General features: G+C 34.3%; 1 protein-coding gene across 2 annotated transcripts; it reads right to left on the bottom strand.

Moving 5' to 3' along the window:
- Window positions 1-23,967: 23,967 nt before the first annotated feature.
- On the bottom strand, window positions 23,968-33,669 carry Kcnv1 (potassium voltage-gated channel modifier subfamily V member 1). Of its 2 annotated transcripts, none has more exons than XM_005316225.4 (4): window positions 33,414-33,669; window positions 31,790-33,032; window positions 30,420-30,949; window positions 23,968-27,089 (listed from the first exon to the last, which is right to left on the bottom strand). In XM_005316225.4, the coding sequence occupies exons 2-4, from the start codon at window positions 32,254-32,256 to the stop codon at window positions 26,578-26,580; spliced, it is 1,509 nt and encodes a 502-aa protein (XP_005316282.1). In that variant the 5' UTR covers window positions 32,257-33,032; window positions 33,414-33,669; the 3' UTR covers window positions 23,968-26,577. The 2 variants fall into 2 exon arrangements, with proteins under 2 accessions (XP_005316282.1, XP_040149659.1); XM_040293725.2 differs by having other exon boundaries at window positions 31,790-32,487.
- Window positions 33,670-72,089: the final 38,420 nt, after the last annotated feature.

The following is a 72,089-nucleotide window of genomic DNA, read 5'->3' as shown; positions in this document are numbered from 1 at the left end:
ACTTCTCTGAATTTCCTAGGTGTACTAGCAGGAACTTAGTATTGTTGCTGTAGTACTTTCAAGATCTAATAGGTGCACTGTGCCTCACAATGAATGAAGAACATAAAGGAATCCAACCCCAAACACATTCCTGATTAGTCAGTTTTAGTTTTTTGATTGTTTGAAACTTAACTAGTTTTGTCTAGAGATAAAGTAAATTTCTTTAAAATCTATATATTTAGGTATAGAAGTAGAATTTAACTAAAAGCAATAAACACCATATATATTAACTGTTCAAAATAAAATTTTGCAATATTAATTTTAAAAAGTGATAAGTGTGACTAGATGATAAAAGTTATTTTATTTTAAAAGGTAAAATCTAATCTGTTATTTTTTAAATACCTTTATTTTATTTGTTTGTTTATTTATTTATTTTTATATGTGGTGCTGAGGATTGAACCCGGGCTTCACAGATGCAAGGCAAGTGCTCTACCCACTGAATCACAACCCAGTCTTCATCTATTATTGATTAGCATTTAGATCATTTATTTTAATAGTTATGTGGACAACCTTCATTTTCCTTTGAAAAGGGATTTTTTCATTCCATCTTTTGTTCAAGTTAAAACACAGAAACATGTGAAGACAAGGTTTTTAGTTATCACTACTCTAAAATATATGTTTGACAGGATCTAAATAATAATGTCTATTTCTTTATAAACTGCTAAAGTACAGTTTGCAGTGGTAATTATATTCTGTGGGATGACTAAATCTATCATGTATATGATATATATGAGATATGATATATATGATCACTCTCAATCTCTCTATAAATATATTTAAACACAAACATATATATGTATTAACATATATGTATATATAAATATATATTTATCTCACACAGTTTTGTTAGGTTTGCTTTAAGAAAGAGTTCCTGCATTTTGGGGGAAAAATAGGAAGACTGACCATGTTTATTGGCATAAAAAAGATATCAGGGTTAACCATGTTTGTTGGTGTAAAAGTTGAGGAATTTTGGTCAAACAGAAATGTCCTCCTTCCTACCCTCCCACTTTCCAATCTTCCTTCTCTTCCTTTACACAATATATACGTATTCAGCATTAACTGACAATCACAGTGCTAAGCCTGTATTCATAATTATAAACAAAAGAGACACTTTGCTTGCTCTTTATAATTTCACACTGTCATTTAATCAAATATCCTATGAATTCTATAGGTCAGCCTTATTTATATGAGGAGGTAAAGGGAGTACCAGAAATAAGAATAAGTAAGAGGTCAATATCATTCGTGATCCAGAAGTTGGCTTCTACAGATAATTGACCTAATCTAGGGGATGGGGAGAAAATGGTTTAAAATGTCACAGAAATGAGATTCAGATCACAGAAGGTGAGAAATATTAGGAGAAATTTTGTGGCTTAATTTTAATAATGTATTTGGATTGGTTGTATGGTTAATAGACAGTAAGTAAAATGACCAAAAGATATCTTTGCATAGAAACAGTTGGCTGAAACTACATAGAGTAATATTAATTTTTTAAAAATCACAGTGCCTGAAACTTATAGTTATTGGTATCAAAATGGTTAAGAGAACTGGCAATCATTTTTTTACTTGTTGATTTCCAATTCATTGAAGTCTGAATCAATGTTCTTTCTTCCCACTTGGATTTTTTAAAAATAATTAATTAATTATAATTAGGTATATATAACACCAGAATGCATTTTGATTCATTGTGCACAATTGCAGCACAATTTTTCATTTCTCTGGTTATACATGATGTAGTGTTGCACTGTATGTGCAGTCATACATGCACCTAAGATAATGATATTCAACTCATTCTACCATCTTTCCGGCCCCCACACCCCCTTTCTACCTCTCCCTCCCCTTTGCCTCTTCAAAGTTTCTCCATTTTTCCCATGTACCCACTGCCCACACACCCCATTATGGATCAGCATCCACTTATAAGAGAGAATATCTGGCCTTTGGCTTTCTGGGGCTGGTTTATATCACTTAACATGATATTCTCCAGCCCATCCATTTATTGGCAAAGGCCATAATTTCATTCTTCTTGAAAGCTTAGTAATATTCCGTTGAGTATGTACAATACATTTCTTTGATCCATTCATCTATTGAGAGACACCTAGATTAGTTCCATAGTTTAGCTATTGTAAATTGAGCTGCTATAAACATTGATGTGGCTGCATTACTATAGTATGCTGATTTTAAGTCCTTTGGGTATAGACCAAGGTGTGGGATAGCTGGGTCAAATGGTGGTTCCATTCCAAGTGTTCTAAGGAATCGCCATACTTCTTTCCAGAGTGGTTATAGCAATTTACAGTCCCACCAGCAATGTATGAGTGTGCCTTTCCCCCCACATGCTCGCCAACATTTATTGTTATCTGTATTCTTGATAAATGCCACTCTGACTGGCATGAGATGAAATCTTAGTGTAGTTTTGATTTTCATTTCTCTAATTACTAGAGATGTTGAATATTTTAAAAATATATTTGTTGATCAATTGTTTATCTTCTTCTGAGAAGTGTCTGTTCAGCTCCTTAGCCCATTTATTGATTGGTTATTTGTATTTTGGGTTTTAACTGTTTTGAGTTATTTATAAATCCTGGAGATCAGTGTTCTGATGTGCATATGGCAAAAATTTACTCCCCAAATGTAGGCTCTCTCTTTACCTCATTGATTGTTTCTTTTGTGAGACGTTTTTTAGTTTGAGTCTATCCCATTTACAAATTCTTGATTCTATTTCTTGTGCTTTGGGAGTCTTGTTAAGGAAGTCAAAGCCTAATCCAATGTGATGAATAATTGAGCCTACTTTTTCCTCTATTAGGTTCAGGGTCTCTGGTCTAGTACCTAGGTCCTTGATCCACTATGAGTTGAGTATTGTGCATGGTAGGAGTTTATTTTCATTGGTCTACATATGGATTTCCAGTTGTCCCAGCACCAGTTGTTGAAGAGGCTGTATTTTCTCCAATGTATGTTTTTGGTGACTTTGTCTAGTATGAGATAAATGTATTTATGTGGGTTTGTCTTTGTGTCTTCTATTACATACCAGTGGTCTACATGTCTATTTTGGTGACAATACCATGCCATTTTTGTTACTATAGCTTTGTAGTATACTTTAAGTTCTGGTATTGTGATGCCTCCTGCTTCACTATTCTTGGTAAGGATTGCTTTGGCTATTTGGGTCTCTTATTTTTCCAAGTGAATTTAATGATTGCTTCTTCTGTTTCTATAAGGAATGAAGATGGGATTTTAATTGAAATCACATTGAATATGTATAGCAATTCAGGTAGTATGGCCATTTTGACAATATTAATTTTATCTATTCAAGAGCATGGGAGATCTTTCCATCCTCTAAGGTGTTTTCCAATTTCTTTCTTTAGTGTTCTGTAGTTTTCATTGTAGAGGTCTTTCACTTCCTTTGTTGATTCCCAAGTATTTTATTTTATTTTGGGGGGGCTATTGTGAATGGGGTAGTTTTCCTAATTTCTCTTTCAGAGGATTCATCACTGATGTATAGAAATGCATTTGATTTATGGGTATTGATTTTATATCCTGCTACTTTGCTAAATTATTAATTAATTCTAGGAGTTTTCTGGATCCTGTAAGTATAGAATCATGTTGATAGCAAATAATGATAGTTTGAGCTCTTCTTTTCTTATTTGTATCTCTTTAAGTTCTTTTGTTTGTCTAATTCTCCGGTTAGAGTTTTCAGGACTATGTTGAGTACAAGTGGTAAAAAAGGGCATCCCTTTCTTTTTCCAGTTTTTAGAAGGAATATTTCCAATTTTCCTCCACATAGAATAATGCCGGCCTTGGGTTTAACAGAGATAGCTTTTACAATGTTAAAGTATATTCCTGTTATCCTCAGTTTTTCTAATGTTTTGAACATGAAAGGGTGCTTTCTTTGCATCAATTGATATAATCATATGATTATTATTTTTAAGTCAATTGATGTGATGAATTATATTTATTGATTTCCATATGTTGAACAAATCTTGCATCTCTGAATGAACCCCACTTGATCATGGTGCGTTATTTTTTTAATGTTTTGTAAATTCAGTGTTCATCAGGCACATAGGTCTGAAATTTTCTTTCTTTGATGTGTCTTTGACTAGTTTTGGTATCAGGATGATACTAGCTTTGTAGAAGGAGTTTGGAAAGGTTCCTTCCATTACTATTTGATAGAATAATTTGAGGAGTATTGGTATTAATTCTTCTTTATAGGTCTTGTAGAACTCAGCTGTGAATCTGTCTGTCCTGGAATTTTCTTTGTTGGTAGGCTTTTGATGGCGTCTTCTATGTTCTTTCTTGAAATTGATCTGTTTAAACTATGTATGTCCTCTTGACTCAGTTTGGGTTGATCATGTATCTCTAGAAATTTTTCAGTGTCGCTGAGGTTTTCTATTTTACTGGAATATAAAATTTTCCAAATAGTTTCTAATTGTCTTCTAAATTTCAAAATGTCTGTTGTGATATTTCCTTTTTTCATCACAAATTTTAGTAATTTGAATTTTCTCCCTTTTTATTAGGGGAGCTAAGTTTTTGTCACTTTTATTTATTTTTTCAAATAACTGGCTTTTTATTTTGTCAATTTTTTGAATTTTTTTTTTAGTTTCAATTTCATTGATTTCCATCCTGATTTTAATTATTTCCTATCTTCTACTACATTTGATGTTGGTTTGTTCTTCCTTCTCCAGGGCTTTGAGATGTAATGTTAGGTCGTTTCTTTGTTGACTTTTTCATTTTTTATTTATTTATTTATTAAAATAATATTTATTGTTTAGTTGCAGTTGGACACAATATCTTTATTTTATTTATTTTTATGTGGTGCTGAGAATTGAACCCAGGGCCTCGAATGTGCTAGATGAGCATTCTACCACTGAGTCACAATGTCAGACCAACTTTTTTCATCTTTTAATGAATGGGCTCAATGAAATGAACTTTCCTCATATCTATGCCTTCATAGTGTCCCAGGGATTTTGATAAGTTGTATTGGAGTTCTCATTTACCTCTGAATTTTTTAATCTCATCCCTGATTTCTTGTGTTATCCATGTGTCATTCAATAGCATATTCTTTAGTCTTTAGGTATTGGAGTAGCTTATCTTTTTACTTTTATTATTGATTTCTAATTTCATTCCATTATGGTCTGATTAAATGCAGGGTAGTACCACTATTCACTATTTTTGGTACTTACTAATACTTGCTTTGTGGCATAACATATGGAGAAGGATCCATGTGCTGCTGAGAAGAAATTATTTTTGCTTGTTGATGGGTGAATACATATATAAAATCTAAATTATTGATTGTATTTTTGAGTTCTATAGTTTCATTGTTTAGTTTTTGTTTGGGAAATCTATCCAGTGGTGAGAGAAGTGTATTAAAGTCACCCAGTATTATTGTGCTGTGTTTTATTTGGTTCTTGTGTTTGAGAAGGGTTTTTTTGACATAGATGACTCATGGTTTGGGGCATAGGTATTTATGATTGTTATATCTTGTTGATGTATGAATCCCATAAGCAGTATGAAATGTCCTTCTTTATTCCTTTTCACTAGCTTTGGTTTGAAGTCCAATTTATCTGTCATGAGGATGGAAACCCCTGCTTGTTTGCATGGTCCATGTGAGTGGTATTTTTTCCCTACCCTTTTACCTTCAGTCTGTGGATGTCTTTTCCTATGAGATGAGTCTCTTGAAGGCAACATATTTTGGGGTCTTTTTTTTTTTAAATCCAATCGATCAGTCTATATCTTTCAATCGATGAATTTAGGCCATTCACATTCAGGGTGATTATTGAAATATGATTTGTATTTCTGGACATTTTGGTTTATTTTTGGTTTTTAACTTAACTTGGTTTCTCCTTTGATTGGCCTTTCCTTTAGTGTAGGTAGTTCCTCCCTTTACTAATTTTCATTGTTGTTTTTCATTTTCTCCTTATGGAATATTTTGCTGAGGATGCTCCATAGTGTGGGCTTTCTCACTGTAAATTCTTTTAACTTTTGTTTATCATGGAAGATTTTTATTTCATCATCAAATCTGAATCTTAATTTTGCTGGATATAATATTCTTGGTTAGCATCCATTTTCTTTCAGAGCTTGGTACATGTTGTTCCAGGATCTCCTGGCTTTGAGGATCTGGGTTGAAAAATCTGCTGAGATATAAATTGGTCTCCCCCTATATGTGATATGATTCCTCTCTCTTGCAGCCTTTAAGATTCTGTCCTTATTCTTTGTGCTAGGCATTTTCAGTATAATGTGTCTTGGTGTTGGTCTGTTGTAATTTTGTGCATTTGGTGTCCTATAAGCCTCTTATATTTGATTTTCCAATTCATCCTTCATGTTTGGGAAATGTTCTCTCTACACAATCTCTTCAAATAAATATTATTTATTTGAAGAGATTGTGTATTCTTTTGTTTGAATCTCTGTGTCTTCCTCTATCCCAATAATTCTTAGATTTGGTCTTTTGATGCTATCCCATAATTCTTGGATGTTCTGCTCAGAGTTTCTTACTATCTTACTGTGTGGTCAATTTTATTTTTAAGATTTTATACTTTGTCTTCATTATCTGACACTCTTTCTTCCAAGTGATCTAGTATGTTGGTGATGATTTCTATTGAATTTTTTTTTGTTGTTGTTGTTTATTGTTTCCTTCATTTCAAAGATTTCTGACTTTTTTTTTTCAGAATCTCTCTTTCTTGAAGTAATCTTTTGCTACCTGTATTTGCTCCCTTATCTCTTTGTTGGAGTGATCAATTTTGCCTGTATTTTCTACTTTAGGTCTTTCTTGAATTCACATATCATTTTAATTATGTATATTCTGAGCTCCTTCTCTGACATTTCATCAACTGCGCTATCCATGGATTGTATTGTTGTAGTATCTTGGTTTGTTTGGCACACTTTCTTCCCCTGTTTTTTCATGTTGCCTATGTGTTTTCCTTTGTTTCTTTGTCGATCTGAGGTAGTGCAGTTTCTACCCTATAATATTATAGTGCCCATCCAGATTATCTGTACCTCACCTGGGTGTTGGGCTTTCAGAGCCAGCTGGTGTCCCATGATGGATGCTACTGCAAATAACAATGGTGGCAGCCTTAGTGGAGGAAACTCAAGATAGCAGTGAGGGTATCCCAAGATGGATGCAACCACTTTCAGAGATGGGGCTGAAAGGCTGGGCCTTATAATGGCTTTGGGTTGCCTGTTCTGAGATGCAGGGCCCTGTCTGTTGTCACAAGGTGGAGGCTACTGTGTGAGGAGGTCTGGCTATTGCACTGTCTGCAGTGTCCCAAGATGGAGGTGGGAGCTAGGCAGGGGTTCCCAGGTGGCCCAGTGGGTAGTCCTGGGCCTGACCTGGGCAGGAGCTTCCAGTGTGGGTCTGCTGGTTGGTGGGATGGACTTGGGGCTTACCTCAGCTTGGCATCCAGAGGGGTGGTGGAGGTAGTTCTAGGTCCGGGTCTGGGCTCTGGAGTTGGTCTGCTGGTCAATGGGAAGGACTTGTGCCAAAATGGGCCTGTGCTTCTGTGCAGGGTGTAGAGGTGGTCCTAGGCCTGGGCCTGGATCTGATGTAGGTTGGCAGGGGCAGTCCTGGGCTAGGGCCTGAATTCTAGTGTGGATCTGCTGGTCAGCAGAGCAGACCTGGGCCTAATCTGGGCCTGGGATCCTACAAGGCTCCCACTTGGTTTTTAAAGAAAACATGTTCCACATTTTTCCTTCAAACTATTTCTACCATATTATGCAATTTCTCCCTTAAGCTACTTTTCTTTTATTTTGAATGTCATGGGTATATTTATCCTAGAGCCAACATTTGAAAAAAAATTCAGACTCTCATTTGGAGAAGAAAAATGACATGGATAAATCACTCTCACCAGTGCCATTTAATATTGAATAAGAATTTCTAATTAGCGAAATAAAAAATAAAGGAGAGATTAAATAAAATAAAGATTGAAAGGAAGAAATGAAAATGTCATTATTTTCAGATAACATGGTTAGTATTTAAAAAAATAAAATACATAATTTACCACGTGAGTTTAGGAAGTTCTTTGACAAAAGATTAATATACCAAAAACAACTGCATTAATTAATTGCATTAGGAATGTAAAATATTTGAGCATATATCTAATGTAAGAAGTCTCCATAGAAAACAATAAAGCAAAGTTTAGAGAAGTAAAAGAAGATACAAATAATTAGAGAGTTGGTGCAAGGGTTGGAAAACTCAATAGTTTTAATATATCTTCCCAAACTGATAAATTAATTTAGTATATTATTAAAATTAAATACCTGAAAGCTTTTTTGAAAACTGGAATTGACAAGCCAATTCATATATATATATAGATAGATAGATATAGATAGATAGATATATAGATAGATAATGCAAAATGCCAAGAATGTACTAGATAAGTTTGAGGAAGAACAAGATGGAAGGTCTTCATGCAGATTACATCAAGAGTTATTATAAAGCTATAATTAAGATATGTATTAATAACATGAGATTGAACCAATTAGGCCTTCGTATTGGATAAGGAAGCTGAAAAGTGGATGCATCCATTGGAACATGAGATGTAGCATTACAGAACTTTGGGGTCTTGGTGATAATGGTTTGAACCACTACATATTAAAAAAAATGAACTCCCAATACAAACCCTACTTTGTGTAATATAAAAAAAATCCAGATAGATTATACATTAAAATAAAAGAATAAAATTTTTAGAAAAAAAATTATGTCCTATGTGTGTAACAGTAATGAAATTCAAATACTCATAAGCAGAAGTCCTTTGCTTATTGCTATGGTTTGAATGAGTCAAATCATAGCACAAATTTCATGTGTTGGAGACCTCATCCCTCAAATATGTTTTAAGTGATTTGAAGGTGATTGATTGGGTCATGGGTGCCCCGACCTTATCCGTGTAGTAGTCTATTCATGTATTAATAGCTTAATGACTACATCAGTCAGCTTTCTATCACTATAATGAAATAACTGGGATGATTAACTTATAAAGAGAAAAGTTTTATTTTGGCTCATGGTTTTGAAAATTTTGAGTCAAGATCAAGTAGCCCTTTGCTTTGGGTCTCTGAAGAGAAGTAATATATAACAGTAAGAGTATGTCATAGAGCAAACTGCTCACCTCATGAGCCAGGCAGCAAAGATAGAGGAAGAGACTGGGGTACACAGTCACCTTCAAGGGCACACACTGAATGACCCAAGGATTTCCCACAAGTCTCCACTTCCTCAAAGTCCCCAGCACCTCCGAGTAGCATCACTCTGGGGATCAAACCATTGACAGAATGAACTGTGGGCAAAACTACCAATATTCATAATATAGCAATGTATTTATGAGTTTTTGAGGTAGTGGCTTTGTTATAAAAGCAAGCTGTACCTAGCACATTTCTTCTTTTTGCTATGAGGACTTGCACCCTGTTATGCAGCAAGAAGGCCCTCACCAGATGCTGAGAGGATGACAGTGCCATATGTGTGGACCTCACAGCCTTCAGAACTTCTGTTCTTTGTAAATTACCTGGTCTTCAGTATTTTGTTATAGCAACAGAAAATGGACTAAGATATTTACTAATGCAATGGGAAAATCAAATGGTGGAGCTAAAATAGCTTAAATACCATATTGATCTCCAACTTTTTGCCCTTATAACTTTTGCTTTGTTTCATTTTATGCATAGGACCTTTTCTCCAGGTGGACATTATAGCCACCAGCAGTGTCAGACTCATCTCCTCTGACTTTGGCAATTCCATTGAGGAAAGATAATTTTCTTTCCTCCTGATTGCAGGACTTTGATTTGCATATTGATAGTGAATACAGTAAATTGTCTACTACAGGGAGGCCTTGATTTGCTCAGCCAAGACTCTGTTCCAATAGTGGGGCAGGACAGTATTGTTTCACAAAGATGACAAAAGGTGGAAGAGTGGTTTTTTTCTTCTTTTTGTTTATAGGAAGCAATATTAACCACTTAGGTTAAAAATGAAAATTACAAAAATAATTTTAGGTCCAAAATGTATCAATTCTCTGTGAGAATAATATAACAGAGTCAAAATGGTCCATGGAATGTTTCGTGTAATTTTAAATACCACATACATATTTTTAGTGAATATTTCCATATTTTCCATGAGTATAATGAAATTATAGTAGTCATCTAATATGTGCATTTGCTATATACATTATAACTAATCTTTATGATAAATCTTAATGATTCTATATGCTTATTTGAAGAAGGAGAAAAATGTTAATGTAGCTAAACTGTGATAAGAATCCAGATTTGCCTTGATCCTCCTCAACTGTTGGTTTTTCAGTATAACCAATTGCATCTCATTGGAAGATTTTTTTATATCAAATAATAGCTAATAAAAAATAAGAATAAGCAAATATCACCAGGTAGTTTTATGTGGAATAAAATTGATCATAAATTTAGAAAATAATTAAGATTTATATACAAATTTTAACTCAAATGAGGCTAATTTTCACATATCAAATTTAGAGTTAGATTGCACATAAATTAGCAGTGACAAAGGATAAACACAAAAATATTAAAAACAGCATACATTGTGTTCCCTGTGACTAACAAAATATTATTTACAGATTTGGTTGCTGTGGTGATGGTCTCATATGTTCATCTTCATCCAGAAACCCAGCAGAGATTTTTTTTTCTAGCAGTATAAATAAATTACAAATTAAAAAATCTTATTTTAAGAAGTTACTTAATTTTCATGAATACAGAGAACATTCAATTATATGTAATTATTTTACATCACAGTAATAGAGTAGTAAATTAAAAGGTATTAAAATCTGTAGTCTTCAGAGATTTGATTTGGAAGAGAGGATCATTTTCTCCTTGATACATTCTGGACTTTGTATATTCCTGAAATGATGTGGCTTTATTCTGTTGAGGCTGGGAGGCTTGTAAACTTTCATAGAGCTGGGGGCACAGTTATAACCACCAACTTTTATTAATTTTTTTAGTGCAAAGTCCAAATATAAAGAATTTTGCTGGGACAGTAAGATCTCAGAATGGCAGTCCAAGAGAGAGAAAAAAGTGAGCAAAACATTAATTCAATGAGTTACAGCTAAACTATTGGTCTCTTGCTGTCTGAAATAGCCATTTGAAGCAAGAGAGTTTTCCTGTGTGATGTCAGGCTTTCATTCTTACGTCTCAGTTCCTCTTTACATCCCATTTAGAGATTTGATTTGAAATTTCTGTTGAGATTCTAACCCTTATGCATTTATAATCCAAGGCTGTTTTCAGCTACATAACTTTTCTTCCTTTGCCACCGTCTTACAATTTTCTTGTATTAGTTTGAACAGCTAGAACATTTAATTTTGCAATCCATATTTAATTGAATGATGGATTGACATTATTTTTCTTTTTATATTTTTTTGGTTATTTGGAGAAATCCACACACATTTGTTTATTTTGACAGAAGTAAACAATTTTCCTTTGTTTCCTTTTTTCCAGGTCATCTATCTAATTACCTTTATCCTGTCAGAGCTGAAATTTCTTGGTTCAAATTGTTGTTAGTGTCTGAAAATTTCTAATTGATCAGTTTATATGTAGACTAACATCCCAATTTAGCAATTGGCTATCTATTAATGGCTTTCAAATGCTTATGAGGGATCTTTTAATCACTGAAATTGTGAAACATTTCTAATTGTGTGTGAACATAGCTGCTATTTCTGTCAGTTATTTGAAAAAGTAACTATAGTCAAGGATCTTAACTGGTTATAGTTAAGAAGTTAGGAGAACCTTCTCTTCACTTCCTAACCCCTACACCTGACCCATCACTCTTCTTCAAATGATGAAATATTTGGCATTACTTAGTTAGAGCCTAGTTTTTACTGTCTGACAGAGAAGTTTCAATGAAAATTTCTTAAGAAAAGCCACTCTGAACATTTAACTTCTTCTATTTAATCTATAGATATAGTTCACTTTTCCAACCTTCCAAATCCCCAAGTTACTGAATTGTCTGTCAATATCTTTAACAATTAGCAGGCAGAAAGGCACTTTTAGCAGAGCTTTGTATATTGCATCTCTATTCTCAAACTGGCTAATTCTTGCCTGATTTCATCCCGTTCTTTCAGTGTTTTTCTGAAAGCAATGACAAGTAACCAACACAAATAAATGCTCTTGACATTTTCTAAGTGTCTTCTAGATCTTGAGATTTGGAAAGTACATTGCCAGTTTTCCAATTTGTTTTTTCCAAATGGTTTGCTATGGTCTGATAAATTCCCCATTTGCAATAGCTGTTTCTTAATTGCATGCTGTTCAAATCTCACATGAGCTCTACATAATCTAAATTTTTCTGTTTCTGTATTCCAGTTCTAGGTACCACCTTTTTTATTCACTAGAATATAGCTAATGGGTACAGAGGCTCCAATGAAAGGAAAGTTTATTTTTCTGTCTTATAGCAATATTAAGGTGGGCCCAACAGGACAGATATAGATCAACTTCTTTCACAAGGTCAGCAGGGGACCAGGCTTCTTCTGTATCATTGTGCTGTCATCCTTCATCATAGTCAAAGTGTCTATGAAATTCACAGAACATAACAAGTGCACAGTTGTAAAAGTACAAAGTTTCCATTCCAGGTAATGCTAGAAATGAATATTAAATTTACACACATGCTATGGTCTATTAGTTGTGTGATTAGGTTTGTTATATTAAATAATTAGCAAATATCATATTGGTCATTCCACTGGGTAAAGATATTCTTACTCTTATTTAGTCTTTCCTTTCTTTAAAAAGTATAACTACAGATTGGACCGGATCAATAGGAATACTCCACACAGTTGTTGTCCTAGGTAGTAGGGTCAGTTCTGATCTTGCTACTGCTTATGATATGAGCACTAGCTATTTATTTGCTTGAATTAAGAGGGATTTACCTCTCACAAAGATATTCACAGAACAGTTACATGTATAAACACAGGTCATGAATGGTGGCATTAGTAAAGGGAGAAGCTAAAGCCAGGAGAATAACAGTGAAAGAGGAAAAAAACAGTGAAAAAAGAAGAGAGACTGAGAGGAAATGAGTGAAAATGAGTGAAATGAGTGAAAATCTCCTCCAGCTGTTTGTGTGCTTCTTTTCTTCCCAAACCCCTCTTTGCTATCTCCATTCCCATAGATTATCATTAGTCAAAAAGTCTACAAATTGGGCTGGGGATGTGGCTCAAGTGGTAGCGCGCTCGCCTGGCATGCGTGCGGCCCGGGTTCGATCCTCAGCACCACATACAAACAAAGATGTTGTGTCCTCCAAAAACTAAAAAATAAATATTAAAAATTCTTCTCTCTCTCCTCTCTCACTCTCTCTTAAAAAAGTCTACAAATTATTTATAAAATAAAAAGTAGAAAAAAATAATGATGTAGTATTTGTATTGCATTTCTGGGGTACCATTTTGCCTAAGAAATGAAACCTACCTTTTTTTCAGAATGGAACAGAAAGGAGCAACTTAAAAGTGATAGATTCTGAATGAAAAGTCTCTTTCAGATAAGTAAGTGCTTCCTAAAGGGATGGAATAGAAGCCTATCCATTATATACAACCAAAAAGAATTGGAAAACTCCAACATTCTTGTGAAGAAAAAGAGATGAAGAGCTTTATTGGTCTTGACTGAAGAGTGCAGTGGTATTGAACAGGCAGCATAAAAAGAGACTCCTTTTAAATATAAAGGCCAAATGAAACTGAGCTGTGTTTATACATGTAACTATTCTGTGAGTATCTTTGTAAGAGGTAAATCCCTCTTAATTCAAGCAAATAAATAGCTAGTGCTCTTTATGGTTATGCCAAAACAAAGACACAAATAAGTAACCCTGAGAGATAATAATGAATCTACTATCAAATAATTACATCAATTGTGGATATAGAATTTGATTAAAATTTAAATCAGAATTTTGTTTTTAATATCTAAAATGTAATTTTAAAGGAAATTTAGACCACCCCCATATTTCACTGAAATTATAACTCTTTCATCTCCGCACTTTAAAACATTATAGTCACATCGTGATCACCTTAAGTGTCAAGTGAATTATTTAGAGATGTGATCTGTGACTTGGTGAATCATTAAAGTCTCCTTTTTTGTGACTTAATTTTTCTCTCTTTGGAACAGAAATAACACATGTTATATTTTGATATAACACTTATTGTTAAAGACAGAAAGAAACTAGTCCATGTTTCAAATCATCTCAGTTTTTAAATAGATATCACATTTTTGGAGAAATTTTTGATTTAGAGGAAAGTTGAAAAGATGGTACAGAGGACTTCCATATACTGTTTCACATTTTTCTCCTATTAATAGTACCTTGCCTTAGTGTGGTACATTGTTACACTTAATATAAAATTAGTTTATATAGTAATTGTAATCAAAGTTCATAGTTCAGTCAGATTTTTTTGGAGGCTTTACCTAATTTTCCTTTCTATCCTAGATCCTATCCAGGATACCACAGCACATTTAATCTTCTTGTCTCTTTAGGCTCTGTTTGTATGTGAGTTTCTCATGCTTTTTTGTTTTTGATGTCCTTGAAAATGGTGACAGGTACTAGTCAGGTTACTAGATGATTTCCCTGTCTTGGAATTTACCTAATATTTTTCTCATGGTTAGACTGGGATTGTGGATTTAGGAGAGGAAGAACATAGAGGTGAATTTCCATTTTTGAAAAATCATATAAAGGGGTGGATGCAGTCAGCATGTTTTATGGTGATTGATGTTGACCTCGACCACCTGTTTTTATCAGTGTCAGCATTTGCACCTTTCTCCTCTGTGAACCTTTTGTTTTCCAATGTCTACTACAATTATTCTGGGAAAGTCTGTATGTATAGGCAATACTTAAGGAATGAGAAGCTATGCATCCCCATCTCCAGGACTCAGTAGCTAGATATATCATTTGGTTTGTTTGTTTGTTTATTTATTTATTTTCTGAATGGGAGAGTTGTCTGTTCTACTTCCCTTATTAATTATTCAATAATTTATGTATATCAATATGGACCTATGAATATTTATTTTATCCTTTGGATGAAAATCCAATCATGTTTGATTTGTTTAGTTGTTCAGATTGTTCCAGTCCTAGAATTAGTCATTTCTCCAAAGATCTTGGTTGGATTTTTTGGAGAATAGCATCAGAAGATAAGATCTGTGTACTAGGTAGGCTCAGTGACTTGGGTATTGTTTCTTTCAGGTATTCTCAGCTGAAAAAGCAATGACATATATGCAAATATGTTAACTTATTTATCTATATCTATAAATATTACCACATGAAACCATCTTTCACCATATTCAAATATAGTCCAATTCTATTCAATTCCAATTCCAGCATGGATCATTCTAGACACCTTTTCTTGCCTTCTCTACCAGCGAGGAACTTGGCTCCAACCAGTGGCCTCATTTTTATTCAGTTGTTCAATTAGAGTGTAGATGGAGAGCAATATTAAGATTGTAGATTCCTGTGTGTTAAACAGCTTTACCCACTAGGATACAGTCCTTAAATCCTCAAGTCCTTTTGGCTTTAGCCCATTACAGATCTCACTCATTTCTAAAGTGACTTTAAGTTACTTTCCTCCCATCTTCCTCAGTGAGATTGTCTCATATATTTGTAACAAATTAGAATCTCTTGTCACAGTCTGAATTCCTTCTTGGTATCCTCTGACTTCCTAAATTTTTAATCTTTTAAATTCACCTATATTATAGTTTGCTATAAAACTTTATGAATATTAATAAGTGTATTTTCATACAATAACCATTACAATATCATATAGAATAATTTTACTGTCCTTATAAATCCCTGTGCTCCACCTATTTATCCCTCCACTGCCATAAAGTCTTAGGCAACTTTTTATTTGATCTTTTTATTTTCTTCATAGTTTTGCATTCTCTAGGATATCATATAATTAGACTTGATTCTTTTACTTACAGTAATATGAATTTCAGATTCTTTCACATCTTCTTATGACTTGATAGCCCTCTTCTCTTTATAACTGAGTAATATTCCATTTATGAATATATCACAGTTTGCTTACATATTCACTTGTTGAAGGACATTGTAGATGTTTCTGCTTTTCAGTGATTATCAATAAAGGTGCTACAAATATTTGCATGTAGGTTTTTATGTGGAAAACGTCATGAACTCATTTGGCTAAATATCTAAAAATTGGATCATTGGACCATATGATAATTAGCCTTTTAGCTAAGAAGTTCTCAAATTGTCTTCTGATGTGGCTGTTTTATTTTGATTTCCCACCAGCAAGAATGAGATATCTGATTTGCTCTATAAAATTGCTGGCATTTGAGGTTGTCATATTTTAAATATGTAGTGAGATTTCATTGTTATTTTAATTTGAAATTCCCTAACTCAAATAATATTGATCATTTTCCCATGGATAAAAGTGTGGTAATAAATTCTATATATCAACTTGGCTAGGTTATAGTACCTACATATTTAGTCAAATAATATTCTAGAAGTTTTATGAAGTTATTTTTGATGTGATTAACATATAAATAAGCAAACTTCTAGAAAAGCAGATTATCCTCCATAATGAGGATGGTCCTCATCCACTCAGTTGAAATCTTAAGAAAAAGACTGATGTTCCCAAAGAAAATGAAATTCTGCCTGCAAACTGCCTTCAGACTTGAACTGCAACTCTCACCTGAGTTTCCAGCTTGCTGGCCTATCTTATAGATTTTGGACTAACCAGTCCCCAGTAGTATGAGCCAATTACACACACACACACACACACACACACACACACACACACACACACACACACACATTCTGTTGGTTCTATTTCTCTGGAGAAGACTGACTAATGCAATAATTATCTATCCTACCACTGAATGGAAAAAAAAATAGTTCATTGGTAAATTCAGAGAAATCTGATGGACACAGGCACTTAGACACTTGCTGTAGCACAATTTCTCTTATCAATGTCAGTAGCTCCTGTGTTTTCTTTGTTTCTCAGTCTTGAGTACCTCTCATTCATGTTCAGCTTAGCATAGACTCAGATATTCCCCAACTCCTGCCATAGCTCTAAAGAAAGAACGTCCTCAGTGGTTTTTAATTTATGTGTCTTTTAATTTTCTTTAGCAGCCTCAGAAGTAATTACTATGGGAGGCAGACCTGATGTGCTGTGTAAAAGGAACTGCTGATGCAAATAGGCCTTCGGTAATTCGGCATTGTGATGAGCAGGGAGGGAGGCATTCCCAGTTGCTATGATTAGGTCTCAGTCTCTTAGCCAGCCTGCGCTTTGGAATGGTTTTCTCAAGTCCTTCTCAGTTCACCCCAGACCTCTTAGGGTGGACAGGTTTGCTAGAGTGGGCTAGAGTGAAGTATTTTCCTTCTCTCTCCCATGGAGGGCTAGAGCTGACTGGACTTGGATATTTCCCTTTCCTTGTCAGTTAAGCTCTGAGAGTACCCCGGCAGGTTAGGCTGTAGAAAACTAGCTGCTTCTTTGTGAAGAACAAAGTCCTCTGGTGTATAGTTTTCTTTTCCCTTGCTGGGAGCATAAGGGAATTTTTCTGAAATTTACTGTGGGAACTTGGTTGAACTTCTGGAGGTAAATCTGGAAATATTGTAGGGGTCCTTCTGAAGCTTTGAAGTCTTAGACTTGTCTCCAAAAATTCATCACTGACAGTTCAGGCTTTCCTCCTTTGGGACTGGTTGCTGCAGTGGTCCCCACTCATGAATCTGTGCCTGTGAGCAGTGGCTCCTTGTGTGCCTTTATCTGTCTTTGTAGTCTGGGGAACAGCAGCTTGCCCTGTATCCTCCTCTTACAAATCCAAAAAAAAAGACTTGATTTTTCCAGTCTGTTCAGCTTTTTAGTGCTTCTTAGGATGAAGTGGTGACTTTCAAGCTCCTTACATTTAATATTTAAAAACCAATAATGAAAGCAAAGCCCTTTTTTTGACAAGTTGTTACATTTCAATTAAAGTCTTATTATTACCATGAACTCCTCTCTCTCCTCTCTCCTCCTCCCTTCCCCTGTTCTCCTCTTCCCTTTCCTTCCCCTCCCTTCTCTTCTATTCTATTCAGTTCATTTTATTCCATCAATTCTATTTTTTAACAAGGTAGTAGTTATAACTCAATACATTTTTGATCTGCAGTTTGAAAGACTAATGCTTCCTATATGCTAATTCATATTATTTCTGAATCTTGAAGTAAGAGTTGTGTAATTACTTCTAGTAGAGACCTTGTTTTGGTATTAAAATGATAACACTGAAAATACCTTTGTTATATAGGTATCAAAAATAACTCCAGTATTTGTTTTATGAAAATAAATTCTATATAACTGTAATATGTGGTTGTCTTGTTTTGTAACACTATCTTTGTTCCACAATTTTTTTCTTCAAAAATTAAAAGAAGGACCAGGTATGGTGATGTGTACCTGTAATCCCAGTGGCTGGAGAAGCTAACACAGGAAGACTGCAAGTTAAAGCCAGCCTCAGCAATTTAGTGAAGCTCTGAACAACTTAGTGAGACCCTGATCTCACAAATTTTTTTTTTTTTAAAAGGCCGAATATGTGGCTTAGTGGTTAAGCACCCCTGGGTTCAATCCCTGGTACCAAACAAACAAACAAATAAACAAACAAACAAAAAACAAATGAGCTAAATTAAAAGAAGATATAAAAAGGTTATTACTTAGTTATTTCCAATTCTGATATGGATTAGATAAATTATATCACAGTTCTTTCTTTTTTATATCATATAGTATTCTGTTCCTATAAGTAACAGTTAATTAGATCTGCTGTCTGCATATAAGCAGTGTCATACGAAATTAAATGAAAAAGTCTTACTCTGAAAAAAACAGTTCAAGAAATAGATGTTAGCAATATATGAAAAGATGATTTAGCTAATTGGATTAATAGGTATGTGTTGAAAGTTCACTGAAGATTTATTTACATTGTAATATGATGGGTGCCAACTGGAGAGAAAAGACCTATTTGTCCATGCATTAAGAAATTGGGAATGATGTTTGTTTCTGTGAGTTATTTCTTCTTGCTTTATGTATTTCATTTTTATTAATTATTATTATTTCACATGTACAAGGTTTTGGGTTAAAAGGTGATATTTTAGTACATGTATGCAGTGTGTAATAGTCAAATCATGGAATTTAAAATTATATCTCCTTAAATATTTTAAAAGCATTTTGATTAACACAACATTGTGTATGTTTATAGGTTTCAAATATGATACTTCAAACCATGTATATAATGTGTACTGATCAAATCAGGTTAACTAACATTTCTATCTCCCTACCATTGCTTTGTGTTAAGAACCTTTAAATATACAATAGTTTTTCCTGAACTGTGGTCACTCTGTTGTGCTGTAGAATCCTAGAACTTATTCCTTTTATCTAACCAGGCTTTGATACCTGTTATCCAACCTCCCTGGCTATTCTCAGATCTAGTAATCACTACTGTACAATATACTCAACTTTTTAACAGCATGCACATATGAGAGAGAGTATGTGGTATTGTCTTTCTGTGTTTGATTTATTTAATTTTCTTTGAGATATTTCTTTAGTATATTGTATCAGTGTATGTGAAAAATAATACAAAATGTGTCATTAAAAAGGGAGAGTAGAAGAATGTAAGTCAAAAGTTTGTCAAATGTCTTCTGATAGTATGTTTCTTAAAATTATTATTACAAAGTTAGATTTTGTATCTTTAAATTTAAAAACAATTGTAAGCCTGACTGGATCATTACATATGGTATATATATATATATATTAAAATGTCACAATGTACCCAATAAATATGTATAATTAATTTATGTCAATTTAAAAAAATTAAGAACAATTTTAAAAAGAAATTGCATTTGTTGTACACAGAATTTTTCCAGGGAGAATTTTTCTTGATAGGAATCTAAAGGAAAAAAAAAGCAAGAATAACAACTTAATTACTAACTAAAAAAATCTCACTGTGAAGAAAGAAGTTATAAGTTCACCTAAGGGTAGAAAAGTTTTATTTTTACATCCTCATTGTTTTCTTTCTTGATGGCTGGTGGTCAAGGTGGTATTATTGTCTGTGAAGATCTTTTGTTTTTTTCTTTTTAACTTTAGAAGCAAGGCCTGTTGAAATAAATTTCCTACAAAGTATAGTTTCCATGGCAACAGTAAATGTCTTTTATTTTCACATGTACCATTTAGAATTAGTTGGCAATAATAATTATAGACCACTTAAGATAAAACATTTGCTGTACAGCAAAGACATGTATAAAGACAGGGTTTTCGAAATATTGCCCTAGTTTAGAGAAACTTGTTACTTTTTAAGGAAGATTTGATTTTTGTAGGTAGATTTTTGAAATTCTATCTACTTACCCTGTGTAAGGTTTTGAGATGATCATTGATATATATCAAGGAATATGTTTCCTCCCATAATTTCAAAATCATTCTTGTTACCATATTTTTCATTTCCTTTTTTCCTTTTTTTTGTATATTTGCCTTTGCCTAACTTGTCAGATCTTCTTTGATTCAATTATTATTTCTTTGTATATAATTTGGGTATTGAGCAATTGAATAATGTAGAAAATATGTATATCATCATTATTTTCTTTTATTTACCAAAATTTCTTAGACTATAGATCCTTTAAAGAAGATGAAATAAGATTTCTTGCAATTTGGTGAAACTTCAAGGTTTTTAAACCCTTTGACTCTACTATCTGCTCCTAATTTTTACAGTAAGCTTAGCTGAAAGCTGCCAGCAAAATTCATACCACTATCTGAATGCTATGCTTGAAATTTCCTTCTTAAAATTTCTTTCACCAGAGTAATTAATCCATAACCCTTAAATTCAGCTTCGCACAAAGTCTCAAAATATGGGCAAAATGTAGACAGACACATTCTTCAATAAAACTTATTATGAATGTCCTCTAGTCCAATTCCAAATAGAGTCCTCATACCCCTCTTAAAACTCATAAGCAGTGTTTCTACTGTCCCCATTCCTCTTGGCATTCTGGTCTTCTCAGCTCTCACCAGAATGGCCCATTAAGCTTTGCTTACAACAGTCTAAGGATTCTCCATCCTGTATCTCCAGTGTTTCCAAACTCCTTCCATAAGTCAGATCCAAAGGTTTCTGAACCAGATGATCAGATTAGTCACAGAAGTGACCCCCCTTCTTGGTTTCAATTTCTGTGTTAGTCAGCCGTTTGTCACTGTAACCAAATTATCTGGTAAGAAGAGGAAGAGTTTATTTTGGTTCATAGTTTCAGAGGTTCAGTCCATGGTGGGTCAACTCCATTGCTCTGGGCCTATGATGAGGCAGAACATCATGGTGAGGGTGTGATGGAGGAGTGCTGCTCTGTTCATGGTATCCAGGAAGCAGAGAGAGAGGCAAAGAGTCTGATGAAAGATGAAACCTTTCAGATTATTCTGCCAGTAACCCACACCCTCTAGCTATACCCCACTGGCCTACATTTACCATTTAATTAAATCAATTTAAAATAGCGTGGATTGTTTAGATTACAGCTCTTCTAATCTAATCATTTTACCTCCTTCATAAACACAGATTCTTTAGGAGGATAATTCATATATAAATCATAATAAGAAGTGTCAATAGCTTGACATTGGTGGTGATAATTTTAAGATATTTATTGGAAATCTGTTGAATAAATATAGGAAGGTGGGGCTGGGGATGTGGCTCAAGCGGTAGCGCGCTGGCCTGGCATGTGTGCGGCTGGGGTTCGATCCTCAGCACCACATACCAACAAAGATGTTGTGTCCGCCGAGAACTAAAAAATAAATATTAAAAATTCTCTCTCTCTCTCTCTCTCTCCTCTCTCACTCTCTCTTAAAAAAAATAAAATAAATATAGGAAGGTGAGAGGAAAGGTCTAGTTTGGACATGGAAATGTGGGAGCTGACCAAGTGCTGGTTATATTTAACCCATGAAACCAGAGTCTTTTTTATAAAAGGAGCAGTATCAATAGAGAACAGAATAAGATGAGGATTAGGCCCTGACTGACTCTCAACCACAGAAGATTACTGAGTAATGAAGTAGGGGTGAAATTAGAAGGGTATAAAGGGCTCCAAGTAAAGGAAGCGTTTCAGAGAAGGGTCTGTAGTTAACCTGGTCAAATGCCTGTAAATCCCAGCAACTCAGTAGGCTGAAGTAGGAGAGGGCAAATTCAAGGCCAGCCTCAGAAAATTAGCTAGACTCTGTCTCAAAATAAAATGAAATAAAGTAAAATAAAAGGCTGGAGATGTAGCTCAGTGGTAAAACACCCTCGGGTTCAATGCAGTACTGCAAAAAGAAAAATAAATGCTGCTGCTAGAAAAGACAATATGAGTTGTCAGCATTCATAACTGGATTTAGCAGTGATGGGGTCGCTGCTGAGCACAAGAACAACAGGTTTTTAGGAGATGAGGGGTGGAAGATTGATGAGAGGACTTTCAGGAAAAAGAAAGAATAAATGTAAAAATTGAAAGACTGAGTATAGAAGATAGAGTCAAGACATTTTGCCATGAACAATAGTAGAGAATTGGGTGTTTTCTAGAGAATGAAGTAGACTCAAGGAGTTTATTTGCCTTTTTTCCCCATTTTTTTTAAGATGGGAAAAATTAAATAATGTTTGTATGCTGATAAGAATGTCCACTAGGGAAGGCAAAAATTAATGGTGTGGTAGGGAGAAGGGGAACTTTTTGAAGTCATGTCTCAGAGTGCGAGAAAAAGTGGGAAGGATAGTTCAGCCCTTGCAATGGGAGAAAAGGCTCTGTGGAGACAGATGGAGGTGGGTGGATAAATGTGGGTGCTGGTTCTTGTAGAAAATCTCCTCTATGACTCAGTTTTTTTTTTTTGAGTGAAAGAGGAATCAAAGGAAGCTGTTAGAAGTTTCCATTTATTTTAAGAGTGAATGGACTCAAGGATTGCAGTATGATTGCTTACCAGCACCAAGAACTGAAAAAGGGGTTGTAGACATAAATGCAAAGTGGGATCAGTCAGCATGAATTTTTTTTTTTAAACAAGCACAAATAGACTTTGGATTTAATTAGGGTTGACGTATTGCCATTTGGATACTAGAAAAGAAGAGAAGGTCAGTGGAGGTGAGGAGTTAAGCAGGAGAGTGATCATAATATAAGGAAAGTGAGGTCATGAATACCCAGGTTATCCCATTATTCCTAAAGATTTACCATGTAAGCAACGGCCTATGTGGCTTACAAGTAAAACTCTCCTTATATGACATTTTTCTTCCATTTAGCAGTATGGCTTGGAGAGGGCTTTGGGAGAGGGTGGTGCTTTGAGGGAGAAAATCACCAATGGAAACACTGGAACACATTTGTCAACCAACTAAATATAATTCTTGGGTCTCATTTAAAGAATGGATAAGACCCTGGAGATCTTGATGGCTACTTTTCAAAAAATTCAACCTTTTCATGTTAAAATGTATCAGAGAAAATATTTGTTAAAAGTATAAGCTTACCTAATGGTAACTGTTTACTTAGATTACTTGGGTTGGCATAGATATTTTGTGCAGGAGCTGGTCAAAAAATTTTACTGAGAGTAAGAATTCCACATGGAAACACATAACTGAGATTTCTACTTCAATGAACTTCTTTGTGTGTTATCCATTACACTTAATACTACTTTTCATTAAAATTATAACTGAAAAAATTCCTTATATATGTATGTATGTATTTACACAGAGAAGAAAAAACACCATAAAACATGAATATGCTGTCACTCCTGTCAGAGATTCCTCAGTAAAATAAATATTTTAGGTACTCAAGTATTGGCTCTGTGCATTCAGATGTTTTTTAGTTAGTCTTTTCTGAATAGTTTAGAGAAAGACAACATTTCCTTATTGTATATTTCTAAACAAGTTAGATATTGTTTTATAAGAATAATTCTTAAGTTTTTGAAGAATCCCCAAAGTTTTAAAAATAATGAGAGGGCTGGGATTGTAGCTCAGTGGTGCAGTGTTTGACTAGCATATGCAAGGCCCTGGGTACAATCCCTGTCATAAACAAACAAATAAAATTCACAGTTTCTTCATTGATTTGTTACTTCAATTAAATTTCACTTGCTTATATGTACATTTATTGAATAAATACACTGATGTTTTGTATAACAGAAAAATTGACTTAGCAATGATATTTTAAAACTGTTTTGAAGTGTCTATGCCTTGACAAAATTTTTACAGCTAACAAACCACATTTTATAGAACATATTTAGGATACTCTGTGATGGGGAAAATATATATGTAAATATAATTTAAAATTTTCCAACTGTTATGTATTTCAAAGACAAAATTTTTCTTGTCCAGTAATAACTAAGCTGTCACCACAACTTTTTTTTTTTTTTAAAAAAGCACCTTTTTCCCTCTGAGAATAAACTGATATTTTTCATAAGGCTCTCCATTCACAAAAAGTTGGTTTTCCTACCTATAAAATGAATCCCTATGCATGAGTTGTGTAGGTAGAATAAAATCTATAATAAGACTCTAAGAGTATCATTTTCTGAGTCAGGTAGATTTATGCTCAGCAAATTTAAATTTTTTATTATTTCAATTTTGTCATCTCTCTTCCTCTTATATCTTTGAATAAAATATTATATACAGGAGAACAGGACTTTGTTTAACAAAGACTCTCTAGTGCCCAACACTCAGAGGATCCTTAATAAATATTTGTTGAATTAATAAATATATAAAATATATATTTAGAAGAGTATAAGAATAGCAATTACATAACTGGGACATTTTGAAGATAAAGTGACTTAATACATGATGAATACAGACATAGTCCTGAATAATCTTATTGGGAAGGTTCTAGAGAAGCCAGAGTAAGTTTGTCTTCTCCATCTGACCTCTATTGACCTTTTAGACTATGGATGGAATGTACAGGAGGACTAGTGGCCCTATGCCATGCTCTAGCACCCATGTCTGTGGGTAAGAGGAAAAATATTTATTCATACTCATATCTCCTAAAGATATTATAATATTTAGAAGTGCAAAATAGTCAAATGAATTAAACCACTTCAGTATATAATAAAAACTCATGCCATCAATGAAATTTTTTTTTCAGAGCTTAAGCATGCATACCTGAAATCAGGAGGTAGTGCATGTGATATTTCATTGCTTTTAAGATATAATAAATTTTTACAGATCCAAAAATATGGATTTCTTTTACCATCAATGGCATCTTGTAATTTGGCACCCTTCTTTCTTTCTTGGTAGTTTATAGGATAGTAGGCTGTCTTAACATTCAGTTAACGAAGCATATTAGGGCAGGTACTAAAGCAATGTTTTTCTATATTTATTTCTCACCATTCACTACCAGCAATGAAGTTTCTGGGCATTTTTCTAATTTTCCTCCCTATGAAATTTTAGTATTGCAGGTATTCTGTATGTATGTTTATGTACTATGTGTATATTTGAGCTTTATGCATAAAAAGTAGAAGACTTCCCCTACCCAGGAACCAATTTTCTTCCCTGTAGGGTCTTTATTACATACACTGAGAAAGCAGACATTAAAGTTATTCATTCCTTGCTGTTATTATTATTTTTAAAAATCTCATTTACTAGAATATTTGGAATCATGAGCTGGTTCTTAAGAGTTTTTGGCTTTAATTATGTAACAGAATGTCTAGGAATTTTATTATTATCATGAATGTCAAAATGCTGTCAGAATGCCTGCAAAGTTTGAACATTTGCTATTTACCCCACAGTCAGAAAGCTGTCCATAATATTTTTTTTGTTAACAAATAAAAGATCTTCAAGTTCATCCAATGATGTCATTCAACATATTCTCATTTTATAAAATAAGACCATTTAATAATTTCAGCATATAAATTTAGGATGTCACTACTTCACTTTTACATATTCATGATGTTGAAGACATAATATATCCATAATGAGACATTTTAAAAACCATCTGATTTTCATAAAGAACTAAGAAATACGCTACTTTATGCTTAGCATATTACACTCAGCTGGGAGAATGAAAATGTGCAGTTCTCAAAGTCTGTGCAGACTCATCTTCTACAGTACTTAGCAGTCTAGTTCTCCCACCTGCAAGATTAATAATGGGAGGCAGAGCTTGATCCATTTGTGACTAGTGGTTTGTACCACATGGTAGATAGGGACACCATCTATGACCACTAAGTCAGATTTTTCTCTTGCAAAGCTAATTGTTACACAACTGTTTTAACTGATGGAGAAAAGAGTAATTTGCTTGGAGAATGTCTTTAAATAGCAAAGATGTTCAGTGTGTTCTTAAATGTTCAGTTATCTTTTCTCTGGTCTATGTAGTTTAACTGCCATTAAAAAAAAAATAGAGGAGCAAAAACTTCTAAAATTGGTGATGTGTAAAACTTAACTTTATTATATGTATCACAATAATATTATTTCATATTTTGACAATTCAGACATGTGTATATTGTCTCAATTTTACTTTGTTGTTAATCAGCTCTTTTTGAGATTCAACTGTGTCAAAAAATGTGTAATTGATATGGGTTATGTGAAATATTCTAGGAGACCAGGTAAGATATCAGCAAAATTTAAGATGTATAGTGTTGAAGAGATTCTTCATCAGTAATACAGAGATCCATGTCAAGGCTTTATCAATCTGATTAATTGTACACAACTTTTATAGATAAATTAGAAGTCAATTTAAAACCAGAAATCATCTCCCCCGCTGCTCCTCGTACTTGCTCTTTCTCTGCCTTTTAATCGAAGCATCTCCATTATACTCCGGGCATAGACATCTCTCAAGTTAACGCTGATATATGAGTCAGTGGCTATATTCTTGGTAAGCTTCTTCAGAGCTTCACGCTGTCTAACAGCTGCTTCCTTGAGTTTCAAGGTGAAGTAGCAAGCAGAGAAGCGATCATTAATAATAGCAATAGGCAAGGCCAAGACAAGGATTCCTGATAATATACACATGAAGGCCACAATTTTGCCCGTGGTAGTGTCTGGTCTAATGTCCCCATAGCCCACGGTAGTCATGGATGTTGTAGCCCACCACCATGCACAAGGAACGCTTGTGAAGGTTGTGTCAGGAATGCTTTGCTCCGCAAAATATTCTATGGTTGAAAATATAGAAATTCCCACAGATAAAAATAAGAGCAGTAGGCCGACCTCTTCATAGCATTGGGTGATTGTCATCCCAAGTGAGCGCAATCCTGCAACAGAACAACTGCTGTCAATCATCATTAGCACCTCTCCTCTCTTCTCCCTTCCCCCTCACTCCTTGATCTCCACCCACAAACATGCACTGTCCACATAATATGTCCCCAGCGCTGGGCAATGTTTGGGGATACGAAAATGATTATATCATGACCTCTGTCTTCCAGAATCATGTAGTTTAGTTGATGAGGACCGGTTCAGAAGGATGGAGAAAAATATAATTGGCTTATGTAATTATTGAACTTCTACTATGTATACTTAAAACAGGGAGAGGAATGAGACTAACAGGCAGGGAGAAGGTGTATGAGAGGAATTTTGTACTGTACACAGTGAGAGACCTTTGTACTGTTGCATATAGAAGGTGCATTTGGTCAAACTCACATGTGAATGCATCATTTCAGACTGCTCTCTAAAACCAGTTTTACGTTGTTTTCATACTTTGTGTGTATGTCTGCTTTGTCACCCTCTTGATAAAGTTTAAAACAACCAGGTGCCTCATTATCTGAAAGCCAGAGTAACTAAACCTTTTTTACCATACCAAGGAAATAAAGCACAGAAGCAAATTAGGTTTTGACACAAGAACCTCACAGATATATTCAGGGGACATTCTTTGTTGTGTATCAGGTCAAGGTCCTTGCACTACCAGGACACCCATTGAAATCCTAGTGCTTAATATCAAAACTACAGGGAATTACCTCCTTGAGCACATAACATTTCTGATTTTCTGTAAGAAAACAGTTGAATACAGAATGTTCCTCCATTGCAAAAAGGTGCAAGAATGGAGCCACTGGTAAATTTAATCACTAGGAGGCATTGGAGGGGTCCCATGGCTAGATGCTGATGATTCATTGATCCCCTGGGAGACAGACCCAAGAGATTCCAATTCCACATGTGAATGTATTAAGCCCATTATAAACCAGGCTTTAAATTAACCATTGATCACCCTCCTAATGCTACAGAGATACTTCTAAAAGTTTAAACACATTTTGAAGACATGGCATCACAATGACGTTGCCCCAGAAGTCCAAAGCATTACCTTTTAGAATCATTTTTTATTCTGATTAACTCACTTGAGATTATTCAAGATGTAGAATACTATTCATGCTCTCATTGTTTTGAATTTTGCTCTTCAAATTTTGAGATATTCTTGCATTATTAACCAGCTATTTTTAAAGACCAATGAATATTAATTTTGAGATTTAACTTCAAAAGAATATCTTTTAGAATACATTTATAACACCTAGTTATAAAACTTGCCTTGATGTGTCTATATGGAATTACATTTCTGAAGTAAATTGACAATATGAGAAGAAACATTGTGTTTGTCTGAGAAAAGTGGTTTTATTCAAAGATGAAGTACTCTAAACAGTTTTGTTAAGAAATATAAAGGGGGCTGAATGTCTACCATGTTCCATCTCTTAACTTAGATAATCCTCAAAGAAATATGACAGGTGTTGTGATTGCTGTACAATTTTACATATAAGGAGGCTCAGGCATAGAGAGGTAGTTTTATCTAGTACAAAGCTACAAAACCAGGCTTTAAATTTAGGCAGTCTGGCCTTCTAACCATTATTCTGTAATACATCTTTATTCATAATTAATATGTGGGGATATATGTCAAAATCTACATATATATCTACATTTTGCTGAATGTTATGCTTCAGGAAAAATTATCAAATATTAATGAAATTGTCATATATTTTTAATAAATTAAGGCTTTATTAATGATTTATACTTGTTTATTACTGAGAAAGCTTTTGAAGAGGTGACACTATGAAAATTACTATTATTTTCCTTTTCCTTCCTTTTGAGAAAAGAAAATGTGGTCTTTGTTCAGTGTTTTTAAAACTGAATACTGTGAAGAGTTTATAAATACTCAAAGAAAGCATCCCATTATGTGTGTCAGAAAATGAAGAGTAGAACTTATAAAAGTAGTTAGAAACCCCATTATCAAATCCTGGCTATGAGACTAGCTAGGAAAATACACACCAAAATTATATTAGAGTGAGTTCTAATTTACCATAAAGTAGTAGGAAAAAAAACACAGAGGTTTATTTGTCCCTTATACTTATAGGGAGAAACTACTATCATCGTCCCCTTTAGGTGGCTAGTCAGGGACATCTATATGTAAATAATATTGGAAAAGGAATCTCTAGCCAACTCATTTGTAACAGTATGTATTTGTATTAATATGTATTGTATTAATATGGCATCCCTAAAAGTATGGTCCAGGAACCACTGATATCAAATCATCTTCAAACTTATTGGAATAGATCCAACCCACATACTAAACTATCTTTCTGGGATTTGGGGTTTAAAATCTACATTTCAACAAGTTTGGGGATTCTTGCTTTCCCTAAGGTGTGACATAGATAACTTACATATTACTGCAGAATGTTCAACAGCTTCAGGACCAGCTATTGAGAACAACTGCATTCAAGAATTGTCTTTAATATTCTGTGTGACTTGCACTGATATCAACTATAATTTTCATGTATGATCATATGTATGTATTGTGTTGTGTGAAAATTTTTCTAGGGAATGTTCATTTGATTTTCAAAGTCTCTATAACACAAAAAAACTCATGACTTCTTGTTTCTTCTCTCTCTGAAGAACAAGAAAATTCTCAAATACTAGCTAAGACATTTAAGTAGAGTCTTCTCTTTCTTTCAAAGTAATATATTTCCATTGCTACTTTAAAAATTAAGGAAAGGTCGTCAGCACCTGGTTATCTCTCTTCCTCATGATCAGGGAAGACTCTGGAGGAATGACTTTTTCTTCTGCCATATATAACATATATGGCAGAAGAAATATATATATATATATATATATACACACACACACACACTATATATATATATATATATATATATATATATATATATATATTATGAAGAGAGTGTGTGCACACACTTCTCAGCTATAGACAACAAACTAGCTTATGTTCCTAACATTATATAATTACTGTGCATGTATTTGTGTGTTATTTATGCATGCTTTGTCTAAAACTACCTAGAGGCAGAGTCTTTATTTTTGTACATCATCTTGACCTTGGGTTCCAATAAATTGAAGTTATCAAATGGTCAAATTGTTCCTCAACATCTTGTGAAGAGAAAATGTGTCAGAGATACCTTTTCCTCTATATCTGCAATGACAACATTTAAGATTTTGCTTCCCAGTATCTCTTAAGAGGTCACATTTGGGTAAAGCATGATAACTGTCAGTTTCACATACCAATTCAGAGTGGCTTTCTGTGTACTATGGTCAAACCACTAATGGTTGATAACAATGGCATATTTAAAAAAGCATCAATGAAATTTGAATACCTGTGGAGTGCCTGCCCAGTTTTAGCATTCGTAGAGCCCTGAGCAGCCTCAAAACCTGGACGATGCGTCCCACATTTTCCAGCTCTTGTGTGGTCTGGCTGCCGCTCAGGCTTTCTACCAAGAGAGTGATGTAGAAGGGCAAAATGGCAAGGAGGTCAATGATGTTTGGCACCTTTCTCAGGAAGCGGCACCTGTCCCGCACACACAAGAAGCGCAGGACAAACTCCCCGGTGAACCAGCTAATGCACACATACTCCAAGATCTCCAGCAGCTGCAGGTTCAGCCAACTTAATTCAGCTGACATCAGGGCCATATTGACGATGGACACCGCCACAAAGATGATAGAGATGACCCCAAAGATTCGGGCAGCTGTAGAAGACCCAGGTTTCTCCAAGATATTCCAGAGCTTCTGGCGGACAGTGGGACAAGGTCCTTGTGAGAAGTCCTGTTCACTTTCATGTTGGCTTTCCTGATCATCTGTGTCCTTCTTAAAGTCTAGAGTTTCACTCAGCTCCTTTCTTCTGAAGTATCTTTTAGAGAAGACAACTTGGTGATTAGTTTAACTTTTTTAAAAAATACAGAAGTAGAAGAGAAACTTGAAAGGGAGGTAAGTTTCAGTTAAAAAAAAAAAAAGAAGTCTATTCATACTTTACCCAGTTTGTCTCCTGCCCACAGCAATTGAGAATTTCTCACTTAGGATCATGATTTTTAAAGTGACATTTTCTTAGTAGGAGTTTATGCAAAAGGATTTTATACATAACAAAGCAACTGTGGATCAATGCATTTTTATTACCCATGTTCTGATAACAAGAACAGCTGTTTGCCATATGGAACTTTGTTGTGTGTAAAGGAAAGTTATTCATGAAGAAATGGTAGTAATGACAAGATAACAGCAAAGTCCTCATCAGAGCTCTACCATCACCCAGTGAAGGAACCAACTTTCCTTCTGTATTTAAAGCAGTTCTCCATGCAAGTTTTTCAAAAAGTTAGTGTCCTAGGTTTAACAGGGCTTCATACCAACACCTTCACCCCTAGATTTCTTTCGAAGCACAGCTTTTCTGACTTAATTCTATCAATCACCAAATATTTATTGCAAGTCTTACTTCCCTTATCTTTTATATGAAATTAGCATAACTCACTCAAACAATAGGGACAAGAAAGTTCAAAAAGTTGAATTCAAAATCTGGCTTTCCTGCTTCCCAGCCTCACAACCCCACCTCATCTTCCAGCCCAGAGGCGGCCACACCTATTCATAGGCCTGGTTTCAGCGAAGCTTACGTAAAGCCTCACGTCTTTACCTGTGCCTTCCTCTCTGCATCACACCTGCCTTACGCCCCCTCCTTCCCCCAGCCACCGCGCCTCTCGGGTACCTGTCCCTGCAGCAGGAGTCGATGCTGAGCTCGTCGATGCCCCAGTACTGGATCTCCTGAAGGAAGGACAGGGCGCACAGCTGCTCCATGACGTGCAGTCTGCCGGTGCGATAGTAGTGCAGGACATAGCGGAACGCCTGCGAGCTGCGGTCGAAGAAGTACTCGTTGTCTACGGGGTTGGCGTCGTCGCAGAGCTCTAGGGGGCTGGGCGCTGCAGCCAGGGCTCCCAAACGGCGGTAGGAGGCCACCACCACCGCCAGCTTGCCAAGGCGCGTATGCGGGAAGCAAGACAGCGCCTGTTGCGAGAGTACGAAGCGGCTGCCGCCTACGTTGACCGTGAAGCAGTCCCCAAGCGCTAAGGGCTCCCCTTCACCCTCGCTGCAGAAGACGCTGGAGTCGAGAGAGGCCAGGGAGCAACTGTCCAGCGGTGAGCCCAGCGGCGTCCGGCCGCTATGAGGCAGCTCCATTCCCGCCGCCACTGCCTGAGGGCGCCACAAAGTTGGGAACACGCTGGAAGCCTCGGTCCCGCGAGGGCGGTGGCACGGCCCCTGGTGACGGTCGGGATTTCCCAGCCTCCCGAGGGAGGTGCCTCCCACTCGCGCACCCCTCCTCGCTCCACCCGCTGTGCTCGTTCCCCTTCTTGTCGCTAGGGAGCTGCGAGTGCGCGGTGGCAGCGCACAAGTGGCAGAGCTCGGAGGCTGGGAGGAGAGGAGAGGTTTCGCCAAGGGAAACTGTTGTGTGTGGACCCAGCCCAGGACAGCCCCAGGAAACACAGCCAGTCGCTGTGGCTCTTCCCGGATGTACGCACCCCTCCGCCCCCAACTCTGGAATTGGGATCCCCATCTTCAGTAGCGCTGCTTGGAGTGAGGAGGGGTTGGGGAAGGGAGTGGGAGAGGGAGGTGTAGCTTGGAGGGGGAAGAAGGAGGGGTGCGTACTCGTAGCCTGGCGCAAGCAAAGGCTATGGCAAGACTCACTTCTCCAGGCAGGAGATCAAAACAAAGTTTAGAAAGCTGAGGAGGTAATTGGGTCTGAGTCCTTACTAACTTGAGGGCTTGTATTTTCCCCCTTTCTTTTATTGTAATTATTGTAAAATCTTTATAGGGGTGTCTACTCCAGGTGTGAGCGCGTGGGGTAGGGTACTTGTAGACCTGGCTGCAACCTTTCTTCCCACTTCACTCTTATTCCAGTCTGATTTGTTATTCCTGCTCTATTTTCTTCTCCCTCTTGCTTTAGTCACCCCGCTCTGTTGAGATATAAGGCTAATATGATGCGTTTTAATTAAAATCCCAGGGGGTCACTAAGAACTAGAGGTCATCATTGGGAGCTCCCACCCACTGGGGTGTCCATCCTACAAGGAGACACTGTGCACTCTTAAACTTTCCGGGAGAACAGGCTCTCAGCTTAGGAAAGGAGAGAGGTGGAAAAGACCAGGAATAGCAGAAACTTGGGTTGGAACAGGAGTTTAAACATTAGCGACCCCACGGTAAATGGAGAAGCCTAGAGCAGGTTCCCAGGTGAGACTAAAAATGTGCCCTCCGGACCTCTTGGAGCTGCGCCCTAGCCAACGTGTTGGACACGGGGCGGATAAGGTAGAGTGGGAAGGGAGGGACCTACAGTAACTCACCTGCAGCTCCTGGCACACCTGGGCTGCGCTCAGCTGGCACCGCTGATAAAGTAACCTTCCTTTAATTCTCCTAGTCCATGCGTGAAGCCGGACTTGACCCGTCTGGAAGAGAATGCTCACAGATCAGCTCTTTGCCAGAACTTGCTGCCACGCTGAGCCTTCACCATTTAGCAGCTCCGGGCCTCTGGGTTCTGGGAATCAGCCGCCCCCGCCAGGGAGAACTCCAGCCAAAGTGCCTAGCTCCAGCTGAGCGGGTGGATGGAGAAGAGGGGGAAAATAAGACCTAGGGAGGAAGTGAGGCGCTCAGTGATTCTGAATATTAGATTATGCTGAAGACATCTCAAGAATTAAAGCATTTGATTCCAGTTCTCCTCAGTCTGTGTTCAAATAAATGCCAAAATTTCCAGACTATTTAAGTGTGCTAAACTTGGAATTAGGGCAGTTCTATGAACTGCTTTGTGTATTATGGGTCAAGATTTTCTCATTATTTCCAACAAATATCTCAGAATACTAATTTTTTTCCAATTGCGTTTTCTAAGAGGGTGAATCATACTCATCTTTTTTTTTTCTAGTAAATAATTTTACAAAGTATACAGGTACAAAGGACGAGCAGGTAGCTTGATACAATAGGGAGATCTTTTCCATATATTGGACAGTAACATAGTGGTTTAGCTCTGGCTTTGTCATTTGGCTGTGGGACTCCCAGCTGCATTTATTTCATGAATCCCAATGTCTCAGCAAAATTTCCAATTTTAATAAAAACACCGTGCATTTATTGATACTTTCTTTTTTTGAGAGAGAGGGAGATGGAGAAAGAGAGAGAGAGAGAGAGAGAGAGAGAGAGAGAGAGAGAGAGAGAGAGAGAGAGAGAGATAGTTTTTTTTAATATTTATTTTTTAGTTTTCAGGGACACAACATCTTTTTGTTTTGTATGTGGTGCTGAGGATCAAACACGGGCTGCACACATGCCAGGCAAACGCGCTACTGGCTACTGCTTGAGCCACAACCCAGCCCTTGAGTACTTTCTTTATACCAGAAAGTTCTGAAATCTCTTCACTCATGTATTAACTTATTTTTATTTTAGTTTAATAACAACACTATGAGGTAGTAAATCTACACATCTTAAAAAGGGGAAACAGACACAGAGGAATTAAGTGAATTACTTAGGATCACATAATACAAAGTCGAACCCAGGACTCAAGGTCAGGGTTTGCCTTCATAAGCAAATGCTTGGAAATTATAATTTTTGTTGATTTTTAAAAATAAAGCAGTATGGCTGCTTTTTTTTTTTTTTTTGCAAGTTTCTAAAGAAGGAGATATATTCCTTGATATACCAGGCATGATTTTAGGTGCTTAAGATACATCAGGGAAGAGCTCTGTCCTTGTGTAGCTTACAAATTATCTTGTGAAAAGTACAGGGCAATTTCAAAGCATTTGAAATTGTATAATATTTCTAGTTTTGTTGCCTTAGTAGTTATCCATTTAGTTACCTGTCATCTGTATAAAGAGTACTTCCATTTAGAAAACACAAAGAGGCTAAAATTATCCCAGTAAATAGTTCTTCGTCATGTTTAGGTATTGTTATTATTATTTCATAAGGTAGTAGAGCTCTCCTTTATGCTGAGGGAAAACTTCTAAAATCTCCATTACAGATGATTTAGGTATTGCAAAGGGCAAAAGTCTATAGTTTTGTTAAGCCTTATTTGCGCCATGATTAGTGATAAAGTTCTACACTAGCTTTACAAATCATGGTGAGGAAGGAAGAAAAATTTTAGGAAGAATGACAATACTAGATGAGAAGGAAGATTTTGAACAAGTAACCTGAGGCTGTGAAAGGTGATTGAGGCTTGCAGATCTCCTCTACTGCCTCCAAGCCCCTAACCCTGGCTTGTAATAAGTGGTGTTCTATAGGAGTAATTATAATACTAACCACTTTCAATGTCAGGCCCTTTGCTAAGCATCTGACATCTCACAATGATTCATTTGAAGTAAGTATTGTCATTCCTGTTTATAGATGTAGACTTTGACATACACGAGAACTAAGTAACTTCTAACTTACATAGTGAACATGTGAGAGGGTGTACAGAGGAATTGAAACCAGGGTCTTTTTGACTCCAGATTCTATCTCTATGGCTAAGACTTTAAATTCTTCCTTTGGGTTTCAACTATGAATACAACAACTTACACTTATTAAGGCAATCAGAATTAGAGACAAGATGACTAGACAACTGGGAGAGTATAAACATAAAAAGCCTTTTTTAAAGTCTAGTCTTTCAAATACCAAAACTCTCTGGTTTGTTCCTTATCTCGTTACTTTGAATCTATTGACACTCTTCCCTCCATAATTACCTAGGTTTGAGTCACAGGCCAATGACAAGCATGTGAAAAACAAAAAAGCAACTGTGTCTATTCACAGGGTACCTTTCCTGGTCCCCGATTCTGACTGTGATACACCACAGTAGGTCAAGAGGTGAAGAATTACTCATAGGTATTGGGAATGGTGAGGTCTTGCTTTCCATTTCATTCCTACATGGCATGGGGGGTGGTGACTGTCATGTGGGAGGCTGTGCAGCTTTGCCATGTGAACACTAGACAATTTAATGGTTTTAGGCATATTTTCAATTTGTGAGATATTATATTCAGGTGATTTTCCATCAAGATTCCTGTTATGAAATCATTAGTTTTTGGCTTCCTCTGTCAAGTCTATTAATTTGAGTTTTGAATCTGCAGCTACAACTGGTGTTTTTAATTCTTTCATTTTTTAAAAATTGGTATTCTAAATTCATTAATGATCAACTTCCATTTGTAACACATTTTCAAATTGAATAAAAAGAAAAATCATGATGTACTTTAAATGTCTGACACTATTGATGATTATGAAAATAAAAGTTGAAAGTCATTCGAAGTATTTTAGAAAATTTTATTATCAAGATATAGAATGTTTTGTTGAGTTTTCTCTAAAATAATGGGAATATTAACATTATGTTCTGTTTTTCATGATCCATTTGAATGGTATATTTTGGTGTTTTGTGAAATCATCTTTTATATCAGTGTTTAAAAGTGATAATGCAGATATGATGTTAAGTCATTGAAATGTTTTTTTAAGGAAAATATACACTTTGGGTATTAATTTATATCTAAAATACTGCAAGTTTACATTTATCTTGGTAATTGAGGGAGATAGGAGTGAATACTTTTGAAAAAAGAGCTTCATAGAATTCAATTTGGGTAAACTCTACACTTTTCCTTTTGAGTCTCTTCATTGTAGACTCATGCATTAATATTCAATTCTTTAATTTTTGTCACCCATCAACAATCTAGACCATATTTCATGTGTAGTGTACATACCTTTGGCCTTGTGTTTGATTTCCAAGGAACTGATAACTAGATAACTCAGTTATAATTACATTTAAAAATGCTTTTGTGTATGGACAAAATGGTTTCATGTTCCTTCTCTTCATTGCATTGAGATACGTTTAAAGAAAAAAGAAAGTCTGATGAATTTTATCTATTCATCTTTCATGTGCCTTCTAGGTGCTTGGAATAAATCCTCCCAACTGTACGACAGCCCACTCTAATGCAGAATTTAGCTTAATGTGGGCTTGTTCTGGATTCCTTCCAAGGGGAGGCAGTTATCTTTGGAAGTACCCAAGAGCTCATTTTTATAGCCTAGTCTGCTACAGAGATAGCAGCAAGCATTGATGATGGCGATGATGAGGATAATAATATGATATTAATAGCTGCTATCTTTACTTATTCAATCACTGTTCTGCCCTTTATTGACTTGTGACATTAACAAGTTCTTAGGTCTTATTTTAATCATTTCTAAAATAGAGGTAACAATAGTAATTTATGTTATTGCTTAAAAGTTAAATGAGATAATCCATGTGAAATGTTAAGTGCACTATCATATTATTATTATTATTGCCTTTTATTATTATGTCTTAGGAATGTTTTTCTGATATCCCTCTCCTATAACTTATGTAATACTTATTAAGCGATAAGAACTTTACAAACATTATCTCATTTTGTGCATGTTTCACATAACTGTGCAAAGAAACCGCTGGTATTATTCTGATTTTTTAAGTTATCAAGTTCAGAGTGTTGGCCTGTGTCCTTTCACGTCACACAGATAGGGACAGAGTCTCAAACACCTTTGATTCCAAGCCAGTATTTTCTTTGAAGACCATCAATATAAAAAATGGCACAATATTGAGCAATGACTATTAGAGATGTTTTTCTCTTTTCAAGTAATTTTAAAGAGAGAGAACTTATTCATTCAACAAATAATGAAGAAATGGCTATATTTTACAGACAATGACTGACATGTTGCCTGTGATTTCACATTTCCATAATTTGAATTTTTCTCTTAATCAACAAAAGAAAATAGCTGATTGGATTGATCATGTTATAATTTTCACTATGCCACTATGTTATTCAAAACACACAAGTCAGATTTTCCTGAACTATCAAGAAAATGTGCTGAATCAGGTACTTATTGTTCACTGGATTAACTCTTATAATTATACTGAAATGAAACTTTAATAAACAAGATTTAGAGGCAGTGGAGCAAAAGCAGAGTAGTAATCACTATGATCATCATGTTTTGTGAACTGTTAAGTGAACCCAATATTGAATTTTAAAATTCCAATTAAATTCTTTTTATCCGGCTTTACTGAATTCCCCTATGGTTATAGAGTAGTTGAATCATACAGAACAAATACAAACCATGTTTCTCATTGAGTATGTGTGATTTATTAATATTAGGAGTAAATTGCTTTTCAACTTATCCCTCATTTATTTAGGGCTTTCCTATGAAGAAACTTACTAAACTTGAATTTCACTTTGTAATTGGAAGGAAGAAAGGTACCTTTGCACTCTATATGTGTTGCAAGGGTTTTTTTTATGTTATATTTCTTTGGTTTTCCTGCAATCAATTCAATATTGAAAAGCCTATCAATCAATAAATATTTATACCAGTGTATTTCTATAAGCTTCTGGAAAGTTATAAATCTATACAAACAGAATATATATATATATATATATATATATACACTATATATTTTATTTGTTATATACATCATATATATCACATATGAATACACATACAAGTACAACACACATGAAAATCAACAATAATTTGCACTTTACTAAATCAGTGGATCACATTGTCATTATAGAATGACAAGAAAAGTAGTGAGACATTAGAGGCACTATAAGAAAATAGCAGAGATAAGGAGAAATGCGATTTTTCTCTACAAAACGGTTCTTAGTTATGTAGTGTATTTCCTTTAAATAGCATGCTCATGGCATTTTAAACTTGATTTAATTAAAGAAAAAAAAACATGAAGTAACTTTTTAGGACACATATGCTGAAAATCTATGCTAAAATAGTTTTTTAATGGGATTGTGAAGCCATATAAAATACATTATTCTAATATCACAGTGCTTATCTAATCTCAGTTTAAGCACACAGAACATTAATCCACATAAATATTTTATATATTAAAGCCATTACATCAGTGGGATCAACCAATTTTGTTTGACTTCCCAAGTTAATGCTTGGTACGCTTAGCTGTGTGTTCCACTTTCTTATCCTTTTTTCACTGATACAAAGAATATAAATAAAGATTTGGAATTAGTACACACAAATCTTATTGATTTGGAAAAAAATCCTGAGATCAGTTTGTGTATTCCAGAGTATATTTTCTCTACACAGCAGAGAAAATTATATTGGTGGCAAGTGAATTCACAAATTTGTCATTCTTCCAACCTGAAGAATAGCAGTAAGCCATATGGCTTCTTCCTTACAGCAGTGCCTTTGATTGACATCTCAGTTTTAGACCTAGCCTCACAGTTCTCCCACAAACAGATTTCCCGGAAATCTAAACCAAATGGGTATCCAGAACGATGTCAAAGCATAGCAAATTTGTCCTACATCTGCTTTTTTGTTTGATTTCTATATGGTCCAGTTTATCCATTTTAGTAACTTCGAATGTTTTACTTTCATAGTGGTAGTAAGAAGTATCTACTTTCATATTGCCTACTATTTAAAAGAAAATGGAAATAAGTCTCAATTAGATAATTTATAAAAGAATAAAAATAAAATAGTGTTTTGAAATGTATGTAGGAAATCATCAACTTCATAATAGGTTCAATATTTATAATGACTCTAGGCCACGCATGTTTTAAGTTTGATAGCAGAAGCTTAAGAAAAATCAAGAATAGGTAATTACTGACTATACAAATGGAAGTTTTAAGGATAACAGATGTTTTATAGATGAATATGTATTTTTATGTATGTACAAAGCTTGTATTTTAATTTTTTTATAAAATTAAGCCATAAATATGCTAACATTATGTTTCCTCATTTCATACTGTTTAATAAATAGGAAAGTATAGTGTTTTTTTCAGCATATGTTAAAAGACTTCATATTTGAAAATGATTAAACTTGTAACTGGCTTCACTTTTATTCTGGTAATAACATGTTACAGTTGTCGTTGCATTTCTTTAAAAAAAAAATTTCTTGAATAACTAAATGTCAAATGAAAAATAAGTTTGGAAGTACCTGAAAGACATGTAAGTCTTTGGGTCAGACGGTGATAAAAGAGCAAGTGACCTTTGTCAATGTTGCCACCATGGTCAAACACTGCTGCAATTGGAATCATGTCCCTTTGTGAAATGATGATCTACTTTCACCTCCAATCTGAACTAGAATTTGTCCCTAGGGCAATAAGAGACACAAAGTAAGTAAGCCTCTTTCCAATGAATTGATGGAGGTCACTTTCTTATATAATAAACTCAAATTATAGCTCAGAATAGGTTGTGCTGTGTTGGGATTCTTTTGCAGTCTTGAAAATCATTAGGGATTCCAAACAAATTTTACTTACGTAGTCTGCATCTTGCTATTTATCATATTAAAAATTAAAACAAAATTTTAAGTATTTGTTTATGAAATCTTTGAAAAATAATAGTAATAAAGCCAATACATGAAAAAAATAGTAATTCATTATTTAAAGATATGGTTCTCCCAAGAAATTAGTCAAGAAGGGTGGCATTGTTTTATATTTTTTTCATATGATTTTCATATCTGGCTCAATATCTGATTCTTTGTGTGATATGCTGCAATTTGATAATTTGGTTAAAGTTTTTGAAGAAAACCTAGTGTTGCATAGTAGATAATTTAAAAAACAGAGGGGCATTTTAAAGGTTTGGATATGTCATTGTGTGAACTCTTCACTGACAGATACCACATTTGCAGTTGATAGGTTAGTTGGGACATGGAGTCTGACACTGTATCAGTGAATTTTTCATATTCAGTTATATTAAAATCTATCCATGTATCTTGCCCTTGGAAAGATTTTTTAAAAATCCATACATGTTTGTTAAGTTCACAGTGGCTGTTCCTTAGTTACACAAATCTTCTCAAAGGTGACAGATTTTATTTAAAGAGAAAATTAAAAATTAATTTTATTAATTTTACCAGTAATTTAATCCAGTTTGTAAGTATTGGGAAATCACCAAGCTTTGGGTCATAGAAATACAATACTGTCAGGTTTCCTTGACAGTGACAATCTACATCGATTAATTTTAAGAAATTATTCACAGTCCTTTGAATAACTATAGATTGTGTACCACTATCTTTTTTTTTTCCAAGTAAAAATAGTGATCTGTGGAGAGTGGAGATCTCATCTTGTACCTCAGTTAAACAAATGACCTGACACTGAATTTAGTTAGATCATTAAAAGATATGTACCTAGCCATGAAATTTATTATAATTAATAATATTTAATTAACTTAATTATGTTTATTATTGTTCATCAAGGACACTGTTAAGCACCTCTGACTTTCTCTCTTGGAAGTATGTCAAGAGCTCAATGACAACTGGTATAGTTTGGTCCCACAGCTTTGAGGCATGCTGAAACACTTTTACCCATCATTGCTTTTGTATCTTAAATGCAATGTAGGCAGTGAAAAACAAAAGTAGTGCCTTGCAGTAATGAAAAAAAATTAATATCAAAATCCCTCAAAGGATCTCATCAAACCCCAGGAATCAATAGAACACACTTTGAAAACTGTTGTTCTAAAGGATATGTGTAATTGTACAGCTTAAACACAGAATTTATGCTTAATTTTAAATAATAAAAGAAGTGCAAGACTTTTATGATTTGTAAGGTTTCATCAAAACATTTCTTGTATACCTAATATAAAGATATATACACATATGTATAAATATGTGCATGTTTTTAGATATACAGAGAAAATGTAATTAATTTATCTCCTATTGATCAGTTATTTCTTGTAAATTTTTTTCACAGTAGGAATAAGGTAAGCCCTTCTTTTTAGTACAATCAAGTTTCAATCTAATGCAGTGATTTAAATATTCCCTTTAGGTAACGCATAGTTCTGGGGGGGAAATGCCTAGTCTTTCAGCTTTTAGCCATCTTTTATGCCTTTCTCCAAATGAGCAGGGTGCAGTCCTGGGAGGTAAAGTTCTCTTTGTTTAGTCTGCTCCATGTGGGTAGGCTCACTGATTAGTCAAAGGGCTTTCTGCACTAATGACTACTAGGGCACTCATGGTGAAGAAAGGCTAGCCACCATGGTTAGGCCATTTCCCTTTTCCTTTGCCCAAGGTTACAGATGGCCCAGAAAGCTTCTTCATCTTCTCAGCAGTGGAAGGGGCCACTTTTGGCTTATCTACCTTAGGTTTATCTGTAATTTTCTGCTGTTATTTCTACAAAATTACACTTGCCCAATAGTGGAAGTGGCTGGGTAGAGAGCGTGCACCTGCTAGCTTGTAGCTTTTCACTAATATGGATAGCACTGTTAACCTACATTTAGTGGGCTCCGTATTCCTCCCAAAATGTCCCTCTTTAACCTTCCAGTGTTCATCATCAATGTGTGTATATATTTTTGAAGGACACAGTAACCAAGTGACTGATCAGCTAGATATGTCTATCCCTCCCCTTTTTTCCCTGTAACTATTTGTGTGTTTTTTTTTAATCTTAGATATTTATAAGTCAGGGATTCTCAATAAGTGTTAATACTTCCACCTCAAGGAGACATTTGGAAGTATGGTTTGATGGGGATGGACATTTTTACCTGTCATGATAATTGAAGAATGTTATTGACAATTACTCCCCAGGAACAAGAGATGGTAAATATCCTTTAATCTACGGGCAATAAAGAATTGGCATTTATCAAAGGCAAGTAGCTCTCTGTGAAAAATACTTTATAAAAACAAATTCCTCAGACCCTTGGGAAGAAAGCTTCATAGCTTAGCCATGATTCCTATAACCAAGACCACATTAATTGTCCAGGTTTCCCACAGCTCTCCAGACAGAGGATTTAGGCTGACTGAAAAAAAAGTCATGAAAATTACTGTGATCATTATGTAAAATATGTTCATATATCATACTTTTGAATTTTTTTAAAAAAATTTACCTTACCTAGGAATATGATTATGCACAATAAACAGCATAAAAACATACACATGTATTTTCAAACCAAACATTAAATAACATTGTCTTATTGTGCTAACTGTTGAGAAGGTGCAGATCTAGCCTCATTAAAATGGAGATCCTTTGGATTGTTCTTTTCATACAACACAGAGTCAGCTTGCCACATGTGTTCCATACCTTAACTCCCCAAATTTCAGCTGAAATTATTTTCTCTAATATCTCTGATCAGCTTTCTCAAAAACAGAATGCACTGAACAATCTTTGCTAGTTATTGGCTTTAAGTCCAAAAGTATAAACAAGAGTTACTGTTTTCAGTGCTTTTCTGTCCACTTCTCTATACATTACGAATCTTGCTTTCATTTTATTAACTGTGTTTATCAACTGAATCCCTCCCATGTGAGAAGATAGTTTGCATATAAAATAACATAAGGGGTGCCTATAATCCCAGCTACTTTGGAAGCTGAGGCAGGAGGATTGCAAATTTGAGGCCAATCTGAGCAATTTACCACAATCTTGTCACAAAGTGAAATTAAAAAAGAGCTGGGGTGTAGCTCAGTGGTAGAGCTCTTGCCCGACATGTGCATGCCCAATGTCTTGGGGTCAGGGACCAGTACCACATATATACACAAATACTAAATGTAGTGCTAATTAATAATCACATGCATTTTAGTTACTTTTAAATATTGTTCATACAGAATATTTCAAACCTTACTCTTGATTTAATAAAACATATACTATATGCATAAAATTTTACAAAATTCCTTAAACTTCATTGCTAAACTTTGATTTCAGAGTCAGAATTGTCTACAGCTTGTAAAATACTTATTCTTTAAGTCAATGCACCATATTAAAAGCATTCAGATTCAATATTCTCTCCATTGGATGTGATATATCTCCCTGTAGTTAGTCTACTGTTTACATTTATTTAATTTTCTTCTATTTTCCCACCCATTCATATATTAATGAGCATATATTATATCTGATGAGAGCAATACATTTGAATAATTTTATTTTCTATAGAGAAAATTAAGGAAGTTGCATGATGGCTATTTCTTGAATGTGAATTGACTTGGAATAATTTAGAGTTGATGGAAGCTTTAGAGACATTTTAATTTCAGAAGATAGCAATGATGTGTGAGTTATCATACCAGTTACAGAAACCATAACAACATGCAGTATACAGTATACGCTTTAGATGTTCTCTCTGCCTTGAAGCATGCCTAAGGTAAATTAGCTGTTTTATTGATACCAATATCAGAAGAGAGAGACTCATGTCATCTTGTGGAATTTTTATTTAGTCAATTTTCTCTTGTTCTTTTGTAAAATGTCAGATTGAATATCAAAATAACCTTTGCCAGCGGTTGACTTATTTGAAGTTTGTTTTGATTTAATAGTTTTTCTTTGATCTCATATTTTCAATTTTCACAATTGGTGTGCCTACTGCTGTTCATTCTCTTTCACCTTTTGTAAATTTAATAGTTTTTTTTTTTAAAAAGATGGTGCACTTTGGGAGCTCAAAGATACTGATAACCATGTACTTTGAGTGGTTTTTAGTATACTCTGAAATTTTAACATATGGCTAAAATGTCATTTGCAATGCAGAACTGAAAGTAGTACATTGTGCTCCCTGACACTTGTTTTGTCATCTGCAATGAGGGACAGACTAGATACTTAAAGTGAGAAAGTCAGAAATATATTTAAAACTGACCAAAAAACCTGCAAATATTGTCCAGCAAAGTTTTTTGTGTATTCACTGAAAAACAGCCATCAAACAAAACAGGAAGCTGGAATGGTTAAAAGATGGTCTTGGATGGGGTGTCATGATTAGGTTGCTAAGAAACAGCGTTTGCAGAGTTCAGCTAAGTCTCCATGGATGAAACAGATGAGATGAGAGTGTGTCCTTAAAGACTGATAAAGAGAAAAAGGCAAGGCAATGAGGCCTGTCTATTGGGATATCCAAATTATTATTATTATTTTTGATGTGACTGTTTGATAAGTCCATGAGGATTGGAATCTATGAGGATCAAATGAAATCATGTGGGATTTAAAAAAAAACTTTTAAGGTTTTGTTATTATTTTTCTTTTCTGGGCATTAAATACAAAAGTGTTACTAATCTTTAGCAACTGCGCTTTGTACGAAGTACTAGTAAATTCTCAATTGTCATTAGGCTCTCTGGAGCACATCAAAAGCACAAAAGGTAGTCAGTTTCTTCATGATTTCATCCTCTATTACAGAATCAGTTTCTCTTTAAACCCATTCTTAGACACAAAAGAGCCAGTTGGTCTCTGATTACTGCACCCCTGGCATGGCTCAATTGCTGTTCCTTCTAAGAATTCAGTGATTTTATTTATTTCTTGAAACTGCTTTAGCACACCCTTAACAATATCTGTTCTCTTTCTTGCTTTGGCTTTGGCTGCTTGACTTTGGTTCCCCTTATATCTCATACATTCAGGTATACATACCTCATCCATTCTTCTCATATTTTTAACCCAGTAAGATCTGAAGGTAGAATCAAAGCTGCCTAATGTTTAACTGTAGAGTAGATAATTTTATTATTGCTGAGGGCTATTCTCAGGATAGAGAGTCCTTCCTACTTGTTTGTTAAGAGTTTGAGGTAGATATGGTATTGTATGATTCATCCCCATTAACATGCCCTAAACCTTCTGGAGCTCTTACATATTATTAGAAAGTGTTTTGTAAAATGTGTCTTTTAAAAAATAGAATGTATTTGAATTAAATAAAATTAGAGAGCTTTTTTTCCTCTCCAAAAAATTTAAAATCCATTCATTCCTCTACTTCTTCATTGTTATGGTTTAGACATGAGAAAATGCAAGAAGGTTTGGAGGAGAAATGATTGGGTTATGGCCTTAACACAATCAGTAAATTAATCCATGATGGGATTAATTGGTGGTAATTGAGGTAAGGTGTGGCTGGAGGAAGTGGTTCATTGGGGGCGTGGCTATGGGGTGTATATTTTGTTGTCTGGGCGGTGGAGTCTTTCTCTCCTTGCTGTTCTTCATGTGAGCTACTTCCCTCTGCCACACTCTTCCACCGTGATGTTCTGCCCCACCTCAAGCGCTGGGGAATGGAGCCAGCCTTCTATGGATCTAGACTTCTGAAACCGTGAGCCCCCAATAAACTTTTCCTCCTCTAAAATTGTTCTGGCCAGGTCCTTTAGTCACAGGGGCAAAAAGGCTGACTAAAACACTTACTGTTAGTTTGTTAGTTTACTTTGGGATCAATCCCTGGTATTCAATAGAGGCTTTCTTTTAAAAAAAATAAAAAAGTCTTGATTTCCACCACATTTCTGGTCTCCATCATGACATTTAAACCATTTCAATCATGTAGTACTTATTCCTAGCTAAAAGCCTTCAAATCCCCTTTCATTGCATACAGAATAAAATTTAAATTTCTTTCCATGGCCTTCCAACCTTCTACCCTTTTCACTGATCTCTCCCAGCAGTACATGGTGACCACACAGGTTGTGCATCTTGATCATCTGCTTCCTGTCTTATTTGACATCAGTTACAGGCAACAGAAGAAAGCCATATTTTTGATACCTAATACCTACTCATCTCTCTCCAGAATAATCATGTAAGCCCCAGGAGATAGTGGTCTTGTCTTTATTGTACACAGCTGTGTTATCAGGACCTAGTAAGGGCCTGTCTCATAACTCGCACTCCATAAATGTTTGCTAATTGTGTGAATAATTGATTATTGAATCCTAATATATTACTATGAAATAAAGCATTTATCAAAATTAGGTTTGGAAATATTTGTATGTATATAAATATATACATACATATATACAAAATATGTTGACATAATATGTTTATTTATATTTATAAAAAATTATTTATAAAAATATATAGCTTAGGCAGGAGCTAAGGCTATTACTAATAGATAGGTTGGTTGTGGTTCTTGTTTATGATTCTTTCCTAGAATATTGAAAGGATATGTCTTCTTTTCCAATGCTTTTTTTCTAGCTTAGATAATCTTCAGAAACATTTAAATTTAGGGTTTATGTTATACCAATTAAAAAAGTAAGTACTCAAGATCAATGCTCTTGAACACCTTTTAAATGCTTAGAAATGCTGAAAAAATATTTATGGAGATCTGCCTAAAACATACTCAGTCTTTTATTATTATAATCATAATTATATTCTAATTATACTTTGATTTAGTCAGACAATTATGGATGTATTCATTGAAATCATGCCAAAATGGGCTAATGTAGAATTTTCTTTAACCAAGTTACTTTTTGGTGTACCTTTGCTGGTCTATGTCAATGAGTCTTCTAAGAAGGAACCTTAAGCTACTTATCTTTGCATTTACTGGAGGGCTGTTGCTGAAGATGAACAATCTTTTCTATTGTACAATGTCCTCTCTATAAGAATATCCATTATAAAATTACTTCCACTTTAAGATATAGGAATAATTGCCACTAATGAATTTGTTTTGACATGTGGACTTTGGAGTATACAGGATTTACTCGCATACTTTTTTTGAATACATTACAATCAGTATTCATCAAGTGCTAATCATGATCTAGTTATCCTACAAAGTATTTTATGTGCAGCATCATTCCATTTAGTTCTTACAACATGTTAAATAGATATTTTAATTCCTACTTTACAAATGAAGAAATGGAGATAAGGAATGATAAATAACCACCAAAAGTCATCAACTAAGAGATATTAGGATAAAATTGTGAATATGGCCTAACTTCAGTAGATTGGCTTACATCTAGATTTAGATTATTTCCTAAACTTTACATTTTTTCAGTCTTGTTTTTATCTGCATAAGCAGTCTTAAATTATTTTAGGGAAAATGTGATATATAATGGAATTAATAAAAACAAACAAACAAGATACTGATCTGCCCTTCTTTATGAGTTGTATGCCCTATCATGAAACTCAAATGTATCTACAGGTAGGAAGTCAAGTGTAAAGTATTGTAATATACTCTTTTTGGTATGTAATCTATCCTTCAATGTGTTATAAATTGAATTCCATTTCTCTTGGATTACTTTTTCAAACTATACCTGTGAGCCACCTAAATTGTTGTGATATGAAGATTAAGCTGCATGGTAGTCTTTTAATAATCAGTCAGTTATGATGAATGTTTGGTATTTTTATAGACTTCATTGAAATTAACAATAACAAGATGTTCTAAGATGTACTACAGAGCTAATTACCCTTTGAATTTATATCCAAAATTAAGGCCTGTGTATAATATTTAGGACTTCTTGTTTCTCAGTTTTATGAGTTACAAATTTCAACTATATGTTTCATACATGTAATCCAGCCTTAAACCATTTTGAAACATCAAAGCAAAAGATTAAACATACAATTATAGTTCAAATTCCTGTTAAAAACCTAATTTATCAATAAGATGTCTGCTACTTAAAAGTTTTAAATGTACAAAAATTCCAAAAAAAAAGTCTTACTAGCTATATTGGATGGAAGAGTCATCTTTAATGATAAAAAATACTCAAAGAGCCATTAATTATGTCTGATACCTAGCTAGGTCACCTGCAAGAGCAACAATAAAAGATTAATAAAAGGTACAGTAAATTTCCCTTTATCTTAGTGCTCACTACCAACTATCTTTGTTAAGCAACTACCCTATTTTTCTTAATATAGCGCCAAACTCTCCTAATTAATTTCTCTGTCTAAAATTTCACTTGTTGCCAATTTCCAACACATTGTCCATTTAGTAGCCAGATTGGTCTTTCTAAATGGGACATTGCCTGGGCTGGTCTTCTGCTTAAAACATCTCTAGGATTTCACATTCCTTTCAGGATACTTTCCCATTTTTTTTTTTTTTTATCAAGGTTCCCAATGTGGATTAGGACTCAGTCTTCTCCCACTTCATCTTTCACCCTTTTCTTCTGGCCATCCAAAATTACCCCTACTTTTGAGGATGAGTCCTGTTACAGTTTGGATTTTGAATATCCTCCAAAGCTTCATGTATTGAAGGCTTGGTTCCCAATGTAGCAATTTTCAGTGGTACAACTTTGGGGAAATGTTTGGATCATGATGTCATTAACAGATGAATCCACCGATGAGTTGATAATTGAATGTATTATTGGGAGATGATGGAAACTGTAGGAGGTGGGGCTTACTTGGAGAAAGTAGATTATAGGGAGCATCCCTTAGGACAGGTATATCTTGTCCCTACACCCTTCCTCATTATCTGCTTGCTGGTTCCCATGAGGCAAGCAGTTGTGGCCTACCACTCTCTCTCTCTTGCATGTTGCTTTGCGTCATCACAAGACCATGGCAATGGAGCCAGCCAACCATGGATTAAAACCTCTGAAACCATGAGCCAAAGTAAGTTTGTCATTCTTTAAGTTGATATTCTCAGGTATTTTATCACAGTGACATGAGATGACAGGAACACATATTCAATTCTTTAGCACCTAGGCCTTCACACTATCTATATCGAATGACTTTCCTCTTTATTTTGATCTGTTTCTGCCTAGGTATTTCATTTTCTTAAATACCTAAGTTAGGTTTTCCTCCTTTGTTGTGTCACAGTTCCTCCGACTTCATCCCACCACAGCTGTTACCTACTTACTCATTTGTAATCCAAGGGAGAATGAAATCCATTGCAAAGAGAGAGAGAGAGTGTTTCTATTTTTCCATCTTATTCCCTACCCTAACACTGGAGATCAATATTTAGTAAGCACTCAGTATGTCCTCGACATTTTTTTTTAAAAAGTGAATGGATATTCTGATATAAATACTAATTTATGTTCTCTTAATTTTTTTCTAAATGTATCAGATTATTGATATAGTCTCCAACTGATCTTTCTCAATTTGAATTAAAAAACAAATTCCCTTACTTAGTAGTTGCATTTCTTTGCACAAATAACCAAAGTCTTAGTGTCCTCATTTTAAAATCTAAAATAGTTATGGTGCTTACATAATAGGGTTGCCAGGAGCAGTACTTGTGATAAGACATGAAACACTTAGTACAGTGCTTGGAACAAATTGAGTGCTTTTTATTATTACTGTAATTTTTTTTTTGTATTTGTTAAACCAAAACTTTTAAGACCCCCCAAAGATCTCTGGAATAAAAGGATATATTGAGACATTGCAAATGCCAGCCAGTAAACAAAAGAACCAGGTCCTGGGACAAGTTTCCACAACTACCAGCAGCAGGGCTAGGTAGAAGTTGGAAAACTTTCACAGGACCAGAGAATTTTTAAAATATTGGGAATGGAAAGTGCTGTAATATAATTAGCTGTAGTTAAGAGGGGCAGCATATGTGAGGTGGGGAAAGCTTTGGGATGGGGATAGTCTATAAGGAGAAGTCACTGCTGTTTCTGGAAGACTGGGGTTTAATAGTCTACAAGGTTTGTAAATTAACAGGGCAAGCTGACCTTGGTGGTTTACTGTGATGGGATTTCATTCCAGGTTTCAATGTAAACAGACTTTTGGATTAGCTTCCTTTATCTCTTTCTCCCCTTCACCTCTGGTCTTTGTAATTAAATTTAGTTCATCTCAGAACTTTTATCATATTACAAACAATGTATCACAGAACTTCAGAACTTCAGTTATACATTGTTAATCTAGGTTTGGGAACAGATGGACATGGAATAAAATCCTGATGAGGTTTCTTAATAGATATGTGACTTTGCTTTTTGAGAATTAGTTTTGTATAAAATGAGGATAATAATGATGATGCCAACTTTATCAGGTTGCTGGGAAGTTTAGAAAGGATGGTATAAATAAAAGCTTAACATATTGTCTGGTACGTAGTAGAGGCTTAATAAAAACATACTAAATTTGTTAGTGAACTCATTATTTTTCAAGCTCAACAAACTTACAGATTTTTATTTCAGTCAATTTTGAATGCCTCACACACATCAATGTTTTGCATGGTATACAACAATGTGTCTGCTTGTAAAAATAGCCCTGAGAAAAGGAAAATATTGGACCACTATTATCTACTTATAGCTTTGTGTGAGTTGGCATCCATCAATTGAAACTGGGCTACCCTCAATATGAAAACAAGTCCAAGGGGTACAATTTTGGAATGTGGGCACTCTTCAAGTGAAGATAAGCCTATCTAATGATGTTAGATTTAGAGAAAAGAGTGTTAGGAGCTGAGAAAAAAATCAGTGAGGTTAATTGGGAAAGCATCAAGGGTAAATTTAACCTAATTCTGAATTTTAGCTATGATTAACCTTTGGGGTTAATTTCAGTGCTCATCAAACTGAATAGAAAAAAAAGAATCATTTAAGTGGGCTAGTTTTGCAGGGTGTTATTGTTTGATGATTAAATCTCATAGAATAAGATAGTTTGGTAAATTGGCCAGTATGTTTTGTAGAGCTGAGGTCTATTGAGTAGACTAGGGGAATATGCATTAATTAGTAAGATGTTCGTGTTAAATTACTGCTAATTTGGGTCTTGTAATTGAAAGGATTTAGCAGACTACAGAATGGTGTTGACAGCACATTGGGATGGGAAGAAATTTGAAACAGCTCTTCTGTAACTCATCTTTCTGTAATATAAGACAAAAGTCTATTTCACGTGACTGAATTAACTTTGTCATTTGAACTTCCTGTCTCCCCTTAAAAATGACAATTATGTATGGGGTGAAAATGATTGAGAGTTCTTGTCAAAATTATATTTCAACTACACCTTACATTGGTATGTTAAGAGTATAAAATATTTTCAAAAATTGCAGCCAGGTAAAAACTGAAGTTTTCCTTCATTTAATATCACATGAGTATAAAAAGAAATAATTCTTAAATTTAATTGTGAGCTTACAGAGGAAAAATGCATGGTAATTCAATAAAAATATGCAGTTTTTCGAAATCACACCTACAGCTGTATTTCTTGCCATGTAACAAAATGGAAGGTTAGTTCCATTTCAAGAATGATAGTGTGAGAAGCTCATGGACCACTTCCAGGGAAACCATAACAGGTGAGAGTTACTTTTTAAATACTAAAAATGGAAAGCCTTTGGAAATTATCCTAAACATATAAGGCAAATGGAGAGATATTTGTTCAAGAAAATGTATTAAATATTTGTAAGTACAGTAAGTCTCGGGCACTTTGTCTCAGCCTAGCCTAGTGTGATGGAGACTATTCTGGCAGGTGTGGTCAAAGAGGACTGGGGCTCGATTGGCTCTCAGCTGCTAGTCAAGGGCCATGGCATCTTTGAAGGGCAGGTCATCAGTTCTTGTTTTCAGCTCTGGGTTGCAAGGCTGAATTCCAGATTCAGCGTGGGCAAGAGTTCAACACCTCCCTTCCTTCTTCACCCAGTTCATGCACATGGAGGGGAAGCTTTAGCCCAGTGCTGCTGTGAAGTAGGCTGAGAATACTGGGACCCTAGTCACCATTGACACAGCTCAGTGGGCATGGTTTTGGTGTATATATTTGCATCTGGAGAGTGGAGTCTCTCTCTCTGCTTCTTGATCACCATGATGTGAGCTGTTTCCCTCTGCCACACACTCCACCATGATGTTCAGTCTCATCCCATACTCTGAGAAATGGAGCCAGCCTTCTATGGACTAAGACCTCTGAAACTGTGAGCCCTCAAATAGACTTTTCCTCCTCTACAGTTGTTCTGGTGAGATCCTTTAGTCATAGTAGTTAAAAAGCTGACTAAAACAGACAGCTATTTTTTCTACTTCCTATTATGATAGATTTGCTTGCATTATCTAAAATTTTACATAACTTTAAAATATATGGAGTATGCATATTTTTTGGTATTTGGCTTCTATAAGCATACTGCTTTAAGAATTAGCCTTTTTGTAGTGTGTATACATAATTTTATTCTGTTGCTGAATAGTATGGCATCTAAGGAATATACCATTTAATCCCCCCCCCACTTTTTTGCTGTACATTTGAATTTTTCCAGTGTGAGTTATTATGAATAAAGCACTTATGGACATTAATGTACAAGTCTTTGTGTGAGTATATGTTTTATTTTTTTCTTTTCCTTTTTGCAATGCTGGAAAATTGAACCCAGGGCCTCATGCATGCTATACAAGTGCTCTTCCACTGAACTACATCCTCAGTTCCTGTTTTATTTCTCTCATTGTTTCCATAAGATAATCTATGTAGTCAACTGCTAATAAAGAAAGTTTTACTTCTTTTCTAAAATGGATGAATTTTATTGACTTATTGCACTGGCTGTGACTTGTTGCAAAATATTAAATAAAATTGAAGAGTGTCGATGCCCATCATCTTAGGGAGAAAGCATAAAGCATCCAGTCTTTCACCAATAAGTAATTGAAAATTTTTTGTCATACAGTTTTCTAGGTCAAGAATGTTCCTTTTTTTGTAATTTTATACAATGGTTTTCATTTGTCATTTACTAGCATTCCATTTTTAATTTGATCATATTTAATCAGGAATGGGTATTGAATATTTTTCAAATGACTTTCTATGTCAATTGAGATGATTATATACATTGTTAATTTAGTCTTGATGTGGTGAATTACACTGGTTCTTGAATAGTAGATCAATGTTATGTTATTATGCTAATCCCCAGTTCATCATGATGTACTTTCTTTTTAAAGTCCTGGTATATTTTATTTGCTTTGCTTCTCTGTAGTCCCAGCTCTGTTTAACTGGCTGAGAACCATGTTTCTCTTGGGTTTCCCTCCAGGCCTCACAATCTGGAAACTCTTAAGGCTGTATTACGGGGATTACCTCATTTGCTTCCTGTATTTCATGGATCACATAAGAGAGATGCTAAATCTTATGATAAACAGATATATTCTACATTTTGATTATAGCAGTGGTGTAGAAAAAATGAGAAATTTTTAAAAATAGAATAAACATTGCTGAGTGTTTTTATTGGAAATAAAATAATCATTTAGAGGACACCATTCTGAGATATAAGATTGTGGGGGGTTTGTGTTTTGCCATTTTCTTTGAAATTTTTAACCTGTAAATTATAGAAAAAACAATAGTAAGACAAATGCTTTCCACCTTTCTTGTCTGTGCAAATGCAGATTTGTCAGGTGGAAAGCAATTGATTTTTTTTCTGTAGATATTTACCAGTTCCAGGAGAAAAGCAATTTATAATTGTTTTGTAGATGTCTACCAGTTGCACATTTATTAGCAAACTTATTTCAGCATCTCTAATGGAGGAACAGACAGGGGTGTGTCGGGGGAGGTGGGGTGAATGGGTGTGTTTATCATTTCTTTGAAATTAATGTGTTTCAAGCTTTATTAAAATATAGGCTACATAAAAAAAATCAGCCATTTTACATGTATGATCTGATGTGTTTTGAATGGTAAATTAATGACTCTCTTACGAATATAAACAAACATTTTTTCAAAGGTTTTACTTAACTCAGTATTAATAAGACAATCAAAATATGATATACAAGTTTAAAGGATAATCAAATTCTTAAGAATTTTCTCTCTAAAATTTTTAGCTGTTGAAAACAGCTGGCTTTTATGACACTGCCTCTTCAATATTTCTTCTTAATCCTCTGAACATTTTTCATTAATAGTCTCTTCACAGGACCTGAATATTAACAATCTCTTAAATATTAGAATGATTTAAAAAATCTTCCTTAAGTCATCTTCTTGCTCTATGGAATTTCCTGCCATCTAATCCTTGGCAAAAGTACCAAATACATACACTGGTAAAAAGAGAGCCTCTTTAACACATAGTGCTGGAAAAACTGGATATTCTTATGTAGATGATTAAAACTAGAACTCTATCTCTTACCCTGTACAAAAGTCAACTCAAGAGTATCAAAGAGCTAAATGCAAAGCCCAAACTATTGAAACTGCTAGAAGAAAATACAGGGGAATATTTAAAAATATAAGACTAGGCAATAACTTTGTGATTGAATTTCCAGTAGCTCAGGAAATAATAACAACAATTGACAAATGGGCCTTAATCAAATTAAAAATCTTTTTCACAACAAAGGAAAGATCCAAAATAGCCAAGGGATGGCTTACAGAACAGGAGGAGATCTTCGCCAGTTACTCCTCTGACAGAGGATATATATCTAGAATATATAAAGTGCTCAAAAACTTAACATGAAAAGAACAAACAACCCAATCAATAAATGGACAAATGACCAGAATAAGCAGTTTTTTAAAAGAAGAAGTACAATGACCAATAACATTATGAAAAAATGTTCAACATATTTAGTCATCAGGAAAAGGCAAATAAAAGCTACATTGAGATTCCATCTCACTTCACTGAGAATAACTATCATCAAGAATATAAAAAATTAAAAAATAAATTCTGTTGAAAACACAAGGAAAAAGGGACACTTATATGCTGTTGTTCAGGATGTAAATTAGTATAGTCACCATGGAAATCTAACAGAAGTTCCTCCTAAAACTAAAAAGGTTATACCACTCCTGAATGTATAACCAAAGGAATTAAAATCAGCATATTATAGAGGTATCTCTGTATTCAGGTTTATCACAGCATAATACACAATAACCAAGTCATAAAAGCAGCAAAGATGCTTATCAACAGGTGAATTGATATAGAATGATCCATTACACACAATGGATTATTACTTAGCCATAAAGAAGAATAAAATTATGTAAGTTTTGCAGAAAATTCACAGAAAAATGGATGGAAGTGGAGATTATAAAGTTAAATAAATTAAGTCAAATTCAGAAAGACAAGAATTGATATATTCCCTCATATGTAGAATCTAGAGAGAAGAGTTGTCACAAAAAGTAACAAGGAGACTATTAGAGAAGAGGAAGGGAGAGAGAACAATAGAGGGTAATGGGGTTGACTATAATCCAAGTACTTGTATGTTCAAATATGTCACAATGAAAGCCATAATTAAAATACACTAATAAAATATAAATACATTAAAAATACAGAAGCTGATCACTTTCAAACTCAAATGATGTCAACCTGATAATAATTAAGAACTTCTTATATTCAATGCACTCTTCTATGAATAGTGTGCCATGAACTCACTGAATCTTCACAATAACCCAAAGGTATTTCTATAATCACCATACTTTACAGGCAAAGAGCATAAAGCCTAGATTTTTTAAGAAACATACTAAAGTCCCAGAGCAAATAAAAGATGAATTCAAAATTCAGAGAGTTTCATGCTGGCATCCAGAATCTAACCACAACACTATTTTGCCGCTCTTCACCTTTCCAGTTATCTCAATTCTACTCTTTTATTGTCTTTGAGTTTCTTTTTTTTCCCTCTAAATCTTGCCTTTAATTTCTTGTTCCCTGCATTATACTTCATCCTGAAATTTTTAACATCTTTTGGATTCAAACTCCAAATCTGGAACTGACTGGCTTAGTGAGTATGCCACTTACGTGCCTTTAAAAATTTTTTTAAATACGTAATTGGTAGGTTTATATATTGAAAGATGTATATGTTCAAGTTTTGCAATGTGGTGATTTGATCTATGTATGTGTGACTGCTGCAAGCCAGTTAAGTAGCACATTCTTTCCTAAAAATGTTGTATACTAGATTCTTATTCATTCTGTAATTGAAGGCTTATACCCTTTGATTTCCTTTAACCAAATCATCATGGGTTTCTTTAAATTCAGGTAATTCAGTCAACTACAGAAATTCAGAAGTACTTTAATATTTCCTAATCCTATCTTTTTTCAGTGGAAAAATTTCCCTCAAAGAATTAGTGCAGTCTCATTTCTATGGCAACAGATTTTCTTAATTGAAGGGTAGAAATAAACTATAAACCAAGTTCTTGATCTGAAGTTACCCTTCTTCTTTCATCTGTACCAAATAACAAAAATTCAGTAGTTATGGTTGCAGAAATGTCATTTACATTGACCCCAATTTCAATCATGTTTTGCTCCTTGCTCCAATAGGATAATTTTTTAAAAAATGTAACTCACATAGCAATGAGGATTTTATGAACTGTTACTAATTGAGTCAGAAGTTCATGATGTGCCAGAATTTCCAGTGAAGCACAACCTGAATCCCACTACTTGACATTTGTAAAATGTAGTGAGATAGGCCCTTTGATTGCCTTCAGAAACTGCATGTCACCTAGGTTCAGTGATTCAGTGACAACTATGGAGGTTTATAGAATGATGTTGAGGGCTTTTTTTTTTTAAGTTTTTCAGCTTATTAATTAATCCTCTTGAAAAATTCACACAATCACTGCAGAATCAGTTCCCCTGATTTTCTTATTCTGTTTTTGTATCCCACTTGCTGTTTTCTTGAAGTCTTTTCCATTTCACATAGAACAAGTCTTGCCAGTCTATGTTTGGGTTAATTTTTCTCTGCATAAATTAAAGAATCATAAATCATGCCAAAGGTTTGTCTTGTCACCTCCAAAATGAGTACTGAATCCAAATACAAAGATGACATCCAGTGTAGTCTTGTACATTTTGACTAATATTTTTTCCTGAGTATTTGTCTTAGGTACTGTTGCCTTCCCAGGGGATGAAGAGCATTGATGACCAGTTGTTTCCTCATAGGTCATCAGTTGGTGATGAACTTCCTGGTCTGTGTAATTATTGTGGCTGGTGATGGGAGTCAGTCTTCTGGAAGCCAGAGAGAAACAAAGCTGATATTGTATACTCTTAGGTCAGAACTGAGTGGAAAGTATTGTGTTATTTGTTTCCTTGTTGGAGAATGGAGGCAATTTTTAACCTCTTAGGTGAAAACAATGAAGCACTGTCATTTACTTAGGTATTCAACAACTCCTTTCTTTTTAAATGAAATTGAGGGTGACAGAATATATTTTACCAACTAGGGGTCATTTTGAGTATTGTACAACTACTGATTATTAAGATAATAAATACTGATTTTCTACTCTTCCAGTTCATTTTGGCTTGGGGTTTTACATATGCTTTCTCATGCATACCTTAGAAAATAGTATAATTAATTCCATTTTCAATTGTGAGAGAGGTAATGTATATAATGTAGATAGAGTAAGATTGACCATTTGACTCTGAAATCATATTTCCTTATTTCAAATTCTTAATCTGCCACATTTAGCTGTATGACTTTATTTAATTTACTAATTTATCTGTACCTCAAGTCTTCATCAAAGATATTTTTAGTAGTTATCTAATCAAAGGTTTTTATGAGAATGAGTTAATATATGAAAGGCTTTAGGACAAAGCTTAGCATAAAGCACTCAGTAAGATTTATTAATTATTTATTCTCCTTCTCCTATTAATTATTATTATTATTATTATTAAATATGCTATGTCATATATTGATGAACTGATGTACCTAATATTGCCTTAGGTATAATGTAAATTGATGAATTTTTTTAAATACAAATTCACTGACTCTAAATCTGCATATTTCCTCATTATCTCTTAAGATAATTCATCGTGTTATCTTGCAGTGCTATTTACTATATATAGCATGGTAGTGGAGAAAGTAGAAATTGATGAGTTAGTCTTTAATATTAACCTTTTAGTAACCCCAAATAATGTATTACAACATAGTTATGCATTTAAATATTTCATATAAATATGTATGTACTTATTTCATGAAAATATATAAGCATGCAAATATTTCACTGGCTGAAATAAGTGGAAAATGCTGCTCATAAAGAGAAATCTCTGCTATGTTAAGAAAATGTGAAATGATTTTCTGATTTTACATAAGGAGTAACTCATGTAATGCTGAGATGGAATTCAATCACAGTTATCTTATGTGCTCTACTTCAAGGTACATGTTTGATGCATACTTTGACTAAATCAAAGCATATGAGAAATTTAGAATACTGGTGACTGGGATTCTTGAACTGAAAGAAATGATGATTCATCTTGATTCTGCATTTCAGTGCTTTCTCCTGAAACAATATATTGTTCCTTCTGCAAGAAGCCATGTATCCAGGAAAATAATTTTCCTTAGCTAATCCCATGCTTAAGTGGAGGGAAAAATTATATGGGAAAAACTGCCTCTCTCTTCTTGGCTCCCATTTGAAGGTAGAATAAATAGAAAACTTTCATTTCTGCCTGAATGTGGAAGAAAAGGGGTGCAAGGAAATATAACAGAAGGAAACTTTTATCACAGTTAGTCTCCCTTTATCAAAGGACAGTACACTCCAAGTGCTCCAGTGGATGCTTGAAATTATGGTTAGAACCCAGTCCTACATAGACAATGCTTTTTAGGACATATATGTCTATACTAAAATTTAATTTGTTGATTTTACACAGGAAGAAATCAACAACAATAAATAACAATAAAACAGAACAAATATATAATATATTGCAATAAAATTTGGTGAATGTCTTTTTCTATCACTAAAAATTTCTTATTGTACCTTTTCACTTAAAGGAAACACTTTAAAGCTTCTCTATGGTCTATCCAAGTTGCTAACATCAGTACTCTTATGATTTGTGTCTACTATTATATGTTATATCCATATAACACTGTGATATGGAGACTGTTGATCTGATAACTAAGACTGCTAAGGAGGGTAATATATACAGTGTGAATATTCTGGATAAAAGAATGATTCATTCTGAGTGGGATGAAGCTGGATAGCAGGAGGTTTCATCATGCTTCTCAGTGATGCACAATTTAGAACATTGTTTTTGGAATTTTTCATTTAATATTTTCAAACTGTGGTTCACAATAGGTAACTGAAACCATGAAAAAGTAAAATTATGGATAACAGAGATTACTCTAATAATAAAAGTATTATTTTTTATAATAGTATACACCAAAATCTGCTTAGAGGGATAGAGGTTTGATGGTAAGAATAAGACTATCAGAATTATCACAGTAATTTCAATAACAAGGGGTAGAGACATGACATTTAGGAACAGTATAACCTGAAAGTTTTTAGGTTTGTTTTTAAGCAATATCAGCAATGTGCTTTGTAAGTCCAGCTTCATCAGATCTGATGAAGATATTCAATTCCTTGCCATAATTTCTAAGAATATGTTCTTGGACCTATATCTTTCCTAACTTGTGCCACAGAGGAAATTTTCTGCAAGAGGGTATGTCAACGTTCATTTATACTGAATGAGTCTGAATTGATGTAGGGTGGAATTCATTCCTTTATAGAGAGGGTGAAGGGTTGTTAAAGGTGGCTGGACGTTGAGTATTTCAAGTTGGGTAACACTTGTTTCTCATGGACTCACTGAAGTTCTTCTGGTATATGTGACTGGAAAGACATTTAGATGGTTGTATCTAAATACAAGAAAGTATAAATCATCACAGATATTTGCCAACTGGACTTGGGTTACTGCATCTTTAAAAATAACATTCCTTATGAAAGGCTGATGCCTACTACACAAGAAGACAGTAGCATCATCAAATCTAATGCTTCTATACATATTTTACTTATTAAACACCCTGGAGGGATTGTTTTCAATGTCATTGAATTGTGTATTGGAATTTAGCTCATGATGACTCTATTTATCTAGTGATTGGTAAGTGATCTCTCTGGGCTGCGATACACTGACCCAACCTAAGTGAAATCTGAGACTGTACTATTTCAGATGTAGCCAAGGTTGAAAAAGAGAAATTTATTGTAGGATTAGTCTGGAAAATGTATGAATACATTCATACAAAATAAAAGAACAGATATAGAATAGATTCATTAGCAGAGTGGGTTAATATAAAGAGTTATAATCAATTTCTCAAACTTTCCCCAAGTTTTTATTTTTTTTATCTAATATAGATGCAGATAGCTTAAATAGTCTTATAATTCTATAAGATTAGATACACAAAACATAAACTTCCTGCTACTCTTTCTATTTTTCTCCCTAGAGGCAATTACACTTACCTAATTTTAATAGGGCTAAAGGAATGGGGTCATTTGTAAAGTTGTTTCTAAGATTCTCCTGCTATTTACAGGTAAATAGGAATGAAAGATAGTTCCTAGCAAATAAAAAGACCAACTACCCTGTAAGAGATTAGCATAAATTATGTTTCTTAGTCTAATTCACAGTTACTGGTCATTTAGGTTCAAATATTTTACTGTTACAAATAAATTCCTCAAATATCTTTATAAATATAACTTTGTATATTTATCTACATCAGTATTTAGGAAAAATTTCAGAAAATTAAGTAGTAGAGGATTCAAATGGAATGTGTATTTCACAACTTTACAGTGACAAAATTTAGCTTAATTTCTCTTCCAATAGTGACTGAGGATATTCCCTACATATTTACTGTTTTAGTCAGCTTTCTTTATTGAAATGTCTAAAAGACCTGACAAGAACAATTTTACAGGAGGGAAAGTTTATTTGGTGCTCAAGGTTTATAAGTTTCAGTTCATAGATGACCCATTTCTTGAGCCTAAGATAAGGCAGAAAAAGATGGCAGAAGGTAGTTAGAGGAAGAGCCCAGCTCAGGATGAGGTAATCAGGAAGCAGAGAGAGAGAGAGAGCTCTGCTCATAAGGGACAGAAGTAAATCTAAAGGCATGCTCCCCCGGTGACCTACCTCCTCTAGCTATACCCTACCTGCCTGTAGTTATGGCACAATCTGTCTGAATGGATTAATTCACTGATCAGGTTAGAAGTTTCATAACCCAATCATTTCATTTCTGAAAATTCTTGCATTGTCCAAAACATGAACTTTTGTGAGACAACAAATATCTAAACCATAGCACTTACCACAGTGAAGCATTATCAGTAGTCTTTGCTTGTCTGTTAAGTGTATCTTGGGAAAGGTAAAATACATATTGTTTTAATAAGATTTAGATTATCAGTTAGGCATTGTAAAGTTTATGTATGGCAATGCTGAAACCAGGCCTCTCAATGTAAAATATTTAAATGTAGCCCTTCCACCTATTTAGCTTTCCTGCTCCTAAACCTATCCTTGCTAAGACCAAATTACCAAAAGAAACCATAACTAGTTTTTCATGACTGAGCATGCAGTTATTCTTTCTGCATATCATCCCCTTGCTTAAATTTTCTTATATTTGATTAATATTTATATTTTTGTGAATATGGTTGCTCCTTTTAGGGCAGAAATTTTCATTTTTACACCATCCCTAAACCCAGTGTCAAAAGGAATACTCAGTATATACTGGTTATGTGAGTGGATTGCCTACATGCTTCTAGACAATAAATTTTCTTTCAGGAGGTCTGAGCCTTTAGCCTATTTCTTATACCTACCTTCATGCCAGGCAAGTCCTTCTTTCCTAGACCCCAGTTTTCCTAGTCATACAACAAGGAGTTCAACTAGATAATCACTATCTATATTTTGTAAATCAAGATTCTATAGTACTTTACCTTTTTATTGTAAGTCAACACTTTCTGTGCATATTATAGGATAGAATTTAAATAATATTTCGTCCAATTGCAAATTTCCATCTAATAAATCTATAGAATATTTTTTTCAAATGTGATATTACTTGCCAAAGGGAACATTTCAGACAGTCATCACCTCTCTGCAGTGTGTTAGCCCCATCTAGTGAATGATTAATGAATTCTCAAAAGCCAAGAACATAAAAACATTTTTTAAAGGAGAATTCAATGATATGTTTTCCTGTTTCCAGTCTTTTAGCCTTTGCTATTGTATATATAGTCAAGATTGAATGAGTAATTTAGGGTGAGATTAGTTTGGGAAATGTTTGAATGCGTTGTAGAATAGGTTCACTTTAAGAATTCGGTAATATTAAGAATTGGAATCAATATTGCAAATCTTTCCCCCCAATTTTTATTTTTGCCAAACACAAATGAATGTACATAATTTAGTCTTTCAGTTCTACAATATTAGAGACAAAATGCCCAAATCGCCTGCTTCTCTTTTCCCTATTTTTTCCCCTAAAGGCAATTACATTCATCAACATTTACTAGACTGTTTTACTATTTTCTTTCATTCTTAAATAATGTGCTACTCCTTGATTTTTCCCTCAGCTTTAAGCATGATAAGGATGAGAGTTAACTGTCCTTCATGAGGATGTCAAAGATGCTGAGATATGAACTCTTTGAACTTTACTTTCCTGCTCATTCCTACCCCTTCAGAATTTGTACTGTTTTGCCACTTGCTTCATCTTCTATGCATTTATCATTAATTTAGGCTCAGATTTCTTGCCATTAAAATCAAGGCTATCGACCCATCACATATCTATTTATTCCATTTCCATAAAATCTTGATTTATTATCCTTTCCTGGAATACAGTGGTTATACTGGATCTTCCTTAATCATCATTCTTGAGGTCCTCTTAGCATCCCTCATGTTGGGTCTCCTGTTTCCTGTGCATGTCTTACTATTTCTCATATTTTGAATTTCTAAAGACAGAATACCTGGGAAGTACATTTTTGATACATCTGTGGTGAACATAGTGGACTGTCATTCATTATCAATTCCAAGTTTCTTTTAGTGTATGAAAAGCTAAAAGTCTACATTTCTGAAGCTTCACACAGTAGGGATATAGAAGTACTGTAGTATGTAGCAATGAAATACAGTGCCACAAATTCGAATATTTAAATGAGGAACAGAGCCACTTTTTTTGATAGGCACTACTGTAGACAGGTACCCTTTGATTATGGTGGTCTATAGAGTGTGGTGGTTTCTGGGTACAAGAGGAAACAGTAATCCCTTTGTTGTCCTGGTTTGGCAGCAAAACTTTCAAATTCATCCTTGAAAGCCTATGTCTGTTTCTCCAGTTATTTGGAACTCTGTAATATGGCTCAAAACTAACTATGGTGGATCTTTTCCCCACAGTAAACATAGAATGACTAATCTCATATGTGAAAGCTTGGTTAGATATTCATGTATTGTAAGTAATAATGTAATTCATTGTGATATATCCGCACCTGCACATAACATAATTTGATCAATTTCATATCCCAGTGACACCCTTCTATTTCTATAGGTAGTTCCAAACTTAGTCTTTTGAGGAACTGTTGTACTTTTTTCCATAGTAGTTGTGCCAATTCACAATTTCACCAACAGCATGTTTGTGTGTTCCTTCTTTCCCCCATCCACATCAGTATTTATTATTTGTATTCTTGATGATTTCTATTCCAACTGAAGTGAGATAAAATTCTAAGGTAATTTTGATTTGCATTTCCCTAATTGTTAAAGATGTTGAGCATTTTTCAATATGTTTGTTGGCCATTTGTATTTCTTCTTTTGAGAAACGTTTATTGGCCCATTTATTTGCTGGATTGCTATATTTGGTGTTCTGTTTTTTGAGTTCTTTTCTTTTTCTGGATATTAATCCTCTATCAGAAGAGAATCTCCAAAAGATTTTATCCCATCATGTAGGCTCTTTCTCTAGTTATTTCGTTTGCTGTGCAGAAGCCTTTTAATTTGATGTCATCTGTTTATTAACTCTTGACTTTATTTCCTGAGCTTTAGGGCTTCTATTGAGAAAGTCATTGCCCAAGCCTATATACTGGATTTTTGACCCTAAGTTTTCTTCAAATGGTTTCAAAGTTTCTGGACAAATTCTTATGTCTTTGAGTTGAGCGGGAGATATAGGGACCTAGTTTCATTCCTTATGTGTGGATAACCAAATTCCCCAGAACCATTTGTTACAAAGACTGCCTTTTAAAAAAATATTTATTTCTTGGTGTAGATGGACACAACACAATGCCTTTATTTTTATGTGGTGCTGAGGATTGAACCCGGGTCCCACCAGTGCTAGGTGAGCGCTCTACCGCTGAGCCACAATCCCAGCCCCAAGACTGCCTTTTTGCCAATGTATATTTTTGGTATTTTTGTGCAGGATGAGATGATTGTATCTGTGTGGGTTTATCTCTACATTGTCTATTCCATTCTATTGGTCTAGATGTTTATTTTCATGCCTGTACTATGTTGTTTTTGTTATTATAGTTCTTTAGTATAATTTGAAATTGTTTTAGTATTTTGTTTTGCCTCAAGCATTGCTTTTTTTTCTCTCAGAATTGCTTTGCTTTTTCTGGGTCTTTGATTCTTTCATGTGAATATTAAGAATGTTTCTTTCTAGTTCTATGAGGGTGTCACTGGTATTTTGATGGGAATTGTGTTGAATCAGTAGATCACTTTTGGTAATATAGCTGTTTTAACAATATTAATTCTGCCTGTCCAAGAACATGGAAGGTCTTTCCCATCTTCTAGTGTCTTCTTCAATTTCTTTCTTCACTATTCTGTAATTTTCATTGTAAAGGTCTTTTACCTCATTGATTAGACTTTTTCATAGGTATTTTATTTTTATTTTTTGAGGTTATTGTGAATGGACTTATTTTCCTGAATTCTTTTTCAGTGGATCCATTATTGGTGTATAGAAAAGCTATGAATTTTTTTATGTTGATTTTGTATCCTGCTACTTTGCTGAATTTGTTTCTGAGCTCTAGAAGTCTGGCAGAGATTTTTGGATCTTCTAAATACAGGAACTTATGTGAAAGCAGTGATAATTGGACTCTTCCTTTCCTATTTTAATCCTTTTTATTTCCTTCTCTTGCCTGATTGCTCTGGCTAAAATTTCAAGTACTATATTGAATCAGAGCAGACATCCTTGTTTTGTTCTTGATTTAGAGAAAATGTTTTCAGTTTTACTGTATTCAGCATGATGTTGGTTAGGTTTTTTTTTTTTAATATGGGCTTTTTGGTTTGATGTTGAGATAAGTTTCTTCTATCCCTAATTTCGTGTTTTTATCATAAATGGATGCTAGATATTTTTGGAGGTTTTTTTTCCTATACCTATTGAGATCATTATGTGATTTTTGTTCTTAATTCTATTTATATGATGAGTTTTAAATTTATTTGAATCATCCTTGTATCCCAAATAAAACCAACTTGATTATTTGTATCCCAAATAAAACACAATCTTAATGTGCTTGTAAAACATGATTTTCTAATATTTATTAAGGATATTTCTATCTATGTTCATTTGGGATATGGGTCTGTAGTTGTCTTCTTTGATGTGTACTTATGTGGTTTTGATATCAGGGTGATACTGTCTTTATAGAATAAATTTTGAAGTGTTGCTGTTTTCTTTTTAATGGAATACTTTGAGCAATGGGATTAGTTCCTTTTTAAAGGTTTGATAGAATGAAGCTAAGAATCCATCTGGTTCTTGATTTTCTTTGTTGGAGGATTTTTATTACTGTTTCAATCTCATTTTTTATAAGCCTGTTTAAGTGTTTCATATTCTCTTGCTTCAATTTGGTAGATCCTATATGTCTAGATTTTTTTTTATTTCTTCTAGATTTTCCAATTTATTAGAATATATGTTTTCAAAATAGTCTCTAATGATCTTTTGGATTTCAGCAATATATGTGATGATATTTCATTTTCATCTCTAATTTTATTAATTTGGATCTCTCTTTTATTTAGTTTGGCTAAGGATTTATCAATCTTGTTAATCTTAAATGACTCTTCCTAATACTTTGTTACATTGGTATTTTGTATAATTGTTTTTCTTTTTCTTTCTTTTTTTCTTCCTATTTCACTAATTTTGGCTCTGGTCTTTATCATTTCCTTCCTTCTAATGATTTTGGAATTGGTTTGTTCTTGTTTTCTAGGACCTTAAAGTATATCTTTAGGTTGTTTATTTGTGATCTTTCTGATTTTTAAATGTAGGCTACAGACTTTTCTCTTAGAACTTTTTCATAGTGATCCAGATATTCTTATATGCTGTACTCTATTATCATTTGATTCTAGGAATTCTTATAGTTCTAATTTAAAAAACCTGATTTTTCTTTTTAAAGGCTAAGTGATTAATTTTTAGTTTTTTTGAGAAGTTGACATCTGCCTCCAAGAAGAGACTTATTTTTTTAAATTTTTATTTATTTTTAATTTTTAAATGTAGACTTTTATTTATTTATTTATTAAAAATTTTAAATACATGACAGCAGTAGAAAGAATTACAATTCTTCTTACACATATAGGGCACAATTTTCATATCTCTGTATATAAAGTATTCTCATTCCAGTTTATGCCTTTATACATGTATTTTTTATTGGTTATTCAAAACATTACAAAACTCTTGACATATCATATTTCATACATTCGATTCAAGTGGGTTATGAACTCCCATTTTTACCCCAAATAAAGATTACAGAATCACATCAATTACACATCCACATTTTTACACAATGCCATATTAGTAACTGTTGTATTCTGCTACCTTTCCTATCCCCTACTATCCCCCCTCCCCTCCCCTTGTTTTTTTAATTACAACTCTTAATACACATATATACCACAATTTTTCATATTTCTGTTTGTATGTAAAGTATGTTGACACCCAACTCAAGTCTTCATACATGTACTTTGTATAATGATTTTTCTATGACCCATTCATCATTCAACATTTTATTGTTTAATCTTTATGTGTTTTTGTATTTTCTATATATTTTTCCTACTGTTCATTTCTAATTTCATTATAAGTTGATAAAATGAAAGGAAATTATATATATATAATTTCCTTTCATATATATATATAGTATTTGCTAAGACTTGTTTTGTGACCTAAAAATGATATATTTTGAACAAGGTTTCATGAAAATTTGAGAAAAAATTAAATTTGGCTACTATTAGATGAAATATACTACAAATTTTTTAAAGGTACCTTTGGTTTAATATATTTTCTAGGTTAGAAGTGTCTTTACAAATTATTGCATTGGCATCTATCAAGTAGCTACTCCTGGTCTCCATTTCCATGGAAATAATCTTCCATCCTTTTACTTTCAGCTTGTGAATGTCTGCCTGTGAGGTAGTTCTTGTTTTTCAATCCATTTTTACAGTGTATTTTTTTTTTAGTTGGACAGTTGATATCATTTATATTTAGTGATAGTATAGAGATATATTTATTATTTCCTGATGTTTTGATTTCTTTTTTATAGTAAAAAAATTAAAAATTATTTTAGTTTTTTTTTTTTTTACTAACTATAGTTCTGCACCAAGTTGCTGAGGCTGGCTTTGAATTTATGGTCCTCCTGCCTCAGCCTCCCAAATTACTGGAATTACAGGCATCCATCACCAGGCCTGGAAATTTATTTCTAATGTTTAGTTTGGTTCTAATTCTTATTCACTTAACTACTCTTCTAATAAGATTCATTCTTTCATGAGATCTGGATTTTGCATAAACTTCTTTGTGTATGATTTCTGTGAGTATTTACTATAATGATGGATTCGTAGTCACAAATTCTTGCAGTTTATGCTTTCTTGGAATGTTTATTTCTCTTTGATTCGGAAGGGTATCTTTGCTGGATATAGCAGTCTTGATTGGCAGTTATTTCCTTTCAGGTCTTGAAACACATCATTCCAAGCCTTTAGGCATTTTAATATTAGTACGTCATAGTATAGACTTTTTTGATTTTTGTCTATTTGGGGTTCCAAATGTAGGATGTTCATCTCCTTCCCAATGTTTGAAAAATTTTCTCTTCTTTAATGCAAAAGTTGTCAATGTCATTAGCCTTTGTCTCAGTTCCCTCTTTGATCCTTATCATTCTTACATTTGGTCTTTTGATATTGTCCCAGAGTTCTTGCATTCCAATAATTATATTTATTTATTTTTTATGGCTGACTGGTTAAGTTCATATACCTTATCTTAAAAGCCTATAATTCTGTTTTCTACATGATCTAATCTACTGGTAAGACTTTCAATTGAAACATTTTTAAATTCATTTTCAAGACCTCTGTTTGTTTTTCATAATCTCTATGTTTTTATTGACATACTCTTTCATATCCTATATATTCTCTTTTAGTTAATTTATTAGATTTTCTTATAGTTCATAGATCATTTCAGGAATCAAAATTTTGAATTCTTTGAGATTTCTTCATATCAATACCTGTAGATTTAGTTATAGGAATATTATGAGTATTATGTGTATTTGGAAACATCTTTTGTTGGCCTCTTTCTTCACTTTTTCTGTGGTCCTATTTTTGCACATTGGTTGAGATGGACTTATATTCTTTTATGTGGAGGTTTTTTGTATGTAGTTATGTCTTTACAATAAGTCATGGGCTGTGTGTATGTCTTAGCTTCAAACTGTCTGATCAGTGTAATAAAAATGTTAATTTCAACCAATAGTTCCTCTATTAAAGAGTAACTGCCTGTAACAATAATGATTTCAGAATAAGTAATATATCAACACATGGTGTAAAAGTTACTAATTATCTCTGTTACTTTATGAACTACAGGGAAGAATAGGATAGAAATAATAGAAAATAGACTAAAAGGATGAATTGTAAATAATTATACTAACTTAAAATGGAAGAAAGGATAAATAAAGAAAATGAGAATTTTTAAGAGAACAAGGAAAAAGAAAACAAAATTGGAGAGAGAGACAAGTTAAATTGAGAAGAGAAAGAAGTTTGAAGAAGAAAGAAGGCGAATGGAGATGGAAGAGAAGAGTATCAAGAGTTGTTTCAATTAATTGATGAAGTATATAAAGTTAGATAAAACTATAAAAATAAAAATGTGGGGACACAGTGGAAATCACGTAATATCAAGCAACTAATGTAATAACTATCATACAGAGATTCTCTTTTCTTCTTGGTAACAATTTTGACATGGAGGCCTGTCTTTCTGGGTTTTTGATCTTTGAATTTCCCAACCATGAGGATGTTTGTGCAACACAAACATCTTGCTATTTGTTTTCAGTTTGACCCAAATCTGCCATACTTGTTAGGGGAGTCTACCTGCTGGGTTAAGTCCCCTCTTTGCCAGGCATCCTTGGGTGGGGGAGCATTTTCTTAATCAAAGCAGATTTCAGCTTCAAAATGACTATTACTGTGTCCGGGGTTGGGATGTAAGTCTGATAGGGCTGCTGGCTAGCCCTCTTGCACACCCCACCTGTAGACTGATCCAAATTGCATTACACCACTTGTACTGAAAACCTCAGTCTGTCTTCTGTAGAAGGTGTGTCGGATAAATATCAATCTTCCAGGCCATTTCTGGACATAGGGCAGGTGGTGGTGGGGATCACTGATTTCTACCTTATCTACCCAAGCACTCCCCCGATCAGCCATATTCATCCCACTGACATCTATTTCAAATGAAAGCACACTTTACTTTTCAGAATTTGAAGACTTCCAGCCTGGAAGTTGCAGTCCTGGCCACCACCCTGAGTTTCTCCCCAGCTCCTGTTACAGTCTTACTGCTATGCTGAGTCCACCTTACAGCATGGACACCTGCTGATCCAGTGAGGAGTACAACCTGAATGGCTGTTGGGTCTTGGGTATTCAAAAAGTAAATATGCCAAGAACAAGACAAAAAGTAAAGAGAAAAAAAATAGTGAAATGTGATCAACAAAGGTAAAACTTCAGGGATTCCTAGCCTCCTACTTGGTAAGTCCAAAGAAAAAATCTTTTTAAGCTGTTAGCTCTTCCCTGTTTTAGCTTTTCCTACTGGAGATTGACAGGGCTTTCCCCATGGTGGCTTAGTTCACTGTGTCTGAACTTATTTTCTGCTCAGCTTGTGAATTTGTTAGGCAGTAAGCATCTGTTTTTCTTAAACTCAGTAGGAAAACTTCTTTGGGCTCCTTGGAGAGGTGCTTTCCCACCCTGACTGAGCCACTGTGTGCCTGGTGCTGCTGCCTCTATTGCTTATATCAATTCCCCTTCTATTCTGGAACCAGGTATTTTTGGTTTTCACCCAGTTGTTAGTTGTGTTGCCTAATAGCATTTTCCCTTAGTGTATTTCAGTTTGCCCCTGCAGCGCCATTGTTTTTATTCAGTCCTTGGGAGCTGCAACGATATGATGGGGTCCTCTGATCCACCATTTTTAAAAAATTTTTATTTATTTATTGTTTTATATGATCCACCATTTTTTACTCATCTATAATTGCACATTTGAAATAAACTTTGTATAAATTTCTAGATTCCTATTATGAAGTATGAAAACTGATTCATACTTCCTGATTCAAGCATATGATATTTTCTCCTCCTTTTCTGAAAGAAGAAAACTATTCATTGTCCCTATTCTGAAAATTCAAGATAATGTACCTCAGTGTACCTGTTTTCATCCATCGTGCTATTAGCCATTGAGTGGAACTTTTCAGTGTAGAATTTCATCTTCTTATTTGCTGGAATAACTCTTGATTACTCCAGTGGTTATTTCTTTTCCCTAGCTTCCTTTAATATCTTTTTTTTAAAAAAATGGGAGATGTCATAAATTTTATTTTATACAAAGATTTTAAAAATTTACCATTATATTTTAAAATTTACAAATAGCATTTCTTTTTAGTAATCTTAAGTTTATAAATAGATTCCCCTTCTAACTTTATTATTATAATATTTCCTGTGTAATATATGTATCCTAACTGCACAGCCTCTGTTTTCCTTAAATAGCTTTCCTCTGCCATTTGATTTGGCCTCCATCTTTTAGCAAACTTGGAAATAGGAACTTAAAGGCTGATCAGAAACTCTTGAGTATATGGTTAGGTCTTTCCTCTGTGAGTTTCACTGTAGGATGTTCTGGTAGAGCCATACTGTGCATATTCCTTAAAGTAGGATTTCTTCCCTTTGCAGGGCAATGGTTAGAAGTCAGCATCTGGGGTAAAATAGAGGTAAGTGGATCAGGGTCCAAACCACTGTCTTGTAATACTCTCAACTAGGTGAGTTTAAGGATACCCTGCTCTGAATGGTCTCAAAAATCCCTTAGTACATAGGAACTCTGTTCTTTACAAAGAACAGAACTTCAAGTTTTTTTTTCCATTATGATGGAAGGGGCTTGAAGATTTGAGTATTTCTTAAATGGACTTTCAATTAGTTCTCTGTATTCATAACAAATGGTACTTTCATCCCAACTCCCAGAAGGTCTCAAAGTTGGCAGCTGCAGAGCACTTTGGTGATTTTTTATGGTAAATTGAGTTGCTTCTTGCATTTCCTCAGTTTAAGATTTAATTTTCTCAATTGCTTTTGCTTTTAAATTTCTAAGATTATTGCTGTTTTATCTCTGTTTATAATTTTCTGCGGATTTGCCTTTAAAAACAATTTCCTTTTTGTGGATATTTGAAAAGGAGGAGAAGAGATGTGTGTTTTCAATATGGAGTAATCCATTTTTATTTCTGGATTAGTTTAATTCATACTAACACATTCTTGACACAATACACCATTGCATAGGTGAATACAAATGAATACACACATATTTATGTGTGTGTGTATACAAAACTATTTTGATCTATCTGATTTACATGATTAACTGGGATCTTGATGGCACTAAACATACAAACGGAAATACTTTGGGGAAAGAGTTTGTGATGCTGGCTAGCCACAGTGAAGTAAAAATTAGGGAACAAAAAGATTTTATATTTTTTTGCCTTATTCCCTGTCAAGGGGTTGGACATTTTTGGATGTTGTTTTTTATTTTCATTGCCATAGGGTGCATCTTGGTAAAT

The sequence above is a fragment of the Ictidomys tridecemlineatus genome, chromosome 7, assembly GCF_052094955.1.
Source record: "Ictidomys tridecemlineatus isolate mIctTri1 chromosome 7, mIctTri1.hap1, whole genome shotgun sequence".
NCBI classification, from domain to species: Eukaryota; Metazoa; Chordata; class Mammalia; order Rodentia; family Sciuridae; genus Ictidomys; species Ictidomys tridecemlineatus.
The sequence above is the reverse complement of the archived record's forward strand: the minus strand, read 5'-3'. Positions and strand labels throughout refer to the sequence as shown.

Coding starts and splice junctions, on each gene's coding strand:
- Kcnv1 (XM_005316225.4), bottom strand. CDS start 32,256: ATGGAGCTGCCTCATAGCGGCCGGACGCCGCTGGGCTCACCGCTGGAC. Junction 30,950..31,789: donor GACTCCTGCTGCAGGGACAG/GTACCCGAGAGG, acceptor CTTCTCTAAAAG/ATACTTCAGAAGAAAGGAGC. Junction 27,090..30,419: donor ACTGGGCAGGCACTCCACAG/GTATTCAAATTT, acceptor GTTCTGTTGCAG/GATTGCGCTCACTTGGGATG.